We start from the raw sequence: 72,089 nt of genomic DNA, 5'->3' as shown, positions 1-72,089 counted from the left end.
TTTTTTTTTATTTCGTTATGTTGCAGCCTGTTACTACAGTTGTTTAAATTCATGTTTTCTCATTAATCTACACTCAGTACCCCATAATGAGCAAGTGAATTTTAGAAAAGTCTGTGAATTTATTAAAAAATAATAATGTTGTTCTAAAGGCTCAATTTTTTTTTTACCTTCATGCATTCTATGCATTAAAGGGTAACTCCAATTTCATAGGAAAAAAAAATAGCAAATAAAAATAATAATAATAATATAGCATATACAACTGCGACTTAAGTCTTATGCCCCGTACACACGGTCGGATTTTCCGACAGAAAATGTTTCCATGGGAGCTTGTTGTCAGAAATTCTGACCGTGTGTACGCTCCATCGGACATTTTCCATCTGACAACAAAATCCGTTGTCGTAAATTCTGATCGTGTGTACACAATTCCGACGCACAAAGTTCCACGCATGCTTGGAATCAAGCAGAAGAGCCGCACTGGCTTTTGAACTTCATTTTTCTCGGCTCGTCGTACGTGTTGTACGTCACCGCGTTTTTAATGTTCGGAATTTCCAACAAGATTTGTGTGACCGTGTGTATGCAAGACAAGTTTGAGCCAACATCCGTCGGAAAAAATCCATGGATTTTGTTGTCGGAATGTCTGATCGTGTGTATGGGGCATAAGAGTTCATTTTCTTTTGGACTCAGCAGAGCAGAATAAAATATTCAGCACTACCATCATACACTGATCAAACCGCATCCCTATCTAAGAATAAGAAGCAATTGATGGCATGGGCATTGGGACTTTAGGTGCTACTTCAATGAGATTCACGCATTTTCTTACAAAAAGTATAAAATATCCTTTTATTAAACATAAAGGAATGAAAGAAATTCATAAAGAGTACATCTTAAAAATATTTGTACTGCATGTGCTTATTTCAGTGCACAATCTTAAATTAATTTTCTGCACATATGTTGTTGCCCTCTTATTCCCGATTGGTCAGCTACTTTTAATTATATACCATAGAGGCACTGTCCTTTTGAAGTCCATAAGAGCTGGAAAATCTGATAGAGTAAGAGCAAGATTTAACGCGTTTCGTAATACAGATATACTACTTCTTCAGGAGATGTGAAAGATAAATATACATATAGAGCTGACAATCTCCTAGACACAGTACACACAAGCTCTCCCACAACTCAGAAAAAATACCAAGAGGAGGAAGACCCTTAAAGTCTTAACCTCTGCCAGCAGTGGGGTCAAGAGGTCGGGAATCCTCACTTAGATACATAGGTAGCCATTCCAGGAAGTCAGTTGGCATAAGGTGAAAGTTTCAGGGTCTGTCAAATGCTATAAGGGTTGTTCAGATGATCCTGGCTGATCATATTTTTCCATAGGGATAATCAGGGCTTTTTTTCTCAAACAATAGGTGCTGGAACTCAACCACGACCCCCCAAACCCCCCCCCCCACACACACACCCTCCAAATCACATAAAATAGAGGGTGTGGTCATATTTCACAAACAGTAGAAGGGTCTTAAAGGGGCATTAAATATCAGGATTGCATTACATACAGAGTGCAGAGTTCAGGGGGGTTACACACAGAGTGCAAAGCTGTCACTTGTAAACACAGAAACCAGACTTCTGTGTTTACAAGTGACTGTGGTGAGCAGGCACCAAAGGGTCTGAGCCAGACTGAGGGTCTGAGGTGGTGGAACTAAGTTCCACCAAGTTCCCCCTGAAAAAAGCCCTGGGGATAATACATCTCATACACAAAAGTCACACCCAGTATTGAATAGTTGGCTCCACCCGAGGAGCTAATTAAGGGTTAATTGCTTCTAAAGGTATGCAGATGCTGCAGCTTTACTCTTTAGTGCACTGAGTGTGGATCAGGTGATTAATAATGAAAAATTTACTCCCATTCAAATTCAATCTGCACACAAGAAATAGCTATTTCTTCAGAGCAGAAACTGGTAGGAATATGCAACACAGTCTGGTAAATATTCATGCAATGTACATAGATCACCCAGAGGGGATTTTTTTACTGAACAAAAGTGGAGTTACTCTTTAAATGAACTCTTTAGCTCTGTTCGGTTACGTTTTAGGGTTCAAATCAAGGGCTAATTGTTAATAAAGGATTAGGTTGATGACTTAGGCCAGGTTCACATTCTTAAGTTGGGACGTGTTGTAGTAACGTTTTCCTTAATGTGTGAATTGCCGCCACGCGTGTTAGGCATGCTAACGCATTTTGACGCCATTCATTTTGAATGTCAGCCCAGTACGCTGAGGCAATGCAGATCCAATGCACATACATTTCAGCACACTACAATGCATGACAACATGTGTTGTGATGCGCTGTGTTGCCCAAAATAGTGCATGTCCATTTTTTGAGACATTGTAGTGCGTTGCCAGTCCATTTATTTGAATGGGCATCTAAATGTTAATTTGTGAAAAAACACATCCCAGCAGAAACCTAGCTTAAGGTGTAATACAAGCTTAAGTGTCAGTATTGGGCTAAGAAATAAGTGTTATTGTATGGGTTAGGCTAAGTTTTATGATTTGGGGAGGGTAACATTAATTGTTGGGCTCAGCCTAAAGGTCATGTTGAGGATGGGGGGCAGGGGGTGTAGCGGATGCCCTGTGTGCTTTTGGCATTTTTAAAACGAACCATCACACTGCCCTTATAGTTTCACTATGCAGCATTTTAGAGTAAATTGAAACTATGTACAAATCACACTCAAGGGCAACTCTAGGCAGTTGGCATTTGATTTCTGCCATTCCCCCATGAAAATCCCATATATTATTGGAACACCACTACCTGCTCCCATCATTACTTGTCATTGGGAACATTTTATAGTGAGTATGCTCCATCCTCTTTATATTTTGACTGGTGTTGTTTGTAAATGCATCTAGCTTAAGGCACCTCTATAATTAGGGATTATTTTGGTATATCTTCTCTATATAGGGGGTCATCATTTTGGTCAAGTATCCCGCATCCCCTGCGTAACATCTACCTCTCCCATTATATGTGGGCACACCGCTTCTGATCTATAGGCTGCTCTGCTGGGTCGATAACATGTAAGTCATAATGCTCTCTTTGAATGAGGGCTATTGTATTTGTAGAAAATGAGATTATTATTTGTTCATTCTAGCCCTCCCTTTCTGATAGAGTTCATATAACCACTCTTAATGATATCTATCTTCTCCCATTTCTCCAATCAAGGTTCTTTTTTTTTCTAATTTAATCTTTATTAAAAAAAAATTTCATATATAACATACAAAATCCTTTTAACATACATCCACTTTATTCCTAATCCCTTTCCCCTGCCCCATCCCTCCCCTTTCTCTTTCCCAATCTGTTATCCTCCTTTCCCTTACTTCCTTATCTTTAGTCTATTTTTATCATTCCCTGGACATATTTCCCTGATGCCTTAAAGACGTTCTATTTCTCCCAGGTTACATTATGACTTTCTTCTCGTCCCTCATCTCTGCTACGTAGATATTCCATATTACTCATATGCTCTATTTTTTGAAGCCATTCTCTTATGGTTGGCCTTCCAGAGTACAACCATTTTTTGGGGATAAGTCCCTTTGCTGTGTTCAGAAGGAAAGGGACCAGACTTTTCTTGTATTGTTTTGTTGTTTTATTTGTCCCATGGAATAAACAGTTCCAGGGATTTTGCAGAATCTTCTCCCCGGTTATCTTCTCAGTGTATTCTAAAATTTCTTGCCAATACTCTTTTATTATCGGGCACTCCCACCATATGTGAAAAGTCGTTCCTATTTGACCACAGTTCCTCCAACACTGCTCACTGCCCAACAATCAAGGTTCTATTGTTACAAGTCTTTAAGTAATTGGTCCTGAAGAAGCAGAAATATGAAACGTGCCAACCATCTTTTTGACATCTTGTGTAACTATTACTGTTGAACCCTATATGAACAGCTTTATTGATTTTATAGTGCTTTCTATGTATTAAATTTTGTAAAATAAATTGATTGAAAAGTATTAAGTGTATGAATTCCTCTATGGTACCGTAATAATCCGTCATGTTGGTTCTCTGTTTATAAATTCTATATAGGATGAGGTACCCCCAGAGCCTACTTGTTCACTTTTTATAAACATCCCACCCGGTAAAATATTTACCTCCTTCCCAGTGATCTTCTGTGTGGCCCTGCCTGCTCCACACAGTGTTTGCATAGAACACAGTTCAGTCTTGGCCACATTCATTTCTGTGGATGAACTGTACTCAAACCTGCCTCCAACCATCCCGCAAGTACAAGCTCCATAGGAATGGATGGGACTGCAGAAAGGCCTGAGCCTAAGGAGGCTTGAGCAGGGAAGTATGAGAGGGCAACAAAAGGGCAGACCCTTCAACCTATGCTGCTGAAGAAAGTTCACATCTCATTGGGGAGATGGATGTACTTTGGCCTTTTTACCTTGGGTGCTATATGACCTTGTGGACCACGACACCTATACATAGCGAGAAAAGGAGCCAGATCTTGAAATAATTACTAGTATTATTAAAAGAAAACCCTAGAAACGAATTAAGGACTTTAACTGTACCATTTTAGGTATAATAGAATATCAAATGTTTATTGTACAAAGGTTAAAAACATAAAGACAATGAAGAGACTCATATACTAATATAAACATTCATTGTCTATATGTTTTTTAACCTTAGTACAATAAATATTTTATATTTTATTATACCTAGAGTGGTACTGTTAAAGTCCCTAATTTAGTTTCTAGGGGTTTTTTGTTCAGATTTTTCCTTTGGATGTGGTACCAGACACTTTGTGTCCTATACTTAAAAGGTCCCTCTGGATATTCCTTCCTCCCATCTATTGTTTTCTAATAGGGATGAGCCGAACACCCCCCTGTTCGGTTCGCACCAGAACATGCGAACAGGAAAAAAATTCGTTCGAACACGCGAACACCGTTAAAGTCTATGGGACACGAACATGAATAATCAAAAGTGCTAATTTTAAAGGCTAATATGCAAGTTATTGTCAATAAAAGTGTTTGGGGACCTGGGTCCTGCCCCAGGGGACATGGATCAATGCAAAAAAAAGTTTTAAAAACGGCCGTTTTTTCAGGAGCAGTGATTTTAAAAATGCTTAAAGTCAAACAATAAAAGTGTAATATCCCTTTAAATTTCATACCTGGGGGGTGTCTATAGTATGCCTGTAAAGGGGCGCATGTTTCCCGTGTTTAGAACAGTCTGACAGCAAAATGACATTTTGAAGGAAAAAACTCATTTAAAACTACCGCGGCTATTGCATTGCCGACAATACACATAGAAGTTCATTGATAAAAACGGCATGGGAATTCCCCACAAGGCAACCCCGAACCAAAATTAAAAAAAAAAAATGATGTGGGGGTCCCCCTAAATTCCATACAAGGCCCTTCAGGTCTGGTATGGATATTAAGGGGAACCCCAGCCAAAATTTAAAAAAAAAATTGACGTGGGGTTCCCCCTAAATTCCATACCAGACCCTTCAGGTCTGGTATGGATTTTAAGGGGAACCCCGCGCCAAAAAAAAAAAAAAAAAAACGGCGTGGGGTCCCCCTAAAAATCCATACCAGACCCTTATCCGAGCACGCAACCTGGCAGGCCGCAGGAAAAGAGGGGGGGACGAGAGTGCGGCCCCCCCCCCCCTCCTGAACCGTACCAGGCCACATGCCCTCAACATTGGGAGGGTGCTTTGGGGTAGCCCCCCAAAGCACCTTGTCCCCATGTTGATGAAGACAAGGGCCTCATCCTCACAACCGTGGCCGGTGGTTGTGGGGGTCTGCGGGCGGGGGGCTTATCGGAATCTGGAAGCCCCCTTTACCAAGGGGACCCCCAGATCCCGGCCCCCCCCCTGTGTGAAATGGTAAGGGGTTACTTACCCCTACCATTTCACTAAAAAACTGTCAAAAATGTTAAAAATGACAAGAGACAGTTTTTGACAATTCCTTTATTTAAATGCTTCTTCTTTCTTCCTTCATCTTCTTCTTCTTCTGGTTCTTCTGGCTCTTCTGGTTCTTCCTCCGGCGTTCTCGTCCAGCATCTCCTCCGCGGCGTCTTCTATCTTCTTCTCCTCGGGCCGCTCCGCACCCATGGCATGAGGGGGGAGGCTCCCGCTCTTCTCTTCATCTTCTTCTTCATCTTCATCTTCTTCTTCATCTTCTTCTTCTTCTTCTTCTTCTCTTCTTCATCTCTTCTTCCTTCTTCATTTCTTCTGCGGGCCGCTCCGCATCCATGCATGGAGGGAGGCTCCCGCTGTGTGACGGCGTCTCTTCGTCTGACGGTTCTTAAATAACGGGGGGCGGGGCCACCCGGTGACCCCGCCCCCCTCTGACGCACGGGACATGACGGGACTTCCCTGTGGCATTCCCCGTGACGTCACAGGGAAGTCCCGTCAATTCACCGTGCGTCAGAGGGGGGGCGGGGTCACCGGATGGCCCCGCCCCCCGTTATTTAAGAACCGTCAGACGAAGAGACGCCGTCACACAGCGGGAGCCTCCCTCCATGCATGGATGCGGAGCGGCCCGCAGAAGAAATGAAGAAGGAAGAAGAGATGAAGAAGAGAAGAAGAAGAAGAAGAAGAAGATGAAGAAGAAGATGAAGATGAAGAAGAAGATGAAGAGAAGAGCGGGAGCCTCCCCCCTCATGCCATGGGTGCGGAGCGGCCCGAGGAGAAGAAGATAGAAGACGCCGCGGAGGAGATGCTGGACGAGAACGCCGGAGGAAGAACCAGAAGAGCCAGAAGAACCAGAAGAAGAAGAAGATGAAGGAAGAAAGAAGAAGCATTTAAATAAAGGAATTGTCAAAAACTGTCTCTTGTCATTTTTAACATTTTTGACAGTTTTTTAGTGAAATGGTAGGGGTAAGTAACCCCTTACCATTTCACACAGGGGGGGGGCCGGGATCTGGGGGTCCCCTTGGTAAAGGGGGCTTCCAGATTCCGATAAGCCCCCCGCCCGCAGACCCCCACAACCACCGGCCACGGTTGTGGGGATGAGGCCCTTGTCTTCATCAACATGGGGACAAGGTGCTTTGGGGGGCTACCCCAAAGCACCCTCCCAATGTTGAGGGCATGTGGCCTGGTACGGTTCAGGAGGGGGGGGGGGCCGCACTCTCGTCCCCCCCTCTTTTCCTGCGGCCTGCCAGGTTGCGTGCTCGGATAAGGGTCTGGTATGGATTTTTAGGGGGACCCCACGCCGTTTTTTTTTTTTTTTTTTGGCGCGGGGTTCCCCTTAAAATCCATACCAGACCTGAAGGGTCTGGTATGGAATTTAGGGGGAACCCCACGTCAATTTTTTTTTTAAATTTTGGCTGGGGTTCCCCTTAATATCCATACCAGACCCGAAGGGCCTTGTATGGAATTTAGGGGGACCCCCACATCATTTTTTTTTTTTAATTTTGGTTCGGGGTTGCCCTGTGGGGAATTCCCATGCCGTTTTTATCAATGAACTTCTATGTGTATTGTCGGCAATGCAATAGCCGCGGTAGTTTTAAATGAGTTTTTTCCTTCAAAATGTCATTTTGCTGTCAGACTGTTCTAAACACGGGAAACATGCGCCCCTTTACAGGCATACTATAGACACCCCCCAGGTACGAAATTTAAAGGGATATTACACTTTTATTGTTTGACTTTAAGCATTAATAAAATCACTGCTCCTGAAAAAACGTCCGTTTTTAAAACTTTTTTTTGCATTGATCCATGTCCCCTGGGGCAGGACCCAGGTCCCCAAACACTTTTTATGACAATAACTTGCATATAAGCCTTTAAAATTAGCACTTTTGATTTCTCCCATAGACTTTTAAAGGGTGTTCCGCGGCATTCGAATTTGCCGCGAACACCCCAAATTGTTCGCTGTTCGGCGAACTTGCGAACAGCCAATGTTCGAGTAGAACATGAGTTCGACTCGAACTCGAAGCTCATCCCTATTTTCTAATTACAGTAAAACCTTGGTTTAAGAGTAACTTGGTTTGGGAGCATTTTGGAAGACAAGCAACATTTTTTATATATTTTGACTTGATATACAAGCGATGTCTTGATATACAAGTAGCGTCATGTCACAACTGAGTATAAAAGAGAAGAGAGGCCCCTCTAAGTGTAGCAATATGGTTACATTTAATGAAGGTCCAACATTTAGCAACTCACATGGTTGATGATTAAAACAGGCACATCTAAGTATGCAGGCATCTGGAGGAAAGCTGTCCATATAGACCATCCTCCGCACCGCCATTGACATCATCCCTTCCACGCTGCGCTCCACGAGTGGTTCACGCCTCGCTTTCAGATCACTCTACTGCAGGGTAGTCTTCCCGGTCACTACTGCAGACTGACATCGGTGAAAGCCAGTGGTGTGGAGGATGATCTATGTGGACAGCTTTACCCCGGATGCCTACATACTTAGATGTGCCTCTTTTAATCATCAACCATGTGAGTTGCTAAATGTTGTACCTTCATTAAATGTAACCATATTGCTACACTTAGAGGTGCCTCTCATCTCTTTTATACTCTGTAGCTCCTGCAGGATTTTGCTTCTAATCTCCTTGTGGAGGCTGTCATTTGTGGATGGACATTTTATGGTTACACAATCTGGTCACATTGCTATAATATTTTTATATGGACTATAAACTGAAGGACTTATGAATAAATGGTTATGGAACGAATCATCTAAGTTTCTATTATTTCTTATGGGGAAATTCGCTTTGATATACAATTGCTTTGGATTACAAGCATGTTTCTGGAACGAATTATGCTCGAAATCCAAGGTTTTACTGTACTAGTATTATTAGTTAATTATGCATTATTATTATTGAATAATAATAAGAAGAAGAACACTAATCATAATAACAATAATATAATATATATTATCAATCTAAAATGAATAGTTATTATTCATAATATTAACTAATAGTTGTTGATATAGTCACTTTTTTTTTTATTATTATTTTTGATTTGCAAAGAGTTTAAATGTAGAGAACAAACAGGCTCAATGTGTAATATATTGTTTAATTAATAAATTTTTTTATTTTTTTATTATTATAAATTTTTATATTTAATTATTTATTATAAATTTATTTTATTTATTACCGTAATCTTGAAATATTTTACTTCTTTTAATCCACGAGCAACCCTCGTTTTATGGGTAAATTATCTTTTAAAGGAAACCTGTAGTTGGGAACCTGGCAGTTGCTAAAGCCCATCCCTGGCTGTCATGCTGATCCAATGGCTTCAGCACATTGAAATCACTGACTTGGAACGAGTGCCAATGAATCCTGACTTCGCTCTGCATGCTTTATCCAGGTCAGTGTCACGAGAATATTGAAGCTTGAGACAGCCAGGCAACTAGCATTTCCAAAAAGTCAGCAATGGCAGCCCCCATATGTGTCTTAGCAAAGTTTTCCTTTAATGAACTCACTGGGAAGGGCCGGGAACACAGGCGAGGCACTCACTGTCAGGAACCCCCATATGTAATATCCCAGAGAGAGTTTTTTGTGTTTTGCTGTCCAGCAGCTGAATCGGCTTTGCTGTGGTAGTGGAGGGGAGACGGAGGCAGTGGCAGGTCTCTGGGGCGCCTTGTTGTACACATGTACAGGAAATTGAATGCAGAAATGATTGCATATTAGGCTGTTAAGGAAGTGACAAGGTTATAAAGCAGATCTTTCATTGCCACCATTAGGAGCATTCCAATTGCTATAGGTCACGTTTTATTACTGACTTTGTGTTGCAATTCTGTTCTCAGCTAGCAGAGCAAACGCCATACAGGGGAAGGTATTTGGGCTGCAGTGACCCTGTTATTAGAAAGAAACCTCACATTTTAAAGCTAAACTTAAGGCAAACAGCATAACGTATCATTAAAATACAATTATCAGAGCTATTTTACATGCAAAAAGATGTGAATTTCCATCTATTCAATATTGAGATTAACAGAGCCCTCTGAGATGGTATAACCAGGAGGTGACCTAAATTTACTACAGTTTAGCAATACCAAGTCTTCTCCCTACCCCCCCCCCCCCAGCTTGTGATTGGGCAGTGAAGGAGCAGCAGCCCAGTGATGAGTCAACCCTTGGCTCACTCTGCTCTCTCCATCTGTCAGAATGCTCCCAGCCAGCTCATGTCCACTGCAGCACAACTGATTGCCTTCTAGAACTGCCCTTCCCTCTCTCAGTCTGAGCTCTGCCATACGGGGGACATTTAGAACCAAAAATGTATTTTTACTCAATGGTTTTTGTAGAGTAGAGCTGCACGATTAATCGTTAAGATTCAAAATCGCGATCTTTTTTCCTTCCAGATCTTCAAAACAGCATGTCACGATCTTTCTAACAAGTGCAGAGAGTTCTCATAGCTGGAAAAAAAAAATTCAGGCAGCCTGCCAAGTTTTATCACAACACACGAATAAGTAGAAACGAAGGGGTTGATTTACTAAAACTAGAGAGTGCAAAGTCTGGTGCAGCTGTGCATGGTTGCCAATCAGCTTCTAACTTCAGCTTGTTTAATTAAGCTGTGACATAAAAACCTGGAAGCTGATTGGTTTCTTTGCAGAGCTGCCCCAGATTTTGCACTCTCCAGTTTTAGGAAATCAACCCCATAGTATCTTTTCGTTCTTTTATCAAAGGTAAAAACTCCAGCGTGTAGATGAAGGGAAGTTTAACCATTTAAAGATCAGACCTTTTCTGACATTTGTTGCTTACAAGTAAAAATCATTATTTTCTGCTAGAAAATTACTTGGAACAACCAAACATGATATATATTTTTTTTTTTTAGCAGAGACCCTAGAGAATAAAATTGTGGTTGTTGCAATATTTTATGTCACACCGTATTTTCGCAGCGGTTTTTTAAACGCAATTTAAAAGAAAAAAAAAACACTTTAATTAATAAAAAAATAAATAAATAAACAGTAAAGTTAGCCCGATTTTTTTTTGTATAATGTGAAAGAAGATGTTACACCGTGAGAATCGTGATCTTTATTCTACGCAAAAAAATTGTGATTCTCATTTTAGCCAGAATCGTGCAACTCTAGTATAAAGCTTACATTGATGTAAAAATAAAAATAAAAAAACGGCGTTCCATGCAGTAAAATTACTCTTAAAGTGTATAACCAGCCCAACATTTTTTTCAACCGGAAAGGATTTTAATCACTTGAGTGGAAGTTTTGAGGGCTGACGTAGTATAACAGGTCTATTAACACTTGATCTCCGGAAGATTTACCCCCCTTCCTGACCAGGCCATTTTTTGTGATACGGCATTGCGTTACTTTAACTGACAATTGTGCGGTCATGCAATGCTGTACCCAAATGAAATGTATGTCCTTTTTCACCACAAATAGAGCTTTCTTCTGATGGTATTTAATCACCTCTTTGTTTTTTATTTTTTGTGCTATAAACAAAAAATCAGAAATTTTGGAAAAAAAAAATATTTTTTTACTTTCTGCTATAAAATATATGCAAATTTTTTTTTTAATCTAATTTCTTCATAAATTTAAGCCAATATGTATTCTGCTACATATTTCTGGTTAAAAAAAAAATCCCAATAAGCGTATATTGATATGGTGTATATATATTGTAATTTCTATCTATTTATTTTATACTAGTAATGGCGGTGATCAGAGACTTATAGCGGCACTGGAATATTGCGGCGGACATTCTGACAATAACTGAGACTTAAGACACTGTGGGAACCAGCGACACTAATACAGTGATCAGAGCTAAAAATATGTCACTGTACTAACGATACTGGCTAGGAAGGTGGGAAGGGGTTATGTGTACTTAGTGTGGTGCTTTTACTAAGCAAAGTAATGGATTTTATACCCTGCTTTGCAGGGAAAAAACCATTACTTACCCCACTGACAGCACAGAGATCTGCCTTATTTACATAGGCAGAGTCCTACCTTGTATGTTTTGCAGACGATGCGGGTGCCGGCAGTGATCTATTGGCTGGCACCCACTGATTGGCACCTGCGAGTTTGGGGTGGAGGAACTTGGCTGGCCTGCACAGAGTCCTGACCTCAACCTGATAGAACACCTTTGGGATGAATTAGAGCAGAGACTGTGAGCCTGGCCTTCTTGTCCAACATCAGTGCCTGACCTCACAAATGTGCTTCTGGAAGAATGGTCAAACATTCCCATAGACACACTCCTAAACCTTGTGGACAGCCTTCCCAGAAGAGTTGAAGCTGTTATAGCTGCAAAGGGTGGGCCAACTCAATATTGAACCCTACGGACTAAGACTGGAATGCCATTAAAGTTCATGTGCATATAGAGGCGGGTGTTCCAATACTTTGTGTGAAATGCAAGAGTTGGGTGGGTGTAAAAAGATGTTCGCTGCCGCCTTCTGACTGCAGGTTTAGTTCAGCCGAGTGCGGGGTGTAGCAAGATGACCGTCGGTTGAAGAATTTGACATGCAGTGTCCTGACGTCAGCAATGACTTGCTGCACATGCACAGATGATGTGGTGCACATGTTCAGTGCGTTTGGTTTTCAGCAACAGCTGATTCCACGTCACAGGAAGTCACGTGGTTCAATAATCTTCCGGGTTTGTCATTTTGTCAGAACACCAACAGCTCCTGCCCTCTACCCACCACTGTCATACTTCCTGCTTTCTGCTCTTCATGTGTAGAGGACAGAGGACATCACATTGGGGGGGGGGGGGGGCAGAAGGACGCTACAGTGGGGGGGGTGAAGGGGACAGAGGGCACTACATTGGGGGGTGCAGAGGACACTACAGTGGGGGGGAGGGTGTGATGGGGTCAGAGGACATTGCTTTGGGGGGACGGTGGGGGGAGGGTGTGATGGGGTCAGAGGACATTGCTTTGGGGGGACGGTGGGGGGAGGGTGTGATGGGGTCAGAGGACATTGCTTTGGGGGGACGGTGGGGGGAGGGTGTGATGGGGTCAGAGGACATTGCTTTGGGGGGACAGAGAAGACTACAGTGGGGGTGTGTGAAGGTAAAAGAGGACACTGCTTTGAGGGGGCACAGGACACTGCTATGGGGGTGCAGATGACTTGTGAAGGGGACAGAGGACACTATAGATGGGGGGGGGGGGTAATGTGAGAGAGGACAGAAGACACTGCTTGGGGGGGGGGGGGATGACACTGCAACAGTAGGAGGGGAAGAGGACCCTACTGCGGGGGGGGGGGGCAGTTTATTGCTATGGGGAGGCAAAGGACACTACTGTATGGGGGGCAGGGGTCCCTACTGTGTGCGAGGGAACTACTATGGGGGGGGCAGAGGACACTAATGTGAGGGGAATGATGTGAAGAGGAGTGGAGGACACTAGGGAGGGGCACAGGATACAATGCTGTGTTTTTATTGGGCACTTCATAGTTATTTTTTTTTTTAAAGGATTTTGATTTCCTCCTTGTTGTCCAGGTAGATGTCAACCTCTGAAAGGTTGCCTACACCTGGTTTAAAATGTACTAGTGTTTTTGAAAACTCAGTTATACTACTAAAAATGATTGTGAATATTCACAACTGCAGTAATCACAAGAGGAATAAATCAGTTGCTAACTAATGTAACAAAAGGATCCTGGTGATGTAAGCTACATAGCAGCTTGTAGTGGTGATTATTTTCACGCAATTGAAGCATCGTGCAATCATGCAATTTTGCATGGCTACTAGGGACAAACTAGACTGCAAGCTGTTATTTCCCTGAGATCTCGTGAAATTTGGCTATTTTGCTGAAATGGATTGGATCAATAGGAAATGTAAAATGATGGTTCTTAAAAGTGAGCTGTGGTCTTTAAAAGGCTCCTGAGGGTTCTGGTAATTTTAAACTGTCCTGGATCATCACTGGGATGTGGCTCTGTTTTTAAAATAGTTAATTTTTGAAAGGAAAATTAGAATTATGTTTATTTGTGATGTCAGGGGTTAGCTCAAAGGGGGATCACCTTCCATGGGAAAAAGGTTGTCCAAACGTCAGGTTTTCTTAAAATCGGACTTGTAGCCAGTTTTATTTTAAAAGGTTGCATGAAAATAACACAAACAAAAAACAAAAACAAAAAAATAAATCCTTGCCATCCAGGCACTAACTGAACATTGCAGATTCCTAACTCACAGGTGATGGGCTTCTCCTAGTCACCCACAAAGTAAAGATAAAGCAAACTTCTTCCTTCACATAAGCAGCTCTCTCAGGTTTTGGCTTCCTGAGTCCCAGGACAGGAACAATCCTTCGCTCCAGTCCTGCTTAATTTATACCACCTGTTGGTGAACACAAGTGGACTGCAAAATCTGATTCGGAACCAACCCTGCCAAGGTGGCTGGTAAAACCCGGACCGGATTCCACCCTAGTTCCCTGCAAATGAACGCATAGGAGGTGAAACATAATGTTCATCAATCACCTTGCCTTTCATATGGTCAAAGAGTCTATTTTTTAATTATAGTAAAATAATTTATAATTTTTTTTGTTACTTGTCAGAGCCACTATTCCACTATTTATCTTGTTATACTTATGTACATGTTTAGGACTATTTCTGCATAAATGAGCTAAAATAAAGATGCAATACATAGCACTTTGCAGTATCATTGTGTAGTATGAAAGATACAGTATATACAATATATAGTGCTTTTAAGTGCGATTTTTGATAATTAGGAACCCCTCCTATTTCTTATTGCGATACGGATATGCTGGACCTGAACCCGCATTAGCCCCCCCAATTGTTTTTTTTTATTTTTTTTGTTTTTTTTTTACATAAGTGCTTTTCATGCTTATGTTTCATAATGTTTTATGCCTATGTTTCATACATTTTTCAACATCATTTTTTTTAAACATTTTTTTAACATCAATTGCTGCTCTTTTGAAATGATATGACTTTTTGTAGCAGGGCTGACAAACTAAATAGCACGCATCTTGCTTATACCATATAGACTGTACAAGTATATATTTCCAGCAAGGGTAAACATTTGAGCAATGGCATTCAGTAGCTTTTATTAAAGGAATATACAGAAGATTATTTTAAAAGATTTACCTGAAAGAAGAGGGAGCGGCGTATTGATTTAAAGCCTTCGGTGCCCCTCAAACAATGGAGATCGCATTGTGCCTCAGTCACATGACATAACAAGTACAAAGCAGTGTGTTCAGCTATTGTTCTAATGATTAGTGATGACCTGGGAACGCGCCTTCCTTAGACTCAATGCAGATAATAAAAGAAGAGGCCAATGGGACCACAGCATTTGTAAAATACTTCAAAGCCTTCAAAATTGTAAATATATTCAGAAGTCATCGTTCCCACAGAGCATCACTTTGTACTTTGTAAAACTATTGTCTAAATTATTGGGTTATGGTTCTTAGAAACCATTTGTCTTTGTTTCCCCTCAATTTGTTGAGTTTACATTAAGCTCTATGTAGACTTTTTCATACATGTATATTTTATCATACTTTATAATAATGGGAATAGTATACGATCATGCCTTCTATCTGTGTTACTGCTATGGAGAGACAGTTCTGATTTAGAAACACTTATTTGTTTTTGGATTATTAGTTTAGATCAGGGGTCTCCAAACTGCGGCCCGAAGGCCAGATGTGGCCCTTTGCTAGCCTTTATCCGGCCCTTGGGGCCCTATTCTTCCCAGTGATACAAGGCACTATATTTCTCCCAATGACACCAACAATGGGGCACCATTTCTTCCACCGATACCAATGATGGGATACTATTCCTCCTACTAATATTAGGAGCACTACTCCTCCACCTATTGACATATTGACCATATTTATTCTCACTTGTGCCAGGTCCGGGACATTTTCTGCCCCCGCTGGCCACAATCTGGCCCTCCTAAAGTCTGAAGGACAATAAACTGGTCCTTTGTTTGAAAAAGTTTGGAGACCCCTGGTTTAGATGGTTTTGTTATAATATAGGTGCTTTCAGAATCTGTCAGTAAAACCTCTAATCGGCACAACCAGTTCAAGTCAGATGTCACTTGATTTCACGGTCACATCAGGCTCCCAGAAGCATTGTTGATGGACATAATACCTTGTTGTAATAGCTTGGAACTGGTACAGGCAGATGTTACACTTATAGGACATACACATACACTATATTACCAAAATGATTGGGACACCTGCCATTACACACACAAACTTTAATGGCATCCTAGTCTTAGTCTGTAGGGTTCAATAGTGAGTTGGCCCGCCCTTTGCATCTATAACAGCTTTAACTCTTCTGGGAAGGCTGTCCACAAGGTTTAGGAGTGTGTCTGTGGGAATGTTTGATCATTCTTCCAGAAGCGCATTTGTGAGGTTTTGAAAGAACCTCACAAATGATGTGGATGAGAAGGCTTGGCTCACAGTCTCCGCTCTAATTCATCCCAAAAGTGTTCTATCAAGTTGGGGTCATGACTTTGTACAGGCCAGTCAAGTTCCTCCACCCCAAACTTGCTCATCCATGTCTTTTTGGGCCTTTGCTTTGTGCACTGGTGCGCAGTCATGTTGGAACAGGAAGGTGCCATTCCCAAACTGATCCCACAAAGTTGGGAGCATGAAATTGTCCAAAATGTTTTGGTATGCTGATGCCTTAAGATTTCCCTTCACTGGAACCAAGGGGCCAATCCCAACCCCTGATAAACAACCCCACACCATAATCCCCCCTCCACCAAATGATTTGGACCAGTGCACAAAGCAAGGTCCATAAAGACATGGATAAGCAAGTTTGGGGTGGAGGAACTTGACTAGCCTGCACAGAATCCTGACCTCAACCTGATAGAACAACTTTGGAATGAATTAGAGTGGAGACTGCGAGCTAGGCCTTTTCGTCCAACATCAGTGCCTGACCTCACAAATGTGCTTCTGGAAGAATGGTCGAACATTCCCATAGACACACTTCTAAACCTTGTGGACAGTCTTCCCAGGAGAGTTGAAGCTGTTGTAGCTGCAAAGGGTGGACCAACTCAATATTGAGCTCTACGGACTAAGACTGAGATAAAGTTAAAGTTCATGTATGCCATTAAAGTTCATACTGTCAGCTGATATCGCTCAGGCTGTGGAAAGATCCTAACTTTAAAGTCAGGACTCATCCAGATGCCTGGACCAGTAGCTCGCTAGCCTCTCAGTGAGCCACAGAGACCCTGAGCCAGCCACACCTGCCCCCCCCCCCCCCCCCACAGCCTGGAATTCCAGTGAGCATGACACATAAGTAGGAAAACTTCTGCATCCCCAGTCTCCTTTCGGGTGTGTCATATGATACCTCAGAGGGATACCCATGATACCTCGAAGAGGAGTAAAGGATTTCCCTCAACTGTGCACTGTCAATTGCCGGCATCTGAGACCTCGCAGTAATTTCATGCTTTTCAGGAGGACCCCTTATTAAACTGAGGGGATGGGGCACAATAGAAGGGGGGCTGGCTGCTGCACTCTGAAACTCTGATTGCTTCTACTGTGCTGATGCTGAGGCTAAACAGCAGGGACACTGTCTGGGCATTTTGCCAGGAGGCTCTGGGGGGAGCTTAAACACCCCTGACCCACCCCTTATCTACGCCCCTGACTCCAGGGATAAAGCGATAATTCTCCCACTCTACAAGACTCTGGTCTGGCCGCACCTGGAGTATGCTGTCCAGTTCTGGGCACCAGTCCTCAGGAAGGATGTACTGGAAATGGAGCGAGTAAAAGAAGGGCAACAAAGCTAATAAAGGGTCTGGAGGATATTATTTATGAAGAAAGGTTGCGAGCACTGACAATGTCCTCATATACCTCTTTCATCATTTCTTAAAACTCCACTTTTCTATCCTGCGTGGTCTTCCCCTAAATCTTTTAAAGCAGCCCTCAAAAATTCCACTCGCCTGCTCGCTCGTGGAATTTAGTGCAGGGCGAGTGAGGAGCAGGGGCAGACCAGGCTGACAGTTTCCTGGCTGATCGCTTCTGGCCATCAGAGCAGCCCAGAAAGGGGGTTCCCTGCTCCCCCGCTCTGATGTCCTGTAAAAAATCCCAGAAGGTTTTAGCCAGGAAACTGTCAGCCGGAGGACACAGAGCGGCAGGACCGGACTGCCCTGGGGCTGCTTTGAGCTGAGCTGAGGCTGCAGCGCTCCCCTCTCTCTCCTCCTCCTCTTGTGTCAAGGAGCTGGGTCTGTGTTCGGTGGTGCTATAACAAGGTCCTGCCCCCCTAGACAGGCTTGTGTGATAGTAGATGGAACACTTATTGAAGAGCTGCCGTGTGTGTGATCCATCATCCATGGTGAGTCTGTACTGATGGGCACAGTGAGCTGCACTGATGGGCAGTGAGGCTGCATTTATGGGCACAGTGAGGCTGAATTTATGGGCACAGTGAGGTTGCATTTTTGGGCAATGAGGCTGCATTTATGGGCACAGTGAGGTGGCATTTATGGGCACATTGAGCTGCATTGATGGGCAGTGAGGCTGCATTTATGGACACAGTGAGCTGCATTCACGGAATCATGGGCAGTGAGACTGCATTCATTGGCACAGTGAGCTGAATTCACGGGCAGTGAGGCTGCATTCGTGGGCAGAGTGAGCTGCATTCATGGGCAGTGAGGCCGCATTCACGGGCAGTGAGGCTGCATTCACAGGCAGTGAGGCTGCATTTATGGGCACAGTGAGGCTGCATTTATGGGCACAGTGAGGCTGCATTCATGGGCAAAGTGAGGCTGCATTCATGGGCAAAGTGAGGCTGCATTCATGGGCACCGTAAAGCTGCATTTGATGGGCAGAGTGGGGCTGCAATGATAGGCACAGTGAGGCTGCATTTGATGGGCACAGTGAGGCTGCAATAATGGGCACAGTGAAGCTGCAATGATGGGCACAGTGAGGCTGCAATGATGGACACAGTGAGGCTGCATTGATAGGCACAGTGAGAGTGCATTGATGGGCACAGTGAGGTTGCATTCATGGGCACCGTAAAGCTGCATTTGATGGGCACGGTGAGGCTGCACTGATGGGTACTGATATGCTTTATGTTAATATTGTTAAAGTTGTTATTTATTTTTAACAGTGTAATTTCATGAGATAATTTACGAGGGCGTGTTTAGGGGTGGGGCAGGGGAGGGGTTGGGTGGGGCAACTGGTGGCGAGTAACTCTTAAGGCCTGGCTAGTGGCTCAGGACTTGATATTTTGAGCCCTGTTTTAAAGCATGGACCGCCACTAATCTAACTCAACTCTGTGAACTAGTATCCTCTACTTCATTCAAAACTTTCCCTGAAAGTGTGAAAATGTCCCTGAGTGTGTGAAAGTCACAAACTTTCAAATTCAGAGCTCTTTCGATATCTTCGGATTAAAAAAAAATGTATGCCCTATACACAAGGAAAAATTCATTTATTTAAATTAATGCGCTTTGAAAATATATGTAAACATGACCCACACATTAAGAGACTTATTTCAAATCTTTATACTCATCCTATTACTAAACCCAACTCAGACCCACCATCCTATGTGGCTAAGTGGGAGATGGATCTTGGGTTTTCGTTGGAAGCAGCCGATTGGGATAAGATTTGGATCACAACTAAGTCATCCTCACAAAATATAATAATAATTATTAATAATAAAATAAGTACTCACACGGTGGTATTTGGTATCTGTCAGAATTGCGAAATATGCTCCAAATTATTCTCCATCTTGTTTTCGTGGCTCTGGTGATCTTGGATCACATCTCCATACTTGGTGGGATTGCCCGGTAGCAAACAATTTCTGGAAAGATGTATTTCTTATGATTTCAACACTGTTTGAAATCCCTATCAATCCTGATCCTACAATAGCACTTTTAAACTTAAAACAGGCCACTCTCTCCTACCGCCAATTCAAACTCCTATTACAGATCACTACAGCCGCGGAACAAACAATTGCCAAAGCTTGGAAATCCCCGTCCTTAATAATTGCTGAAACTAAAAATAGAATCAATCAAGCAATGATCCATGCCAAAACAGAGGCTATAACTCAAGATAAAATATCCAACTTCGAGAATAATTGGAATCCCTGGGTGACTCACTTTTTGCCTTCCAATTTTGATGCTTCCCTACTAAGACCTTGGTAATCTCGATTTATACTTCCATTCTCTACATTCATGGTATGTGTTTATTGCCATGTACTACCCCGGGGACCGCTACTACCACTTCCCTATCTATTTTTTCTCCTACCTAAGATCACTTTTTCTTTTATCTTCTTTCTCTCTTCTACTTTTTCCCCCTATTCTCTCTCTCCTCTCTTTCAATTTACTCGTTATATAGTTCTGGTAGCAGAACTTTTATTTCCGTGGTTATCATTATACCAATGGTACATAGTTCCAATATGTAGTATAAGATTTTAGATTCTATAATAATTTTTTTTTTTATTAATCATTTTTAAAAACTATACTCTTAATAATAATTAGGACCTTCTTTTATCTGAGGTCATCTTATATTAACCTGGTCTAAGTTGGTTTTATCCTTTCTTATACAATGTACGATGTAATCTTTTGAGTAGTTAGATCTATGCTAAAATTGTTTTAGTTAAACTACTTTTAGACTTATGCCCCGTACACACGGTCGGACTTTGTTCGGACATTCCGACAACAAAATCCTAGGGTTTTTTCCGACGGATGTTGGCTCAAACTTGTTTTGCGTACACACGGTCGCACAAAGTTGTTGGAATTTCCGACCGCCAACAACGCGGTGACGTCAAGCACGTACAACGAGACTAGAAAAGGCCAGTTCAGAACCAAGCGTGGCACCCTTTGGGCTCCTTTTGCTAATTTCGTGTTAGTAAAAGTTTGGTGAGAGACGATTCGTGCTTTTTCAGACTCGTGGCTTTCAGATCATTTTCTGCCGTTCAGTTTGTGCTTGTGGGTTTGTATCTGCTCTTCAGGGCGTGCAAGCAAGTTCCGCGTGACTTAGTCATTGTGTTCTTGTTCGTTCGTTACTGTTTTTCAGGTCGCTCTTCACAGGCCTTGCTGTTCTTCAGTGCGTTCTGTTACTTCGTTCTGAGCAGCTGACCGTTTTCTAGCCATGTTGCGTATGCATACTCCTCGTAGAGTTCGTGCTGTGCGGGGGCTTGGTGTTGGGGTCCTGACCTTGACACAAGTCCAGCCCATGAACAGGGTGGGGAGGAGTACATGGACCAAGAATTGGTTGCTTCAGCGTGACCAGTTCTGTCATATGCCTTTGCTCCGTGAGATCCGTGAGAATAATCCTGATGATTTCAGGAACTTTCTCAGGATGACGGACCCCATGTTTCACCGTCTGTTGGCTTCGCTGACCCCTTATATTAGCAGGCAGGATACCTGCATGAGGCAAGCCATCACTCCGGAGCAGAGGTTGGTCGCTACCCTGCGGTATTTGGTGACAGGGAGAAGTCTGCAGGACTTGAAGTTCTCCACAGGCATCTCCCCCCAGGCTCTGGGGATCATTATCCCAGAGACCTGTTCTGCCATCATCCAGGTCCTGCAGAAGGAGTATATGAAGGTAAGATTTTTATCCTTTAATATCACATTTCATTGTATTTAATGTGTGCTAATATATTGTATTTCTTTCCTCATTCCCTAATTACCATGATTGTAATATGCTGTGAATGTCCCCTTTGTCCTCATGCATGCTTGATTTTTATGTAATTAATTTTTTAGGTCCTTCATACAGATTGTCCTTCACTAACCTCCCCAGCATGCTCTAAGGGCCCTATATTCACCGCATGTAGTCACTTAAAACAATGTATTTTATCAGCTCCATAGTAGTGCTTTACCCCAAACACCCCCTAAAATGTTTTGAAATGTTATTTTAGCTTTAAATTCAGGCAGAGTGGCAGAGGCTTATTTTTTGTGGTGTCCCCAAATCATTTTTAGGAACCCTCCCTTCCCCAACTGCTAAGTCAGCTGATCCCAATTCTCTATCTATCCTCAATCATCTATCTGCTGACTTTGCCAAACCCATAAACACTATACCCATCTCTTTAGTGCTCAGATGTATGGATGAATTCCCCAAAGCATGTAGTGCAAGGGCCTGCCTGTATACTTTCAAATGGTACTGTTTAAAGTTTTTGTATCCTATTATTATCTTGACAGGTAATAGCAGAATGTCCAAATGTCCTCAAATGTGTACAGTGTGTATTTATATCTTTGTATTTTGACACTTCTTACCTGTCCAGTGGGCTGTCAATAGTGTAACTAAGGAGGGGCTGTTCCAAGTAATACCCTGTAGGCATTCATTTCTCAATGAAGTGAAGAGGGTTACCCGTCCAAGATTTCCACACACCCCATAATGTTAGAAATGGCCCATGAGAGAGGGGGGGAGGGGAAATATGATAGGTGTACCTTATACTTTGGCGTTGTTAAATTCCCCTTACTAAATGCTATCTGGAGGTTGGCCAAGAATGTTTGTGTCTAATCTGCTTGCCATGTTTATGTGCAAAAATACAAATTTTTTTTTTTTTCATCAACAGTTTCCTTCCACGCCACAGGAATGGCAGACTGTGGCCTCCCACTTTGCCCAGCGGTGGGACTTTCCTAACTGCGGAGGGGCAATTGATGGGAAACACGTCCACATCGTCCCACCACCCAACTCGGGGTCATACTATTTCAACTATAAGGGGTTCAAGAGTATAGTGATGTTGGCGGTGGTGTCGGCTAATTACGACTTCTTGTATGTGGACGTGGGGAAGAATGGCCGGATGTCCGATGGTGGAGTCATCGCCCAGACGGAGTTCTACAGGCGTCTCCAGAATGGCAGCTTGGACTTGCCAGCTCCAGAGGATAATGTGGAAGGACTCCCATTTGTGTTCGTTGCTGATGAAGCGTTTGCGCTGGGGGACCATCTTATGCGGCCATTCCCTATGAGGACCCTCACCCCGGAACAGAGGGTTTTTAATTACCGGCTGGCCAGAGCCGGAGAGTGGTGGAGAACACATTTGGAATCCTGGCCAGCCGGTTCTGCCTATTTCTGACACCTATCCATATGGCGGAGTATAAACTTAATCATATCATCATGGCGTGCTGTATTCTCCATAACTTTTTAAGGAAACATTCGGCCAACTATGCTGGCTCTGTTGGGCCTGAGGCCGGAGTGATACCTGAAACAACATTGACGGCGCTTGAAAGCGGATGTCCTGGCTTGCCTTCCCGAGTGCCCGTGATGTCCGGTTACAATACCTGGAGTTCTTTGCGGGTAGGGGGGCCATCAATATGCCAGCAAATATGTGAAGCCTTTTTCAAATAAAAAAAAAAAAAAGAAATTCTTTGTGGACATTTACTGCTTGTGTTTGTTTTAGCTGACCCTCACAGAAATGTGTTGAGTCCAGAAAATGGCGTGATTGTGTAACCTTATACAAAGCACTGTTGGGTGTTATTGACCAAATGCAAACACACTTTTCACTACAAGTGCACTTGCAACTGCACTGAAACTGCACTTGTAGTGCCAAGAGGATTTGCCCTTAGGAAATAACCCCCATTTTCACAGAAAACACCAATTACATCACCACCAAAGTGTTTTAGCGTTGACACAATAATCCACACATTCTTGATTAACATACTTTTTAATACCTGCACAATCACATGTGCATTTACTAAAGGTTTTTCAAACAAACCAACATGTCCATTTAACCACTTGAGCCCCGGACCATTATGCTGCCTAAGGACCAGAGGTCTTTTTCCAATTTGGCACTGCGTCGCTTTAACTGCTAATTGCGCGGTCATGCAATGCTGTACCCAAACGAAATTTGCGTCCTTTTCTTCCCACAAATAGAGCTTTCTTTTGATGGTATTTGATCACCTCTGCAGTTTTTATTTTTTGCGCTATAAACGGAAAAAGACCGAAAATTTTGAAAAAAAATGATATTTTCTACTTTTTGTTATAAAAAAAATCCAATAAACTCAATTTTAGTCATACATTTAGGCCAAAATGTATTCGGCCACATGTCTTTGGTAAAAAAAATGTCAATAAGCGTATATTTATTGGTTTGCGCAAAAGTTATAGCGTCTACAAACTAGGGTACATTTTCTGGAATTTACACAGCTTTTAGTTTATGACTGCCTATGTCATTTCTTGAGGTGCTAAAATGGCAGGGCAGTACAAAACCCCCCCAAATGACCCCATTTTGGAAAGTAGACACCCCAAGGAAATTGCTGATAGGCATGTTGAACCCATTGAATATTTATTTTTTTTTGTCCCAAGTGATTGAATAATGACAAAAAAAAAAAAAAAAAAAAATATTTACAAAAAGTTGTCACTAAATGATATATTGCTCACACAGGCCATGGGCATATGTGGAATTGCACCCCAAAATATATTCAGCTACTTCTCCTGAGTACGGGGATACCACATGTGTGGGACTTTTTGGGAGCCTAGCCGCGTATGGGACCCCGAAAACCAATCACCGCCTTCAGGATTTCTAAGGGTGTAACTTTTTGATTTCACTCTTCACTGCCTATCACAGTTTCGGAGGCCATGGAATGCCCAGGTGGCACAACCCCCCCCCAAATGACCCCATTTTGGAAAGTAGACACCCCAAGCTATTTGCTGAGAGGCATATTGAGTCCATGGAATATTTTATATTTTGACACAAGTTGCGGGAAAGTGACACTTTTTTTTTTTTTTTTTTTTTTTTTTGCACAAAGTTGTCACTAAATGATATATTGCTCACACAGACCATGGGCCTATGTGGAATTGCACCCCAAAATACATTTAGCTGCTTCTCCTGAGTATAGGGATACCACATGTGTGAGACTTTTTGGGAGCCTAGCCGCGTACGGGACCCCGAAAACCAATCACCGCCTTCAGCGTTTTTAAGGGCGTGAATTTTTGATTTTACTCTTCACTGCCTAACACCGTTTCGGAGGCCATGGAATGCCCAGGTGGCACAAAACCCCCCCAAATGACCCCATTTTGGAAAGTAGACACCCCAAGCTATTTGCTGAGAGGCATGGTGAGTATTTTGCAGCTCTCATTTGTTTTTGAAAATGAAGAAAGACAAGAAAAAACTTTTTTTTTTTTCTTTTTTCAAATTTCAAAACTTTGTGACAAAAAGTGAGGTCTGCAAAATACTCACTATACCTCTCAGCAAATAGCTTGGGGTGTCTACTTTCCAAAATGGGGTCATTTGGGGGGGTTTTGTGCCACCTGGGCATTCCATGGCCTCCGAAACTGTGATAGGCAGTGAAGAGTGAAATCAAAAATTCACGCCCTTAGAAAGCCTGAAGGCGGTGCTTGGTTTTCGGGGTCCCGTACACGGCTAGGCTCCCAAAAAGTCTCACACATGTGGTATCCCCGTACTCAGGAGAAGCAGCAGAATGTATTTTGGGGTGTAATTTCACATATTCCCATGGCATGTTTGAGCAATATATCATTTAGTGACAACTTTGTGCAAAAAAAAAAAAAAAAAAAAAATTTGTCTCTTTCCCGCAACTTGTGTCGCAATATAAAATATTCCATGGACTCGACATGCCTCTCAGCAAATAGCTTGGGGTGTCTACTTTCCAAAATGGGGTCATTTGGGGGGGTTTTGAACTGTCCTGGCATTTTATGCACAACATTTAGAAGCTTATGTCACACATCACCCACTCTTCTAACCACTTGAAGACAAAGCCCTTTCTGACACTTATTTTTTACATGAAAAAGTTTTTTTTTTTTGCAAGAAAATTACTTTGAACCCCCAAACAATATATATTTTTTTAAAGCAAATGCCCTACAGATTAAAATGGTGGGTGTTTCATTTTTTTTTTTCACACAGTATTTGCGCAGCGATTTTTCAAACGCATTTTTTGGGGAAAAAACACACTTTTTTAAATTTTAATGCACTAAAACACACTATATTGCCCAAATGTTTGATGAAATAAAAAAGATGATCTTAGACCGAGTACATGGATACCAAACATGACATGCTTTACAATTGCGCACAAACGTGCAGTGGCAACAAAATAAATACATTTTTAAAAGCCTTTAAAAGCCTTTACAGGTTACCACTTTAGATTTGCAGAGGAGGTCTACTGCAAAAATTACTGCCCTCGATCTGACCTTCGCGGCGATACCTCACATGCATGGTGCAATTGCTGTTTACGTTTGACGACAGACCGCCGCTTGCGTTCGCCTTAGCGCAAGAGCAGGGGGCGACAGGGGTGCTTTTTTTTTTTTTTTTTTTTTTCTTTATTATTTTTTTGCTTTTTTATCTTATTTTTAAACTGTTCCTTTCATTTTTTTTTTTTTAAATCATTTTTATTGTTATCTCGGGGAATGTAAATATCCCCTATGATAGCAATAGGTAGTGACAGGTACTCTTTTTTGAAAAAATTGGGGTCTATTAGACCCTAGATCTCTCCTCTGCCTTCAAAGCATCTGACCACACCAAGATCGGTGTGATAAAATGCTTCCCCAATTTCCCAATGGCGCTATTTACATCCGGCGAAATCTAAGTCATAAAATGCTCGTAGCTTGCGGTTTCTTAGGCCATAGAGATGTTTGGAGCCACTCTTGTCTCTGATCAGCTCTATGGTCAGCTGGCTGAATCACCGGCTGCATTCTCAGGTTCCCTGTTGAGACAGGAGAGCCAGAGAAAAACACGGAAGACGGTGGGGGCATTCCCTCCCACGGCTTGTAAAGGCAGTCTAGAGGCTAATTAGCCGCTAGGATTGCTTTTATATGAAAGCCGACCGCTGGCTGAAAAGAATGATACCAAGATGATACCTAAACCTGCAGGCATCATTCTGGTATAACCACTCAAAGTTGTGAATGGCGTACCTGAAGACAAAAAAATGGTTAACAATAAAGCACAGTAAACAGTAAAGTATAAATAATTACATACCTGAAAAACAAACATGATAAAACATAATAACAATAACAATAACAATAAAACACTGCAGAATAGAATACAGTAAAAAAAGAGCAGAACAATAGAGAGAGAGAATAGAGAGAGAGAACAATAAAACGACAACTATTTTTTTTTATTTTATATATATATATATTTTTTTTTTACACTTTTTTTGTAACTAACTTTTATAACGGTAACCGGTTCCAGGTTCGGGTCTCTCAAAATGCGATGGCATCTTGGGAGACCCTGTGAAAGTGTGCCTAGTCTGTGCAATGCTGTACCCTACGCTAATACTCAACTAGTGTATGGTAGCGTTCAAAACATTCACCAATGCAAAGACCAGGATTGTCAGGACAGGAGGGACAATAATAGCGGGTGTCACGCCTATATCCGCGTTTGCTGCAGACACAACATCTTTTTGGGGGGGTTCGTTGGGTAGGGGTACTCGGGAGCACATAAAAATGCCTCTCATGCAGCCGACTGCATTTGGTTGGGGATGTGAATGGGGGAGGTACGGGTGCTGCAGAAGCGGTGGGTTCCCAATTAGGATTGGCGAATGCAGCAGGAAGGGCACTATGGGCACGACGGGCCTGTGTTTGTCTTTTTGGTGGCAGCGGGACACTACTTGTGCTTGTCACCTCACCAGCTTCAACTGCACTTATGGGACTCGCCACGTCACCAAGTGTTACTGCAGTGCTGGTTTGACTACGACCGGGGTATACTAGGCCGCTGGTGCTTGCCAGTTCAATAAAAAGCTTCCAAAAAAACTGTTAGCGATCGCAGGGATCAGGTCTGACTCTGCGAACGCTGCAGTTATGCGTTTAGTGTTTTGTAAGTGTCAGTGATCGATCGATACTGCACTTGGGTGGGCTGGGCTGGGCCGGGCGGAGGGGCAAAACGCAGATGCTAGCAGGTATCTGGGCTGATCCCGCTAACACTGCGTTTTTGGGAACCCTAAACTGCTGGGGACGCTAGTATAGATCTGATCGGATCAGATATTGATCCGATCAGATACTATACCACTAAGGGAGGTGTACGGTGCGTGCGTGGGTGTTAGCGCTACTGGCGCTAACCTGACGCTGCCTGGTGCTTGCTTGCCAGTTCACCAAAATGCTACCAAAAAAACTGTTAGCGATCGTAGGGATCAGGCCTGACTCTGCGAACGCTGCAGTTATGCGTTTAGTGTTTTGTAAGTGACAGTGATCGATCGATACTGCACTTGGGTGGGCTGGGCGGAGGGGCAAAACGCAGGTGCTAGTGGGTATCTGGGCTGATCCCGCTAACACTGTGTTTTTGGGAACCCTAAACTGCTGGGGAAGCTAGTATAGATCTGAACGGATCAGATACTGATCCGATCAGATACTATACCACTAAGGGAGGCGCATGCTGCGTGCGTGGGTGTTAGCGGTACTGGCGCTAATCTGACGCTGCCTGGGGCGACGCATATCACCGCCGGGCGATCAGGGGGCTAAACCTTTATTCGGTAATAAACGGCGGGTGCCCTGACACTATAAAAAATAAACGAACTAACCTGCGTCACCCGTAACGGTTATACGGTGATCAGTGGTGAAAGGGTTAACTAGGGGGCAATCAAGGGGTTAAAACATTTATTAGGTAGTATATGGGGGTCCCTGTCACTATAAAACGCTGACGGCGAACCTAAATATTTACCTCACTAACTAGCGTCACCAGTGACACTAATACAGCGATCAGAAAAATGATCGCTTAGCGACACTGGCGATGGGGGGTGATCAAGGGGTTAAAACTTTATTAGGGGGGGTTAGGGGGGTATCCTAGACCTAAAGGGGGTAATACTCACTGTCCCAACACTGTAACTGTCACAAACTGACACTATGCAGTAATCAGAAAAAAAAAAAAACAAACCTGCTGGTGTCAGTTTGTGACGGGGGGGGGTGATTGGGGGGGGATCGGGGGGCGATCGGGGGGGGGATCGGGGTGTTTTGTATGCCTGGCATGTTCTACTGTGTGTGTAGTGTGTTGTGCACTCACATTGATGTCTTCTCCCCTCGGCGCTGGAACGGAAACTACCGAGCCGAGGGGAGATGACATCATTTCCTTTGCTGCTGTTTAGCATACAGCAGCAAAGGAGTGTTCCCATTGGCCGGCGGCGATCGCGAGGGGGGGGCCACGAACGGATGGCCTCCCCCTCATCTCGGATCGCCGGGGAACAGAACGGGACCGCTTCGGGCACCGGGGGGGGGGGTCCGATCGGACCCCCCACCCGCGAGAGGCAAATCACGTACATGTACGTGATTTTGCCTGCCCGTGCCGCCTTGCCGACGTAAATCGGCGTTAGGCGGTCCTTAAGTGGTTAAGATAAAAAAGGCATGTGTAAAACCAACAAGAAAGACACAAATCTTGAACTTACAAAGTTCACATTTGCTAGAATTTGAAGGCAATATCACACATGAGTATTTATGAACTGTGTTTGATATTGCATTCAGATGGGGTGAAGTCACCCCAGGAAAAGCCAAATTTGGAAGATGCACACAAATTTACGAATTTCAACATGTGCAACCTGCCATCACGGGGGATCAAGGGACGTGTTTGGGATGAGAAACCCCTTCCTCTCAGCTACTTTATTATTGAAGAAGGGGTTGCACCCCCAAAACGCGTCCATTGATCTCCCGTGATGACAGATAGCACATGTTGACACACTGTGTGCATCCTCCAAATTTGGCTTTGTGAAAAATCACAAAAACATTTTGCACATTGTGGCACACCAAAAAACAAAGGGTTTTGGAGGGGCTTTAAACTCGCCCCAAAACATCAATGATTTTTTTATTTTTTTGAATAACATCATTGATGTTTTTCTTGAGGTTTTCCAATTGTAAATTACACCCCATGATCTCCCCGCTCAGGATCTGGGCACTTTCGGATGTGAAAGGATCTGGATCCACAACATCACGATCACCTAAAAAGAGAGGAACCCCAAAAAAATTAGGTATCAAAAATATGCCAGCATCCATCTCTTACCTGAGCCTGTGGTCGCAGACACTCACCTGTTGTGGTGACTAGTTCCACCACGTCTTCTTCCTCCTGCTCAGCTTGTGTTGGGGGGATTTCCCCTTCTTCCAGAGGGGGGTGGGTTCTGGTCTCCTCGGATGAGGGGTGTCCTCCAAGTCTTTTATCCCCTATGTAAAACAAAAAGGTATAATTAGCACACAGATATTTGATGGCAGAACTAGAAATAGTAAACACTGCTTGGAAGTGAGGTACAATTGTCTATTTTAGCAGAGTTCCAAAATGTAGCATTTTCAGTGTCCTTTGTCAAGCTTCAAAACTTTGCCTGTTTGGAACAAGCTTCACAGATGTAGCCCCCCCCTATAGTATACACTGGAGCACCTGTGTGGCCCCCTAATAAAAATGGTGTTCTTGTGTCCCACACTAGTGCTCCAGTGTCCAGATGTGAAAACAGCTGCTGAGTGTCCTCTCCTTACACAGAATCTAGTTTGCATTTCCTTCTAGCAACAAAGCCATCTACACAACCAAATTCGTTTAAGACAAGTATAGGGCGTAAAAATGGTGGCCAAATGCATATGGCCTAAACAATGGTGTTTTATAGGCCGAAAGAAAAATGTTTGATACGAACGAATAATGTGCCCATGAACATGAAAGTTGCCATTTTAAACTGTACAACAGTTCCTAAAAGCACATGGAGCAGCACGAACGTAATAAACATCAAAAGAATAGGAACACAGCACAACTACTTACTTTTTTGCAGCACTCTCCGGATCTTTCTGTACTGCTCATGTTCTCTTAATTTGAGGTCCGACCACCGCTTCCTGAGCTGATCTTTCAGTTGTCGTACCCCGAATTTCCGGTGCAGACTTTTGACCACTTTCGCAATGATCTTGGCCTTTCTGACATTGAGGTTGGGGTAAGGTCCATACTTTCCGTCATAGTCGGCCCTCTTCAGGATGTCTACCATCTCCAACATCTCCCCAAAGGACATATTTGAGGCCTTAAATCTCCTTCTGGATTGGGACGTTTCCGGATCCGGGCCTTCCTCCTCCTCCTCCTTGTTGCTACAATTATCACGATCCTGCTGTGTATCCGCCATGTGCTCTTCCCCCACTGTGCAGATCAAAAAGGGGCGGGGAATAGACTAGAAAGAACGTCAGGGGCGGGCGGAGTTACACGCATGCGCAGTGTGTATAAAGCATAACACGCGTGCGTCTTACGTACGATCTGTGAGCGGAAGAAGGAGCATCGGAGGTGACGATCGTGATAACGAAGGTAAGATCTAAACTTGCGCCTATACTGCTTCGAAATGGAAGCCTATATTTTAACAAGATTAGGGTAGTTTGGCCTGACCTTAGGGTTTGTCTTGTGTTGTGTCTTGCAGAGAAAATGGATCGGTTCAACGACCACAATTTCCTCCCCCTGTTCATAGACAAGTACAGGGAGCTGCCCTGTCTGTGGCAGGCGAGACATCCCCATTATAATAATAAACAAAAGAGGCAGGCAGCGCTGGAGAAACTGCTGGAGTTGGTGAAGCCGGTGGTCCCCACAGCAACCATCCCTTATTTAAAAACCAAAATTGGTGGCCTGAGGAGCACTTATCTTAGGGAGCGCAAGAAGGTCACAGATTCCCAGAGGTCCGGAGCTGCAGCAGATGACGTTTATGTCCCCAGGCTGTGGTACTATGAGAGACTGCGATTTCTGTCAGACCACACTGAAGTCAGGGAATCCCTCTCTACTCTTTCTTCCACGCTTCCTTCCACCCCAGCTGAGGCTTCCGATGTCCAACCTGGGCCTTCCAGCCAGGAAGAAGTGGAGGAGCCCAGCTGGAGTCAGGTATAGCATTCTTCTACAGATTTCTGGTCAATAAATAAATGATGTTTACTAGATGTTATTATTGATCACTAATTGGTGATTGAAAAAAAGTGTTTTACATATTAATAGACAGTAGTGGGCACCCAAAATTGTTAAAAGAAACAAAAATGCTGGGCTCAGAATGATAGTCTGTTATATTTGTTAACATTCAATTTGCAACAATCAGGAGGTTAAAATTGTGTGTGATTGATGAAGAAAAAACTAAAACTATGTCCCTTTTTCATACACAGGACGACCTCAGCCAGGAGGAGGTTGTGGAATGTGGCAGCCAGGAGGAGGCGGGGATTAGTGGCAGCCAGGAGGAGGCGGGGATTAGTGGCAGCCAGGAGGAGGCGGGGCTAAGTGGCAGCCAAGAGAAGCCTGGGACAAGTCGCAGCCTGACCGAATCGCAGGTTCCTCCCCTCCGCCTTCCATATAAAAGAGCGAGGAAGACGAGTCCCGTGCAGGATTCAGCGCTCAGGCTCATTCAGGAGGCTTCTGCGTCCCTCCGAGCCTTACCCATTCCTGAAGAGGCCTTTGCCTGCATGGCTGCCACAAAACTGCAGGGCATGCAGGAGGGTCAACGCAAACTATGTGAGGACCTGCTTTATAAAGTCCTAAATAAGGGGGTGAGTGGGGAACTAACACCCAAGACCGACGTGATTGAGTTGGACCATCCTCCTCCTCCTGCTGCCACAACTCCACTACCACAGCCACAGCGTGGAAGGAAGCGTGGAAAGAAGACCTGAGAGTGATGACCCTGGGTTCAGTCTGGTCTGACAGAAGCTGCAGTCTCTCGTATGACCACAGCCTGGCGACACAGATGTCATCTGCTGCTTTCCAGATCTCTGGGACTTCTGGACCAGACTGCCCTCCCTTAGATAAGGACTCCTCAGGCCACCAATTTTGCTTGAAAATTATTGATGTCTGCCCTGGGGGTCCAAGGCTTCGCCAATTTCTGCTGGTTCTCCAGCGTTGCCTCCCTCTTTGTTTAGTTGTGAGCCCTTAATAAAAAAATTTTGGGGGAAAATTATACTCTCCTATGTGTGTTTTAATCCAAAAAGGACAGTTTGTTGGTGACGATTCAGGTACATTTCTAACATAAAATGTGAAATTAACAAGGGACAACAACACCAAACAATCTCCTACAGATTAAATAGAACAACATATTAATGGTGTTGTGGTAACTTGACACAGAAAACACACACAAACATTTTCGGGAGTACAAATAAAAATTAAAAAAAAAAACAAAAAACAAACACCCTTCAAAAAAATACAAACACAAAAAAAATAATCTACATTAAAGCCAAAAAAAAAAAAAAATACACCAAAATAATGTTGTCAGATGTGAGAAATCAAAATATATTGAGTGAATCACGATAAATAGTAACGAAATAAGTTTGTGAGAAGTGTGTGTGAATATGAGCAGCAAAACTACTTCATTCTTGTCACATTATAAAGAAGAAGAGAGTGTGCTGTATGAAACCATTTTTAACATTGCAGCGTGAGGAAAGTGCTGTATCCATTGTGAACGCTAAGTTTACCAGAACGAGCTGTTCCATGTCGGAATTTCTTCTGAGCATGCGTGGTACTTTGTGCGTCGGAACAGGCCACACACGGTCGGAATTGACGCGATCGGATTTTGTTGTCTGAAAATTTTATCTCCTGCTCTCCAACTTTGTGTGTCGGAAAATCCGATGGAAAATGTCCGATGGAGCCCACACACGGTCAGAATTTCCGACAACACGCTCCGATCGGACATTTTCCATCGGAAAATCCGACCGTGTGTACGGGGCATTAGAATAAAAGACTAAAGCAGAGTCCCAAAATTTCAGTACATAGATGAAAGTGAAACAAACATCCATGCTTTGTGTAGATAATAGGCTGTAGGTGAGTAAAGGGTGACACTCCTTCATATTAATTGCAACCAGCTCCACACCCAAGTGAGAGTGAGTGGCCTGCTTACCAGCTCTCTGTGACCACTAGAATAATGGTCTCACCAAGCACAGTGAAATACAGTGCCTTGCAAAAGTATTCACCTCCCTTGGCTTTATACCTATTTTATTACATTACAGCCTTTAGTTCAATGTTTTTTAATCTGAATTATGTGTGATGGATCAGAACACAATAGTCTAAGTTGGTGAAGTAAAATTAGAAAAATATATACATACAACTATTTTTCAGAAATAAAAAACTGATAATTGGCATGTGCGTATGTATTCACCCCCTTTGTTATGAAGCCCATAAAAAGCTCTGGTGCAACCAATTACCTTCAGAAGTCACATAATTAGTGAAATGATGCCCACCTGTGTGCAATCTAAGCTTCACATGATCTGTCATTACATATACACACCTTTTTGAAAGGCCCCAGAGGCTGCAATACCTAAGCAAGAGCCACCACTAACCAAACACTGCCATGAAGACCAAGGAACTCTCCAAGTAAGGGACAATGTTATTGAGAAGTACAAGTCAGGGTTAGGTTATAAAAAAAAAAATCAAAATCTTTGATGATCCCTAGGAGCACCATCAAATCTATCATAACCAAATGGCACAACATGGCACAACAGCAAACCTGTCAAGAGATAGCCGCACACCAAAACTCACAGACCGGGCAAGGAGGGCATTAATCAGAGAGGTAGCACAGAGACCTAAGGTAACCCTGGAGGAGCTGCAGAGTTCCACAGCAGAGACTGGAGTATCTGTACATAGGACGACAATAAGCCGTATGCTCCATAGAGTTAGGCTTTATGGCAGAGTGTCCAGAAGAAAGCCATTACTTTCTGCAAAAAACAAAATGGCACATTTTGAGTTTGCCAAAAGGCATGTGGGAGACTCCCAAAATGTATGGAGGAAGGTGCTCTGGCGTGAGGAGACTAAAATTGAACTTTTTGGCCATCAAAGAAAATGCTATGTCTGGCGCAAACCCAATAAATCACATCACCCAAAGAACACAATCCCCACAGTGAAACATGGTGGTGGAAGCATCATGCTGTAGGGATGTTTTTCAGCAGTCGGACTGGGAAACTGGTCAGGGCTGAGGAAAGATAGATGGTGCTAAATACAGGGATATTCTTGAGCAAAACCTGCACCACTTTGTGTGTGATTTGAGGCTAGGACGGAGGTTTACCTTCCAGCAGGACAATGACCCCAAAAACACTGCTAAAGCAACACTTGAGTGGTTTAAGGGGAAACATGTAAATGTACTGGAATGGCCTAGTCAAAGCCCAGACCTCAATCCAATAGAAAATCTGTGGTCAGACTTAAAGATTGCTCTTCACAAGCGCAAACTATCCAACTTGAAGGAGCTGGAGCAGTTTTACAAGGAGGAATGGGCAAAAATCCCAGTGGTAAGATGTGGCAAGCTCATAAAGACTTATCCAAAGCGACTAGAGCTGTGATAGCCACAAAAGGTGGCTCTACAAAGTATTGACTTTAGGGGGATGAATAGTTATGCACATTGACTTTTTCTGTTATTTAGTCCTATTTGTTGTTTGCTTCACAATAAAAAAAAAAAACATCTTCAAAGTCGTGGGCATGTTCTGTAAATTAAATGATGCAAATCCTCAAACAATCCATGTTAATTCCAGGTTGTGAGGCAACAAAACATAAAAAATGCCAAGGGAGGTGAATACTTTTGCAAGGCACTGTAGGTCTCCCCAAGAACCTTAATAATGACCGGAAACTCTGCTTTACTGGTAATACTCAGAAATATAAAAAAGAAATGCTCCCACAGTGCAGTGCTTTAAAGTATCCAAATTTAATAAAATAAGTGGACTACACTTACAAGATAAAAGTAGAATATAGGCATCAAAGGCGGCATGTCATGTGGTAAATAACCGTGGCGTATTCACAAGCTTCGCTTCACTTCCTGGTTCCCTTGTCTGTCAACCTCCTGAGAGGAGAAGCGTGATGACGTCACCGTCTTAGGCCCCACCCTACGCATTTTGGCCACAAAAGAACATCGTTTGGGGATTGGCCAGGTGATTGTGTCATCACGCACATCGTTTATATGATCCTGCGGCGCCATCTTAACTACTGCCTTCCAGATTTGTATAGCATTAAATGCAAGGCGGCAGCGCCATTTTAACTGTTGGCCACCCATTCAGACAATAAGAAAATAAGGAAGTAAGGGAGCCGCACACAAAAACAAAGAAACTTGCCATCTAGTGGCAGAAATATAGAATAATCGAATAAAATATTTTAACAGCAAACTTAGAAAGGAAGCCAGAAACTGTGTGGACGCCGCATATATATACATATAAATTAGATAATGATAAAATTCACACAAAGCAATAATCTTAGCAGTAATCTTAGTCAATATAAGAAACTAAAACAATGATCCAAAATCCTTATCAATCTATTATCTAAAAAGGAACTAGGGACCAACTATATTAAATTATAAAAATGTAAAAAATAATCCTTAGGCATTATTTATGAAATGATTGATGTCCCAATCGACATTCAAGCTAAAAGGCACATAAGATTTCATGTCAAATATCCATGAATGTTACTATTGGGTATAGGCCTATCCCTAAGAGAAAAGGTAACTGATGTCAGAGATTGCTTCACACACCAAATAAACCACCAACCCTGGTAAACAGCCTCTTTTAACCCTTTCTTGCCACATGCAAACCCCTGGATGACCAAAAGATGTCTGCTGCCTTTAGCAGTTTCCTCATAGATACTGTATATTCACCAATCAGGGACAGACTGCAGAAGGACAGGTAATAATGTAATATGCTGTATTTATATATGCAATGTGTGTTTAGCTGCAAATATCTGCAGATAGTCGACCCTGGACACAGCACTTTCCTTCTCTTCCTAAACACAGCTTAAAGTGGAGTTCCACCCAAAAGTGGAACTTCCACTCATCAGATTCCTCCCCCCCTTCCGGTGACACAGTTGGCACCTTTCAGGGGGGAGGGGGGTACAGATACCTGTATATTACAGGTATCTGTACCCACTTCCGGCATAGATAGCCGCAGAATCTGCGGTTATTTACGCCACTTCCTGCTCCCTCCCCACTGCCTGCTGGGAAACACACGGGTCCCAGAGACAGCAGGGACCATCCGTATTGCGCTGCGCGACTCGCGCATGCGCAGTAGGGAACCGGGAAGTGAAGCCGCACGGCTTCACTTCCTGATTCCCTTACCGAAGATGGAGGCGGCAGCACCCGAGGACGGAGAGATGGTTCGGCCTCGGGTGCCGACATCGCGGGCGCCCTGCACAGGTAAGTGTCCATGTTTTAAAAGTCAGCAGCTGCAGTATTTGTAGCTGCTGACTTTTAAAAAAAAAAATTTTCGGCGGAGCTCCGCTTTAACTGTCTGTAACTAAAGCCTAGTACACAAAGGTCGAATGTCGGACGGCATCAGCCGGTTCAATAGAAACCAGCCGACATTCAGCCCGTGTGTACTGGAGTCGGTCTGACAGAAACTGGCCAGTCGGCTGGCTTCCAATTGGCTTTCCGATCAGTGCTCTCAGCCAATGGCTGAGAGCGCTGACTGGAGTGTTCTGGCGGGGGGCCGTCCCCCGTCAGAACACGAAAGCACAGCAGGGGAGATCGCTGTTTTAATGCCGCATAGTTAGTACAGCAGCTCCTCCTGAGCTGTCAGGTTTTTTTTCATTCAGCCCGCTGGGTGGGTAATGTACATTGAGGGAAAAAAGTACTTAATCCCCTGCTGATTTTGTACATTTGCTCATTGACAAAGAAATGATCAGTCTATAATTTTAATGGTAGGTTTATTTTAACAGTGAGAGACAAAATAACAAAAAAAAATATCCAGAAAAATGCATTCAAAAAAAGTTATGAATTGATTTGCATTTTAAAGTTTGAAATAAGTATTTGATCCCCTATCAATCATCAAGATTTTTGGTTCCCAGATGTCTTTTATACAGTTAACGAGCTGAGAGTAGGAGCACTCTCTTAAAGGGAGTGCTCCTAATCTCAGCTTTTTACCTGCATAAAAGACACCTGTCCACAGAAGCAATTAATCAGCTTCCAATCTCTCCACCATGGCTGAGACCAAAGAGCTGTCCAAGGATGTCAGGGACAAGATTATAGACCTACACAAGGCTGGAATAGGCTACAAGACCATCGCCAAGCAGCTTGGGGAGAGGTTGACAACAGTTGGTACAATTATTCGCAAATGGAAGAAACACAAAATAACTGTCAATCTTCCTCGATCTGAAGCTCAATGCAAGATCTCACCTCGTGGAGTTTCAATGATTATGAAAACGGTGAGGAATCAATGATCTCAAGGCAGCTGGGATCATAATCACCAAGAAAACAATTGGTAACACACTACGTCGTGAAGGACTGAAATCCTGCAGCGCCCGCAAGGACCCTCCTGCTCAAGAAGGCACATGTACAGGCCCATCTGAAGGTTGCTAATGAACATCTGAATGATTCAGAGGAGAACTGGGTGAAAGTGTTGTGGTCAGATGAGATCAAAATCGAGCTCTTTGGCATCAACTCAACTAGCCGTGTTTGCAGGAAGAGGAATGCTGCCTTTGACACCAAGAACAACATCCCCACCATCAAACATGGAGGTGGAAACATTATGCTTTGGGGGTGTTTTCTGCTAAGGGCACAGGACAACTTTACTGCATCAAAGGGACGAGGAACGGGGCCATATACCGTCAAATCTTGGGTGAGAACTTCCTTCCCTCAATCAGAGCATTGAAAATGGGTCGTGGATAAGTATTCCAGCATAACAGTGACTCAAAACACACAGCCAAGGCAACAAAGGAGTGGCTCAAGAAGAAGCACATTTGGGTCCTGAAATGGCCTAGCCAGTCTCCAGACCTTAATAAAATATTTGTAGGGAGCTGAAGGTTTGAGTTATCAAATGTCAGCAATCCTTGAAACCTTAAAGACTTGGGGAGGATCTGCAAAGAGGAGTTAGACAAAATCCCTCCTGAGATGTGTGCAAACCTGATGGCCAACTACAAGAAACATCTGACCTCTGTGATTGCCAACAAGGGTTTTGCCACCAAATACTAAGTCATGATAATGGTCACCAGGACATATGGAGAGGGTGAATATAAGTACCAGGGACACGGACAGCAAAAAGAACCTGACAGGAGTTCTAATCCCTAAAACAAAAAAATACATTTTGCCTTTAACAGAGTCCTGGATAGCAGTAGAGACCTGACAGGGGTTCTAATCCATCCCTGCCCCCCCAAAAAAAAAATTGTGCCTGGAGGTATAGGTAAATATCTGTAGAACAGAAGCTGGCAAGGATCTGCAATATATGTAACTGACCTGAAGATGATTTTCCCCAATAAAATGGGTGGGTTAACCTATCATTTTTGTGGTGGTGATAGTGGGGAGGTTTTGAGAGGAATTTGAAACAGGTAGAATATATAAATTCCATAAAGCTAGTGTTCCTACAGCCCCAGCTCTGCAAGTCAATAATTACTTAACCACGCCGGCCACAGACAAGAACACTTTACCTATTTATTCCATTTTTAAAGCAGCTGTTGGTCCATCATTCACTTTTACAGGTTCTCCTGAATACTCCTGCAAAAGACATTTTCACTGTGGATAATGATCTCTCATAGACTAAACAAAGTTATTTTTCATTCCGCAGTGAGAAGACTAAATGGAATACCCAGTCTATGTCTGAGTGTTAACCAGATTTTCATCTTCAGCATTTTCAAGTGGTTGCTTCACTCATAAACTGTATTTACTGTTTTAAAGAATATAAGAACGAATAGTCTACCAATAACCGACATTTAAGTTATGGGTAAATGAGCATGAGCGGAATGAGTTACACAATTTTTATATCTCTCAGCATCCCCAGGGGGAAGGATTTTCCTCCCGACAGGTCCTACCTGTGCTTCCAGCCATAGTGCTGCCAACCTCTTAAATGAATGGGATATCTATATAATGGCAGCGGTGGGGGGCATGTAAGAATCTAACTGATGAATCACAATGCCGGCATGCATCCAAACCTAAAATATCAGTTTTGGGTGGACTGCTCTTTAATATAAAGAGCTAATATAAAAGTGTGTGTGAGGGGAGGGGGTTGGGGGGCAAGGAACATGTACGAGGGAATAGAAGCATAGTGGCATGTAAAATTATGCAGTACACACAGGGTGGAAATAAGTATTGTAAGTAGGTGTAGGAACATGTATGAAGTAATATGAGCAGAGATAGAAATAACTTCAAAGCGTGAAATGTGCTACTACCCCAATAATCCAGATTAGCAGGAAAGACTATTCTCCAGTGACCAATCAACAGCCTCCACAAGTCAGCAAGATTTGAAAGAGATAAAAATCGGTAACTCTGGCAAAATATATATATATATATATATATATATATAAAAATAGAGATTTCAATAAATACAAATTAGGATAAGCAAGATAAGTAAGTAGAAGAAGTAAAATATAATACAAATACGATAAAATGGGAATAAGCATTGAGTAATATAATTGTGTGGATAAGCATTAATAAATCATAGCAGGAATGTACGGTAGAACAATTTAAACAGAAGTGGGAATGAGCATGGGATAATATAAGCAGGGATGGGAATAAGCATGGAATAATATAAGCAGGGGTGGAGGTAAGCATTGGATAATATAAGCAAGGGTGGTAATAAGCATGGGATAATATAAGCAGAGGTGGGTATAAGCAGAAGATAATACTCATATTGGTGGCAATAAACATGAGATAACATAAGCAAGAGTGAGACTATTTAGTATGTAATATAACCAGGGCACGTAAAAGACTGGAATTAATATAAGTTGGGGTAGGATTAAAGGAGATACTTTTTGCAGGGGTGGAAATAAGCATAGGATAATATAAGCAGGGGTGGGAATAAGAATGGCATAATATAACCAGTGGGGTATAGAGTCAATCAGCAGCCCTCACGGGGGTACCGCTACAACATCATGCACAGCTCTCTCTCACTCTTGTGAGAGTTTGCCAGGAAGGAAGGGGGGACGAGTCATAAGAGGACCAATGAGATCTGCAGAGGTGGAGGTGTGCCTCTGTGTGTCTGTGTAAATCCAGGAAGTGAACAGGCAGCAGCTTCAGCTGCCCACAGTTAAAATGATTGCAGCCAGACTCAGTGGAGGGAGATTTCTGCAGCATATTTGGCAAGTACAGAATCACAGTATATATAAAATAATATGCAAAGTGGTTGGAGGGAAGCTTCATAATGGCAAAGATGTTTTTATAACAAATTATGTGAGCAGACTGCAGTTCCTCTTTAAGCGGCAGAGTATTGTCCATATGATTTAGCCATTACTAATGCAATGGGGAGGTAAGTTGGTTTCCAGTGCAGCAGAATTGGCTTCCAGGTCTGGAATAGGACTCTGGATATAGCAGATTTCATATTCTTGTCAGCAATCAGGTCATCCATAAAGCTCGGTTCACACCTATGTGTTTTATTTATTACTTTTTGCATAAACGCAATGCAGTCTATTTAACATGGTTTCCTATAGGACACATTCACATCTATGCTTTTTTTTCAGTCACTGCATTTTCGGAAAGGGTCAGGGACTTGTTTAAAAGCAAAACGATGCGTTTTTGGTTCAATGGATCTGCTGCAGAAAAGCATGTAGTGAGTTTTTGCTGCAACTTGCATTTTGCTTTTTTAATCCACCCAACAACAGATTGGCCAAAAAAATTAAAAAAGCTTAAAAGAATGCAAAACGCATAAAAAAACACATAAAAAAGCGTATTAAAATGCGTGTGCAAAAACGCAAAATGCACTGCAAAAAAACACTGCAAAAATGGATCAAAAGCTAACTGCATAGATGTGAACCAAGCCTTATACCCATTTTAGAGGTTTTGGGATCTAACGGGATGGTCCCGCTTTTCCATTTTTGCAGTTTTTAAAACCCCCTACTGTTACCTTTATCCTGCAGTCTTTTAGTCGGTCTAGTGACACATGACAGCTTCCTCCAGCAGTAGAGGAGGGGAGGTGGCATTCTTTCAGGACTGAGTGGTGCCCAGGGCCAGGGACCTGACATAACCGGCAGCAATGGACCGGAGAGGAAGTTGGGGACAGGGCTGGAGTTGGATTGTGGGTACTACACAATGAGCAGTCTCTGTAGAGAACTGGAAATTGCATGCTGGGGGAACAAAACTGGAAGAAAACCAATGGATATGAGATGGGAGTAGGATCTCACTCAGGATAGACAAGTCTGTGTGTTGGGTAGGGGATCTAACTGGGGGAAATACCAATGGGTATGTGCTGGAGGTCGGGTCTCTTTGGGCCAAGACCAATTGTTTTGTGTGCCTTGGGTGGGGCCTCAGAGGCAAAAGGCCAACCTGTGTGCTGGACGTTGGATATGACTGCTAGAACATGCTCTGTTCAGATAAATTAAAGACTGGAGACAGAATCCCCCAGTGACACATGGCAATGTGAAAGTAGAACTTACTCATTGTATTATTTTTTAATTGAAGGATTACTTCACCTTTACCAAAAAGCTGCCTATACAGGTAAGGGGCACCAGTAGATAAAAACAAACTGTGCAACATTGACTAAAGTTGAATAACGCCCTTGCTATAGGTGTAAGCCATTTAGGTAACCCTTGAACCCTGGTAGAAAAATTACCTAGAGAAGGCATCACCCTGTCCTGCCTTGTTGCTGGGATGTTGCTAAGGCACTCCCAGCTGATTCAAACCCCCTCACATGGGCGCTCTCTCCCCTGTTGCTGTAGTTTTGAGCTCTGTGATACTGTCGCAGAAGAGCTAGTGAACCAAACAGGTACAGGGGTTTGAGAGCTCGCTCCTGTGATGGTGAGCAGTAAAGGCTGGGAGTGCCTTAGCAACGTCCTAGCAACAAGGCAGGATGGGATAATGCCATCTCTGGGAGTTTTTCAGCCAGGCTTTTGGAGTTACATAAACAGCTTACACCGATAGCAAGAGCATTATCTAACTTTAATCAAAGCAGCACAGTTTTTTTTATTCTCAGGCATACTTTACCTGTATAGACATTATCTTTGGTGAACTAACCATTTAGGTGATTATTAGGAAAGAAGGACCTGTCTTGGGATCTGTCTTTTTGTTCTGATTTAACTTTGCCTTTTTTTTAATAGGAGGGAGGGGAACTAAAAATGAACAGTAATGTAACTGAATATCCACTATAACCTGTACCCTAATAATAAGGGGAAAAAAAAGTATTTTTAACTGCTTCCCGAATGACGGTCGGGTGGGACCGCTGTTGTTCTGGGAGGACGTCATATGACGTCCTCCCATTCTTGCCCTCCCATTCTCCCTCGGACACAGCGCATCACCGATTGTGGTAAAGAGCCAATGACGTAGGCTCTTTACCATGAGACCAGCTGTGTCCAATCACAGCTGATCAAATGCAAACAAATGCCGGTTATCGGCATTCTTTTCCTCAGCGCTGTCAGTGTCTGAGGAAAGGAAAGCTGATAACTGGCTTTCCTGTGGTGACAGGGGTTTTTACAGTGATAATCAGTGCCCTGATTATCAGTGCAGCCCCATTAGTGTCCATCAGTGCAACATATCAGTGCCCATCAGTGCTGCATATCAGTGCCCATCAGTGCTGCATATCAGTGCCCATCAGTGCTGCATATCAGTGCCACCTACCAGTGCCCATCTATGACACCCTATCAGTGCAGCCTCATCAGTGCCCATCAGTGCTGCATATCAGTGTCCATCAGTGCTGCATATCAGTGCCCATTAATTCTGCATAACCGCGTCCATCAGTGCAGCATATCAGTGCCACATATCAGTGCCCATCTATGCCACCTTATCAGTGCAGCCTCTTCAGTGCAGCTTATCAGTGCCCATCATTACAACCTCATCAGTGCCCATCAATACAACCTCAAAAGTGCCCATCAGTGCAGCAGCATCATCAGTGCCAATCAGTGCAGCATCATCAGTGCCCATCAATGCAGCCTCATCAGTGCACGTCAGTGAAGAAGAAAAATTACTTATTTGCTAAATTTTACAACAGAAATAAAGAAAAAAGGTGTTTTTTTTTCAATATTTTCAGTCATTTTTAGTTTGTCCACCATGAAACAGTATGTCCCCATTGACTGGATTTCTCCTACTTCTGTACCTCTGTCCCCACAGTTACATGGAGGCGATATCTCCTCACCTTGGACATAGCAATAAAAACCTGAGGTTGTAACCCTTCTCTATTTTATACAGTGCTTAAAATTTGTTTTTGCTGGAGTTCTATTTTAGGTTTTGTCACGGATGACTTTGGAGAAGCTATCTTGTCTCCTGTGTCCCTGATTTCAGAAGCCTTCAGAGGAGTCTGGGAGCTCTAGTAATTCCAATTACATGCTAATAATATAAAGTCTAATTAACGGTTCACGGCTTCACAAGGACATCTCAGCACATGAAAAGACATACTTTTATTTGTTTGTGCAGAAAGGGATTATAATAATTAGCCGACCATTTCATCTCGCCACAAACCGAGGAGGGAAATAACAAGTAGCATTCACTGAATTATTGAGAAGCAAATCTCGGGAACATCAGAACCCTACACGGTCCTTCAACGCTCTTTACTCGCTTAATGTCAAATGCCTCGCCAAGACAGCTGAAGCACCCCGGTCCCAGGCTTTGATCTCCCTGTGTGCAAAGTGAGCTCTGCCCGATGAAGGAGTGAGAAGACATTTCAAAGACTCTTTAAAATTGGAGCCATTCATTTCTTAGGTAAAAATAATTTTCAAAAGAAACTTTGTAAATTCTTTTAGTTTTTTGTAATCTTTTTATACCTATTTATTCATACTTGTTTAGTATGTTCTTAGAGGGTTTGTGTTTAATATGTGCCTGTTGCTGCTGAACTCTGTCTGCAGCTTTATGCATTTGTTATTTGAAGGTTTTCTTTTAAAAATTAGGTATTATTTACTCTTGATGGTAACAGTTACAGCATCACATGGGATATAAATAATTTGTGCTGTTTTCGTCTTTTTTCATATTATTCTTATTTTCTTTATTTTTCTTTATAATTCTTTTTTTTTCCTATTCTTATTTTCTTCTTTTTTTTTTCTTCTAATTCATATTTTTTTCTTTTTCTTCTTCTTCTTTTGTTTCTTTATTCTTATATTTATATAAGTAGTTATAACTATTTGTTTCTAGAATAAATGCCCTTTCGTAACAGTATTTATACATTTAAAATTTTCTTTTCATCAGTTTCCTATTTTGATTTTGCTTATAAGTTAGCTTTTTTTGGAAAATGTATTAAATGGTAGAAAGAGTAATAGTCTATACATGTGGCTAAAGTGTATCTAGACCCAAGAACAAAAAACTGTATATATTCTAGTTTACCAGTACTTAAATGCAGTTGCTGCATTAGTTTTCTTTTTAATGCTTTTTCCTTTGTTTTCACCTGTCCATGAGGCCAGTAAGATACCTCCTGTCCTAGGGTGACAGGACGCACTGTACTGTACCTATGGAGGACCAGAACTGTCATCCTAGACTCTCCTGATTCTCCCCCTCTCCATACCTCCATTACACGGGGGGAGATTTTAGTTCTGTAGTTCACAGTAGAGAGCTGTGGAATCCAATAACATTTGAGATTTTAGTGCAGTGTACAGAAAGCACATTGGAATTCTGGCAGGATCAAAAGGCTTTTTCTGTACTTGCAGACAGTCCCAATCTGGCAGCCCTGATGCAGGAGCGCTGCAGTGGCAGGAGGAGCTGGAGGTGAAAGAATGCACAACTTGCACCTCCTCCCAGTACTCTTGCTCTTCTGATTCCACTTGTCACTTCCTGCGCTGAGCTGACAGGAGTAGTAATGCTGCTGTCACTACTCCTGTCAGCTTGTAGCAGCAGTAACTGTCCACAAGGAGCCCCCCCCCCCCCCCCCCGCACTTCACATGATACCACAGTGCCCGGAGCAGACACCTCCTGCCCTCCTTGTCCCAGCCTTGCTTGCAGATAATGTTCTTAACCTAAAAAAAAAATAAAACTAACGCAGCCTTCACAAATAAGGTTTGCTAAGCTGCAATATATTGCAATTTTGTCTTTGTCTTTGACTGTGGTCAAGAACTGATCTTGGTTGCTCTGCTCCTTGTGCTGTACACTACAGGGTTGATTTACTAAAGGCAAATAGACTGTGCTCTCTGCAAGAGCAGTTGCTCCACAGCTTAGTAAATGAGCAGAAGCTTTGCTGACTTCCTTTATCCAATCATGTGCAAGCAAAAATTTTGTTTTTTTTTATTTTCCATTGCACGTGATTGGGTATTCAATGTAAGATGAAGATTTACCGAGTCTTGGAGCAACTGCACTTTAAACAGTCTATTTGCCATTAGTAAATGAACCCCCTTTATTGTATGCAATAACGTTTGGTAGTGCACCACAAATTTACAGTAAAAAAAAGTGTACCTGTGCTATAATGCACCACAGCACACACATGTGATTGCTCTGTGTTTTGTGTATGTTGACAAACATAATGTAAGTGTGCTTTATTTGTGCATTGGGGTCCTATTTAAAACGAATCGGTTCCCTAAAACAATGGCATTTATACATGAAAATGTGTGTGTTAACACGCTTCAGTAATAGTGTGAATGAGTCCTTAAAGTAAAACTAAGAACAAAACCTTTTTTTTAAATTTTGTATACAGTAAGGGAGGGTTATAACCTCCGTTAGTTTTTTATTTTTTATTTTTTTTTTGCCATCTGTGTCCCATTGGGGAGATTTCCTTTCACTTCCTGTCTGCTGGCCACAACAGGAAGTGATAGGAAATCTCTCCAAAGGGAAGAAATCTGCAGTTGTCACCAAGGTTACCAGAACCATTGTGACGGGAGGGCCCGTGGAAGACTGGTGTTGTCTAGTTCCTGGGGGTTCCTATAGCCAGATTCATTGGACTTGTGTTCCAGAACTTAGGAAGCGGTATACTGACGGAAGCAGTCAAGCGGAGTGTGGGACGTTCCATGACAACCATCGTCCCCATTGGAAGATTTCCCCTCTATTCCTGTTCTGTTGACAACTCAAAATTTAATAAGGATACCAGGACAACTAGAGAGGGTAAATCTCCCTAACAGGGACACAGATAATCCATTTCCACTCTATCCAAAAATAATTTAAAAAGCTTTGCCTTTAGTTATACTTTAACCCTTTTGCTGCCAGAGATGTTTTGCATTTTTTAGATACGTTTAAAAAATCATTTTAAGCCTGAAGATTAAAGTATTACTAAACCCTAATTTTTTTTACATTAAAATAACAAACATGTCATACTTACCTGCTCTGTATAGTGGTTTTGCACAGAGCAGCCCCGGATCCTCCTCTTTTCAAGTCCCACGCTAGCGCTCCTGGCTCCTCCCTCCTGCTAGGTGCCCCCACATTAAGCGGCTTTCTCTGGGGTACCCAAGCAGGCACGCTCCTGAGCTGCCGCTCTATGTGTCTATTCACACACGGAGCTGCAGCTCGTCCCCGCCCCTCTGTCTCCTGATTGGTTTACTGGCTGTGATTGACACAATCAAGAGCCAATCAGGAGTGTGAGACCCCGGAGAGCCAAAGTTCTCTTGGACATCACTGGAGCAAGAGGGGGCTCAGGTAAGTATGAGGGAGGAGGGAAGGTGGGGATTGCTGCACTCAGACATAGAATACATGAAAGTTAAAAACCTTGTGCATTTACAACCACTTTAAGTAAAACCTCCAAACATTATATGTTTTCTGAAAACAGTTTTTTTTAAATTGTACACAATATTAGAGACAAGGTTTACAAAACATTTCAGTAAAAAATACAATAAAACTTATTTTAGAGCACATAAAAGAAATATAGTAACCATGTTTTGTTTGAATATAAAAGATGAAAAACACACGAATCTCCCAAGGGACTTTGTTGCAGCAAGTAGGACTCAAAAAAATTTTTTTTTGTATGAAAGTAGAGAACATTTATTTTACAATAGAATAAAATGTATCTAGTGTATACAATCAAATTCCTGGTCCAATATTGGATATTATCTCATACTCTCCTAACAGGGGGAAGAGATAGCATACACATTGTCTGATACAGTCTGATCTGTATGTCCCAACGCGTTTCTACTGCATCCAGTCTTCTTCAGGGTATAATAAGGTGGAAATATTCATAGATTGATAGACCAGATATATAAAAAAAATAGTTGCAGCACATCTTGTGGGACCACAGCATGGATGGTAAAGTCAAGCAACCCACAGGGGATCAGGGATGGCCAAGCAGAGGCAAGCAATGCAAATCCAACCATACATGAGTGAATCCAGCAAGCAGTAAGTAGACATGTGGAAGGAAGGAATATGCCAGCACAGGGTGGATGGACATATAAGGATGGATGGTGTATACTTAAACTTGAGGTAGCCCAAACCTCTGAAGAGACCATCAAGCAAGTGACCCCAAACATTATATGGGTTCTGAAAACAGTTTTTTTTTATTTTACACAATATTAGCGCAACATTTTACAAAACACTTCAGTTAAAAAATACAATAATAATAATAGTAAATTTTAGGGCACATACAAGAAATATAGCAGGTTAGAATATAAAAGATGAGGTTGCGCCAAGTAAATAGATATCCAACATGCCATAAAACTGCATGCACTGTGGCGAACTTCAGTATGCAATATTTTCCACAGGCAATGCTTTAGCATCCCCTACAGGTCAAAAGTTTAATGTTAACTGTGAATATTGACCACCTATACAAGAAACCAAAGGAAAATGTACACACTTTGCTGATACCAAGGAAAAACACAATACGTTTATTACATCATAAAATAGCAAAGATTAAAGCCCAAGGGGGAACTAAATTTCAGTTACAGTTACATGTCTTGTATAAGGTATATAGTACAGGTAACTTCTTTGTCTGAAACAATTCAAGCGGTTGACGCGTTTCACGTATAGTGCTTTTTCAGGACCTTTGTTCTTGGAGACAAGGGAGAGTAACGTAGCTATAAAATACGGTACATTATACATCTAGTATGTTATATTTTTATACAACCATATACATTTTTTTATGTGCAGAGTTACATATCACTTCAAGGATACAAGCACGGGTGGCAAAATGGCGGCAGCCACTAGCAACGAGGATTGTAACAATGCATTATACATCATTCCTCATGTTGGACCATATAAACAATGCGTAATCACTTAACGGCACAAAAGAGAAGGCAAAATGAAAACCCATATAGTCATATAAAACTTGAACCTAGCAAAGCCACATCCTTCTTTAAATAAACCCACCTCTCAATGCATATAATCCATGATCAGGCTGACCAGGGGTGCAGAGCCAGCAATGATGGAAAGTGATGCACAGAGAAACACACTACAACATTCTCAGGAGTGGATAAGTGATAGTTAACTATTTTTTAACTTGTACCTACAGGTAAGCTTACCATCAGGCTTACCTGTAGGCACAATGAATATCTCCTAAACTTATACCATTTAGGTAATATTCACATCAGCAGTAGCCGATGACGTCACCCGCGCATACACAGTGACGCTCTGCTTTCAGGGCATATATTGTGCCATGAAATGCAGAGCGGCGTGCCGTGGCCTGTAATAAAGCTTACCTATAGGTACTGTAAATATCTCCTAAATGTGCACTGTTTAGGAGATAGTTACTGTAGATGCAGCCAGTGACGTCACCAGCGCATGCGCTCTGAAGGAATGGCATACCCGTGCCGTTCCTTCATATTCCTGCGCGCATGTGTGGGAGTGACGTCACCGCGGCCATTCATACAGCCGGAGCCCACGAACATGGAAGGAAGACTGGGTAAAGATGGAAGCGCCGGGAAGCCGGTATAGCTCTGCGCTAGAGGGCTCCGCGTACAGGTAAGTCTGTTATAATGTGTTAGTATGCAGTGCATATGAGTACATAACTTAAACCTGCAGGGGGCCCAATTTTCTATTTTTTTGTGTCAGTTTACCTTTTATAAGCAGGGGTGGGCAATTCATTTTCCCAAGGGGCCACATGGGAAATTGGGACTGCAATGGAGGGCCAAGTCAGGTACCAGAGCGGAGGGAAAGCATTGGGATGTCTCCTAAGCAACGCTGTCCAACAAGAACTGAACCTTCCTTTCCTTCCTGTACCGATCAGCCCCTCAGGCTCTCTCCTTCCAGTTCTTGCAACTCTCCACACAGACATCTGTCAACGTGCTTATCTAAGCCTGAGAGCTTCCTCAGTGAGAAAGCTGAGAAGCTCAGAGAGGCATGCTGACTGTGAAGTCATCGAGGGCTGGATGGGGACAACCAAAGGATGTGACCATGGGACCGCAAATTGCCCAGGTCTAGCTTAAAATGTATTTCCTTTTTAGTAGTCAGATTTGAGAAAACTCCACTATACTGTATACTTATTATGTGTTCCCTTTCACTTAGCATACCAAAATTTTTAAAAAATATTTCTTAGCTTTAATATGACCAGGAGAAGGCCCCATGGTTGACTGCAAGGATTTCTGAACAATGTCAGGGTCCTAAGGACCGGCTGAGTCTCCTCTCATTAACATACCGTGCAAGCTAGTTTTTAATCCATTTGCTTTCACTGACATCATGTTTCCAAGGTTCTGTGCTCCCATCTGCAGACCTGGGACTGGCATAGTGGTGCCACTGGGTAGAGGGGAAGAAGCCCGGTAAAAGTCTATTTCCTAGCTAGTAAGAAGAACCTGGAAGCAATGTGTATTACATCTCTTTTGTTGTCACTTTCCTCGGCTGCTGTAGTCAGGGAAGAAGCTGACGTGTTATTGAAACTACTTTAGCCTCAATGGAGGGCAGGTGAGACATTGGGGGTCTAAAAGAGAATCTGTCACACCAACAGTATCACGTAGGGGACCTTTTGCACTGAAACTCCACCAAAAACGTTGAGCCCCCAACCCCTACATACACACGTGTAAACCTGAACACATGCGTCAGGGGCGCCTACAACATGGAAACGCCAACTGCACTACACATGTTACATATTTCTGCACACACTGGAGTGAGAGCAAAATTCTAGGGACTTTATTCATGGGTAACTTGAAACTGTGTAGAGTCTTTTAAAGCATCACTTATGGAAAATTAAGGGTACTCAAGTATGTCGGGAGCATGCAGTTTTATGACTTGACTAAAAAATTGCAACTACCAAAATTGTATTCTTCAGGGTCTCTGGTTTCAGATAATATATAATGTTTGAGGGTTTTAGGTAATCTTCAGACCTTGTCATTTTTTTTAAACACGTGTGCAAAATGAAAACTTTTAACACTTTAAAAAATGTTAAACCTTTAACACTTTGTTGGGACATCAGTTTTTAAATGTAGTTTACAACTGATAATGAAGATCTGCCTTCACAGTACAGACAGCGTTAACTATGGCAAACACAGCTCCCCAGCCCCCATCAGAAACAACTAAGTAGAATTTTATAGTGCTGGAATTTCCAGAAAAGAGGACCTAAAAAGGCCTACTGACAAAGTCCAATCACAGGACGTAACGCGTATAGGGGGTGGCAGAGCTGAGCCTGTGACGTCACCCCATGTCCATCTTTGATTTCTGTGTGGTGAGCTGGGAATACATTAAATCATTAGCCTTGCTGCATTTTACCTCTTGTAAGTGGTTTTAATCTATTGGGGCGGAAATAAATTGTTTATATGGAGAGTACTATGGGTTTTATTTTCTGTTCTATGAATATTCATGCCTTTTGATGAATGGTAATATCAAGTATGATAAGAGAAGGACCTTGAAGGTGTGATATAAGCAAGCAAAGGCTGTCTGATTCCATATACTTACCTGGGAATGATTTTAAGCGCTATTTGGCCATTGCTTGTAAGGTCAAATATGGAGATGAGCATGTAATTCGCTCGTTTGGTGGAAGCACGCGTGGTATTTTCGGAAAACTGAATATATTATTTCCACGTTTGGCACAGTGGTGATGTGATTTTATCACGGTTTATTGGACTGAGATTAATGGACTTTTATTATTAGTTGCACTACACTTTTTAACCTGCATATTTATTATTAAAGGGGTTGTTGTGGAATCACCTGCACAGTGTTTGAACAAGCAATTGCTATTGAGAAAAATTGGTTATATTTTATGTATTATATTAAATTATTTTTTGTTTGTTAGTGTTCTCAATTTTAAGATTGCGCTGATTGTATTTATCTTTATTTTGTGTAACTTACCCCTCTTTATAATATATATATATATAGATATCTATATGGATATAGATATCTATATATATATATATATATATATATATAGAGATAGATATAGATATATATCTACATCTCTCTCTCTATATATATATATATATATATATATATATATATATATATATATATATAGATAAATAGATAGAGAGATAGATAGACATATACACACTTACTGGCCACTTTACTAGGTACACCTTGCTAGTACCGGGTTGGACCCCCTATTGCCCTCAGGCTCGGGTGGAATTTCAGAACCAAAAGCGGTAACCCTGAGCCACACTCGGGATCGCATCGCAGGATCCAGGAAGAGGTTACTTACCTTGTCCCCAGGATCCTGCGATGTCTCTCCGCAGTGTGAGTGGCTCGTCCTCCGCTCGATTCATCACAGAGCCGGGCTCCGTTCCCTGCGAGCGTTGTGGTGCACGGGGACGGAGAACGGCTCCAAATTCAAAAAGTGAAACACACGCAATACATACAGTACACTGTAATCTTTTAGATTAGATTACTGTATGAAATTATTCCACCTCCCTTTTGTCCCTAGTGGTTTGTCCAGTGGCCTGCATGCAGTTTTATATTGTAAAAACTGTTCTTTCTACCTGGAAACTAGAGATTGTCCATAGCAACCAAAACCGTCCCTTTACATCAAAAGCAGTTTTAGACCAGCTAGAAAACTGCGATAATAAATTAGAATCACTCGCAGAATTGAGTGATAGTGATTTGTGGGGAGATCCGTCATCAAACACTGAAAAGTAATGACAGCGACAATTCTGCAACTGAGCAAATTTCAGTGTTTTTGATTTGATTACATTATTGAATAATTTTTATTATTATTATATTATTATTTGGTATAATTATTTATAGGTATTTATTTTATGATTTCGTGTTTCAAACTTTATCATACCCGGGATGTCTACTAGACTCCTGTTTGGACAGATTTAAGTGAGTTATTTGTAAGAATTACAGGCCTACAATATAAAACGCCAAATTTCCATGCAAAATAATTGTACTGCTTTCAGCATCAGAAATCTGACATAATCATACCGCCAGGGAGGTTAATTCTTCATGGCATAGATTCAACAAGGTGTTGGAAATATTCCTCAGAGATTTTGCTCCATATTGACATGATAGCATCACACAGTTGCTCCAGATTTGTTGGCTGCACATCCATGATGCAAATCTCCCATTCCAACACATCCCAAAGGTGTTCTATTGGATGGAGATCTGGTGAGTGTGGAGGCCATTGGAGTACAGTGACCTCATTGTCATGTTGAAGAAACCAGTGGTGAGATGATTTGAGCTTTGTGACATGGTGCATTATCCTGATGGAAGGAGCCATCAGAAGATGGGTACACTGTAGTCATAAAGGGATGGACATGGTCAGCAACAATACTCAGGTAGGCCATATGGCTGAGCAGGTATACTCAATTGGTACTAAGGGACCCAAAGTATGCCAAGAACATATCCCCCACACCATAGGCGTGCGCACAGGGTGTGCCGGGTGTGCCCAGGCACACCCTAATCCCCCCCCATGCGCATTAGTGTTATCGTTCTGTGTAGCAACAGGAACATGGGAAAGATCTCCCTCTTACCGGCTCTGCCATAAGAGAAGTGTTTATCCTTTTCTCTTTCACTGTGCCAGCAGGGAGATCAATGTGCTGGGGTCAAATATATATAGATACATACACATGCATGTGTGTTTGAGCTTAAGGGTGCACACCCTAATGCATTAGGCTGCGCACACCTATGCCCCACACCATTACACCACCAGCCTGACCGTTGATACAAGGCAGGATAAATCCATGATTTCATGTTGTTTACGCCTAATTCTGACCCTACCATCTGATTGTCGCAGCTGAAATCGAGACTTATCGGACCAGGCAACGTTTTTCCAATCTTCTATTCTCCAATTTTGGTGAGCCTGTGCGAATTGTAGCCTCAGTTTCCTGTTCTTAGCTGACAGGAGTGGCACCCGGTGTGATCTTCTGCTGCTGAAGCCCATCTGCTTGGATATGAATACTTTTTCAAGGCACTGTATTTATATATATATATATATATATATATATATATATATATATATATATATATAAATTAAAAAATGGTGCAGACGCAATGGACCACTTGGTCTTTTTCCATCATCACTCTTCTATGCTTCTTTGTTAAGAAATTAGCGCTTTTAATAAAAGAAAATCCTCATATCCCTCTATAGATTTCTTTACATAGAATTCAGGTGGGGAAATCTACTAACTAGCTGGTATTTGAACTCATGGCCTTAGAGGACATTCAGATCTTAGACATTTCAACACCTTTGAAGAAAGATCTGCCCATGTATAGTGAGGGCCAGCTGGGCATGTGGATATGTTGGACAGATGTATTAGCTTTCATGACTCTACAGGGGGGGCAGGAATGCCATTTCCTACATGTGCCCACTACGGGTGTTTTGCTGGTGCTGTGTTTTGCATAAGCAGCAACATTGCAGTTAAAAAAAACATAAAAGGGTGTGAGTCTCTGCACATTCATGTCATGTCTTCTGATATTTCAAACGTGCCGAAGAGGGCAGCTCCACTGAGAAAGTCCTTGTATGTTGTACTGGAGGGCCGCAGACAGAATGACAAGTATAAATTGTCATAGGATCTGTACGGCCAGTGCAGTGAAAGGACAGATATAAGATGTGACATTTTATGGGTTTTGATTTACAAAAGACGAATAGGCTGTTCTCTTTGCAAAGGAAGTTGTACATTGCAAGGGGAATTTTCCCCAGAGCTTAGTGAATTAGGTGAAGCTCTGCTGACTTCCATCATCCAATTACGCACAAGAAAAAAATGCAGTTGTTAACCTCTTGCTTACTGGGCACTTTCACCCCCTTCCTGCCCAGGCCAATTTTCAGCTTTCAGCGCTTTCACACTTTGAATGACAATTGCGCGGTCATGCTACACTGTACTCAAGTGACATTTTTATTATTTTTTTTTTCACACAAATGGAGCTTTCTTTTGGTGGTATTTAATCACCATTTGGGTTTTTATTTTTTGCTAAATGAAAAAAAAAAAAAATCATGTTTCATAGTTTGTTATAAAATTTTGCAAACGGGTAATTTTTCTCCTTCATTGATATTTGCTGATGAGGCTGCACTGATGGGCACTGATGGTCTGCACTGATGGGCACAGATAAGATGACACTGATGGGCACTGATAAGACAGCACTGATGGGTGGCACTGATGGGTGACACTGATGAGTGGCACTGATGGGTGGCACTGATGGGTGACACTGATGAGTGGCACTGATGGGTGGCACTGATGGGTGGCAGTGATAGATGTCACTGATGGGCACTGATAGGTGGTATTAAAGGGCAGCACTGGTAATGACGCACTAATTGATGATTTATAAGCAGCACTGTGGGCACTGACAGGTGGCACTGTGGGCACTGATAGGTGACACTGTTGGGCACTGATGGGTGATACTGTGGGCACTGATAGGTGGCGCTGGTGGGCCCTGGTAGGTGATGCTGGTGGGCACTGGTAGGTTACGCTGGTGACACCTCCACGATCGGGAACAATGTCCCTCTCGTAGCCGCCGGTGCTTTTTTTTTCCTCCTCACGCTGATTCCGGCTCTGTTTACACCACATGATCAGCTGTCATTGGCTGACAGCTGATCACATGGTAAGGGGTCGGGATTGGCCCCTTACTCCGATCTGTGATCAGGCAAGTCTCATAGACTCACTGAACACAGAGCGTGCCGCGCACGCCCTGCAGGTGGCGCGCAGGAAGCTCAACCATGGGAGGATGTCCAGGGACGTCCTGGGTACATGTATAGGGGGGGTAGGAGGGTGCAGGGTACATATATAGGGGGTAGGAGGGTGATTGGTGTGGCATGGGGGGAGGCAATTACTAGAACCGATCTCCTGTATGGCTCTCTATGCAGCAGCTAAAAGCTGGCTTCTTTTTTCCCTCCTGTCAGTTTGCAGCTGCTGCAGAGAGAGCCATACAGGAGATTAGTTCCAGTAATTGCCCCTCCCCCACTGTACTGATCACCCTCCCTGTGCACCATATGTTTCCTCCCTGCCCTGGGTCCCCCTCCCCCCTCAGTGCTGTCGGCTTTCCCCATCTCATTCCCGCAGGCAGCTGCAAGCTTACAAAAGGATACTTCAGGATGGAGAGTGGGGGAAGGGTCCGGTAAATATGTCATATTTACCAGCCCCTTCCTTTACTGAATGAACACAATAAGTGATTGGTACTGATGACCCACTGTGTTCATTCATAACTGAAGCCTAGTAAACTGTGTTTATTGGGGGGTGGCTGTCAGGATGGCTGTATGGAGTCCCGTGGTTTCTAACAGTAGCCCAGCTTACATGCCATAGGGTGAGCAATTTGTAATAAACCCAGAAGCAAACATTTATTATATTACACCTTGCCAATTCTTAGGCTTCATGTACACGGGACGTTGTTCAACGTCTCCTGAACGATTTAACTTGACAGCTAGAAACCGGCGGACAAAAAACGGCCGTTTAGCCACGTTTACATGCCGCGTTTAGTCACATTTGCGTCTAGAAGCGTTTGACAAAAAAAATCTTTTTTCATTTTTTTTTTCAAAATAGCCAAAAATGATAAATACCTGTAAACGAAATGCAGCTAAACACGAGTTATAGCCAGGTTTAGCCGCATTTAGCCGCATTTGGCATTTGAAATGCCTCTAAACTCTGCTTCTGAATGTATTTTTTTGGGTTCCAAAAAAAGCCTCTAAACGCAACTACCTAGAAACAACTATAAACGACCCTGTGTGCATGTACTGAGAAGATAACATAGAGGAGAGTTCAGGGGCAGCTGAAAAAAAAAAAAAAAAAAAAAAAGCCCAACTGCTCCTAAACGTCCGTTTACCTTAGATGTAAGGCCTCATTCTCACGAGGGCCGAGGGGGACTCCGCTTCCATGGAGTCCGCCTCGGTCCGCCGGCTCAGCGGGAGATCTCTCCGTTGATCTCCGCTGAGCCGGCGGATGACAGGTCCCTCTCTTCTCACTGAGCGGGGAGGAGCCTGTCAGGCGCCGGTGCCGCCTATGGAGGGATCGGATGAAAACAGACAGCATGTCCGTTTTCATCAGATCTCACCCGATCCGATCCACCAGCGATGGATCCGGATGTAGGGCCATCTGTCTGCTTTTTGCGGATCGGACCGGGTCGGATGTCAGTGGATATGTCTCCACTGACATCCGTCGCTCCATAGGCTAACATTGACCGCCCGTTCAGGTCTGCCGTCAAAACTGACAGGCGGACCTGAACGGTCCGATCGTGTGAAAGGGGCCTTATGGCTAAATTTGTTTTTTCTTTTATTTAGTTTTCTTTCTTTTATTTTCTCCTGGTGATCTGGCCAGTAAGTCCGACAGAACAAGCTGTCCTGCAGATGTAGCAGTAAGTTATACTTACAATGATCAGCTTTTATTTATGTAAAACCTTTATCCCAAAAGGGAAAAAAAAATGTTTGCTGTAACTGCTTATAAAGTGTAAGCTGGAGTTCAGCTTCCTTTTTTTAGTGTATTTAAATCTGGTAGCACATCTAAGACTCCCCTCCCCTCAGGACGACAATGCTGTTGTCCAAAGGTGCCCCCTGTGCTCCTTCATCCAGAGTGGGGGCACTCTAATACAGGAGATGTGCTACCGACTAGATCCACAAGTTAAAACAGAGGTAAAAAATCCACACAAAAAAAAACGAATGCAACCACCACGTGTTATGATTGGTAAACTGTAGTATATTATATTTTTGATTTTAGGTAAATACCGCTTTAAGGCTAAAACTAGATTTTAGTAGCTTGAAAACTGAATACCCTCAAGGGAAGCAAATCCATCACTTCCCCTAGTAAACACAGCTCACACAGTACACACGCAAACACTGGCTAGGCACACAGTTAATTGATCGCCCTAGCTGTTTAACCCCTTCCCAGCCAGTGTCATTAGTACAGTGACAGTGCATATTTTTAGCACTGATAACTGTATTAGTGTCACTGGTTCCCACAAAGTTTCAGTTAGTGTCAGAATGTCCGCCACAATATCGCAGTCCCACTATAAGTCGCTGATCACCGCCATTACTAGTATAAAAAAATTAAATTAATACAGTAAATAATACATTTACAGTAAATATTCCAGAGTTTTTAGACGCTGGAACTTTGGCGCAAACCAATCAATAAACGCTTCTTGGGATTTTTTTTTTTTTTTTTACCAAAAATATGTAGCAGAATACATATTGGCCTAAATTGATGAAGAAATTAGATTTTTAAAATTTTTTTTATTGGATATGTTTTATAGATTATAAGCTCTAACGAGCAGGGCCCTCTGATCCCTCCTGTATTCAATTGCATTGTAAGTGTACTGTCTGCCCTCATGTTGTAAAGCGCTGCACACACTGTTGGCGCTATATAAATCCTGTATAATAATAATAGAAAAAAGTAAAAAAAAAATATATATATTTTTTTTAATTTTCAATCTTTTTTGGTTTATAGCTCAAAAAATTAAAAATGCAGAAGTAATCAAATACCACCAAAAGGAAGCTCTATTTGTAGAAAAAATAAACATACATTTTATTTGGTATAATATTGCATAACCGCGCAATTGTCATTTAACCACTTGCCGACCGCTGTCAGCGCATATATACGTCGGCAGAATGGCACGGCTGGGCAAAGTAACGTACCTGTACGTTACTTTGAATTTCCCGCCGTGCACGCGCGCGCACACGCCTGCCGCGAGCTCCGTGACCGTGCCCGCGGGACCCGCGGACACGTTCGCCGCTGGGATACCCGCGATCGTGTCACGGAGCTAAAGAATGGGGAGATGCCGATGTAAACAGCATCTCCCCGTTCTGCCTAGTGACAGGACACCGATCGTCTGCTTCCTGTCATCGGGAGCAGCGATCAGTGTCATGTCACTGCTAGCCCATCCCCCCCACAGTTACAATCACTGCCCAGGACACACTTAACCCCTCCCCGCCAGTAACATTTTTACAGTAATCAATGCAATTTTATAGCATTGATCGCTGTATAAATGACAGTGGTCCCAAAAATGTGTCAAAATTGTCCGATGTGTCCGCAATAATGTCGCAGTCACAATAAAAATCGCTGATCACCGCCATTACTATTAAAAAAAAAAATTATTAATAAAAATGCCATAAAACTATCCCCTATTTTGCAGACGCTATAACTTTTGCGGAAACCAATCAATAAACGCTTATTGTGATTTTTATTACCAAAAATATGTCGAAGAATACATATCGGCCTAAACTGAGGAAAAAAAATGTTTTTTTTATATATTTTTGGGGGATATTTATTATAGCAAAAAGTAAAAAATAATGCGTTTTTTTCAAAATTGACGCTATTTTTTTGTTTATAGCGCAAAAAAAATAAAAACCGCAGAGGTGATCAAATACCACCAAAAGAAAGCTCTATTTGTGGGGAAAAAAGGACGTCAATATTGTTTGGGAGCCATGTCACACGACCGCGCAATTGTCAGTTAAAGCGACGCAGTGCCAAATCGCAAAAAGTGCTCTGGTCAGGAAGGGGGTAAATTCTTCCGGGGCTGAAGTGGTTAAAGTAAAGTGCTGTATTGCAAAAATGACCTGGTCATGAAAGGGGTTAAATCTTCCAGAGATCTAGTGTTAATAGACCTATACTATGTCAGCCCTCAAAATTTCCCCTCGCCTGCTCGTATTTGGCAAGTGGAAATTAGCGGAGGGCGAGTGTGGAGCAGGGGCGGACTCGGCTGACAGTTTCCTGGCTTATCACTTCTGGCAGAAGTAGCGCAGCCATCAGAGTGGCCCGGAGGGGGGCTCCCTGTCCCCCGGACTGCTCTAAAGTCCCATAAAAAAAGCTGCACAGCTTCTGCCAGAAGTGATCAGCCAGGGAACTGACAGGAGGATCTGGCAGCCAGATCACACAGAGCGGGAATCTCCCGCTGAGACACAGCTTTTGTATGAATAGCCGGCCGCTGTCAAACTAAGTCCCACCTCCTGGATCGGCATTTGACTTGAGTAGCTGGTCCAGGAGGCGGGACTTCGTTTCACAGCGGCCGGTGTCTTGCCGAGAAAGTTCCCTCGGCGGATAAGGACCCCCCCTGTACTGCGCAGGCGCAGCGCCTGCGCAGTACGAACTACTATCAGCCGCCGGAGATAGCCGAAGCTCAAAATCTACAATCAGCTGTACACGGCGCCTGCGTCCTGGGTCCAGGTTCCTTCCCCACCATCCAAGTGGACCTAGAGGGGGAATAAAATAGAGCCGAGCGAAGCGAGGCCGTGCATGAAGCGTGGCGAGCGAAGCAAGCCCGCGAGGGGCACTCTTACAGGCGCCGTGTACAGCTGATTTTCACCTATTCCCCTTCGGCTATTGCCACCGGATCCTACTGCTCAGGCGCAGCGTCTGCGCAGTAGAGGGGGGTCCTTATCCGCCGAGCGGAACTTTCTCGGCAGAACACCGGCTATTCATATAGAAGCTGTGTCTCAGGGGAGCGATCTCTGCTCTGTATGATCCAGCGCCAGATCCTTCTGACAGTTTCCTCCCGATCCTCCCGATTCCTCCCTGCTGCACTTATGGGCAATGACATGCTGCGTTGATGGGCAATGATAAGGCTGCACCAATGGGCAATGAGATGCTGCACTTATGGACAATGATAGGCTGCATTGAGGGGCACTGATAAGGCTGCACTTATGGGCACTGATAAGGCTGCACTAATGAGCAATGAGATGCTGCACTTATGGGCAATGGTAGGCTGCATTGAGGGGCACTGATATAGCTGCACTAATAGGCAATGATATGTTGCACCCTTGGGCATGGATAGGCTGCATTGAGGGGCACTGATAAGGCTGCACTAATGAGCAATGATATGCTGCATTTATGGGCAATGATAGGCTGCATTGAGGGGCACTGATAAGACTGCACTGATGGGCACTGATATGTTGCATTTATGGGCAATGATAGGCTGCATTAAGGGGCACTGATAAGGCTACACTAATGGGAAATGATAGGCTGCATTGATGGGCACTGATAAGGCTGCACTAATAGGCAATGATATGCTGCACGTATTGGCAATGATAGGCTGCATTGAGGGGCACTGATATGCTGCACTGATGGGCAATGATAGGCTGCACTTATGGGCACTGATAAGCTGCACTGGTGGGCAATGATAGGCTGCACTGATGGGCAATGATAGGCTGCACTGATGGGCAATGATTGGCTGCACTGATGGGCAATGATAGGCTGCACTGATGGGGAATGATAGGCTGCACTGATGGGCAATGATAGGCTGCACTGATGGGCAATGATATGCTGCACTGATGGGCAATGATAGGCTGCACTTATGGGCACTGATAGGCTGCACTGGTGGGCAATGATACGCTGCACTGATGGGCAATGATAGGCTGCACTGATGGGCAATGATAGGCTTCACTGATGAGCAATTATAGGCTGCATTGATGGGCACTGATAGGCTGCACCGATGGCCACTAATGAGCCGGCAATGGTAAGCTGCACTGATAGGGCTGCACTGATAAGGGCCCACTGCACCTTGCTCTTGGCCAATAAATGAAATAGGTGGACTGACTGTCCTATAGGAATATGTGGGAGGTGGGTAGGGTAAAGTTTCTAGTTGAAGTTGGGGGGATTTGGGAACTCATTGGGGGCTCCAGAAGACTACTAATGGGATTGGCAGGCATCTGTGGGTATCTACATGAAGATTCTATTGACTCATTCTATTAGAATGCTAGAGTTCAGTAGATATTCACTTTGATGATGGCATTCCTGACTGTCACACAGGCATCTAAATCGGGTGTTATTTAACCTGTTTGGAATCTGGTGTGTAACATTCCTCAGTATCAGTTCTTACAGGGAATTCTGGGTTTTCTTCCAGGAGACAATCTTGTGGTTAGTCGCACGTACAGTTAAATATCCACCAGATGTTCTTTTCCGCTTTAGACAGTGGTAAAAATCGTTTGGTCTGCACACTCCCTGGAGTCGATTATTAGGTTTAGAACCTTTCCAGAAAGAAGGATTAATACGCGCTCCATTAAACTATCTCTCAGTAAAAGAAAATCAAACGAAAATATGACCAAGGTGGTTTGGCCACCAGAGCTTCTATTATTGAATTACGCTTTACTATAATGCATTGCCTTCATAAACTCTATTTGTTAGAGCGGAATTATACGTTGCTTTGATTTACTTTGGAACTTACTTGATAAAAGAAAAAAAAAAGGCTTCTATTCCCACGGGAAAAAGACATAGAATTTTTTGTACTAGTAAAGTCATTAAAAATTGTTTTTAAGCAAAGATGGAAAAGAGTTGTTATTTTGGAAAAAATGTAGGTGTTAAACCAAAACGAGACAGGAAAACATTTTTTTAAGGGCAGCCGACCCAAAACCGAAATTTTTTCTTTGTTAGGCACTAAAGATTTAACCCGATGGTCACTCTGATAGAGCTCCAGCGTTTCTCTGTTGGAGAGCTCAGAACCTTCCAGAAGAACAACCATCTCTGCAGCACTCCACCAATCAGGCCTGTATGGTAGAATGGCCAGACAGAAGCCACTTCTCAGTAAAAGGCACATGACAGCCGGCTTGGAGTTTGGGAAAAAGGCACTTGAAGGACTGTCAGACCATGCCAGGAACGTACACGGCAGGTGCCGGCAGGGGCCAGCACAGAGGCGGGTGGAGACAAAGAGGTGCAGGCACTAGCAAAGAGTAGATGGGTGACAGTCAGGAGGGGTAGAGGGGGAAGTGCCAGGGAGGCCGATCCAGGACTGGAGCATCCCAATAAGTACGCTCCATTGAGTGACATTGGTGTAACCAGTCAGGGACCAGCACTGCTGGAGATGAGGGACTCTCCTAGCTGCCAGGGGAAGAACTCCTCCAGTGAGAGTGGGGGGGCAGCAAAGGGAAAGGAAAGACAGATTCTGGTGGTAGGGGACTCAATTCTTAGAAGGACAGAGAGGGCAATCTGTAACCAAGACCTGAAGCGCCGAACAGTATGTTGTCTACCGGGCGCTCGGGTTCGGCACATCACGGATCTTGTGAACAGATTACTGGGAGGGGCTGGGGAAGACCCGGCTGTCATGGTGCACGTTGGCACCAATGACAAAGTCAGAGGCAGATGGAGTGTCCTAAAGAACGATTTTAGGGACTTAGGAGCTAAATTGAGGAAAAGGACCTCCAAGGTAGTGTTCTCAGGAATACTACCGGTACATCGAGCCACACCAGAGAGGCAGAGGGAGATTAGGGAAGTAAACAAGTGGCTGAAGAGCTGGTGTAGTAAGGAGGGGTTTGGGTTCCTGGAGGACTGGGCCGACTTCTCAGTCGGTAACCGGTACTATAGAAGGGACGGACTGCACCTAAATGAGGAGGGTGCAGATCTGCTGGGAATGAAGATGGCCAAAAAGTTAGAGGGGTTTTTAAACTAGGCAATGGGGGGGAGGGTCCAGAGACAGTGATAGCCAGCACGGAAGATATTCCAGAGGGTAGTATTGGGGGCATTAGTGGTAGGTTAACCAAAGCACAAAAACACAAGGTGAGTATAGTAGCAAGTCTTAGTTGCAATCTCGAAACACCCAATACGAGGACAATATGCGACCGGTCTAAACTATGTGGCATGTTCACCAATGCCAGGAGCCTGGCGGACAAGATGGGTGAACTAGAGATACTGTTGTACAAGGAGGATTTGGATTTTGTGGGAATTTCAGAGACCTGGTTCAACAGCTCTCATGATTGGCTGGCAAACATTCAAGGGTATACCCTATACCGCAAGGACAGAGAGGGTAAAAAAGGGGGAGGGGTATGCCTATATTTCAAGAATAATGTACAAGTGAATGTGAGAGATGACATCACTGAGGGGGCTAGGGAGGAGGTGGAATCTTTATGGGTAGAGCTCCAAAGGGATGAAGCTAAGGGGAAAATAATACTGGGAGTATGCTATAGGCCCCCTAACCTAAGGGAGGAAGTGGAGATGGATCTCCTATCACAAATTGGATTAGCAGCAAGGATGGGAAGTGTTATCATAATGGGGGATTTTAATTATCCAGACATAGACTGGGCGGAGGGAACCGCGCATTCATTTAAGGCTCGCCAGTTCCTTAGTGTCTTGCAGGACAATTTTATGGGTCAGATGGTAGACGCACCAACTAGAAATAAAACATTACTAGATCTACTGATTACCAACAATACAGACCTGATAACAGATGTGGAAATACGGGGCAATTTAGGTAACAGCGATCACAGGTCAATTAGTTTCAGTATAAATCACACAAATAGGACACATGAAGGGAACACAAAGACACTGAATTTCAAAAGAGCCAACTTCCCTAAACTACAAACCTTGCTAAAAGGCATAAATTGGGATAAAATATTAGGAACAAAGAATACGGAGGAGAGATGGGTTTGCTTTAAGAGCATATTAAATAAGGGCATTAGCCAATGTATCCCATTGGGTAATAAATTTAAAAGAGCGAACAAACATCCTGGATGGCTTAACTCCAATGTAAAAATGCATATAAAAGCAAAGGAGAAGGCCTTCAAAAAATACAAGGTTGAGGGATCATCCACAGCATTCAGAATTTATAAAGAATGCAATAAGAAATGTAAGGGTGCAATTAGGTTGGCTAAGATAGAACATGAAAGACACATAGCGGAGGAGAGCAAAAAAAATCCCAAGAAATTCTTTAAGTATGTAAACAGTAAAAAAAGGAGGACAGACCATTTTGGCCCCATAAAGAATGAGGAAGGACATCTGGTTACAAAGGATGGGGAGATGGCAAAGGTATTGAATTTATTCTTCTCCTCAGTCTTCACGAGTGAATCGGGGGGCTTCAGTAACCAAAACTGCAGTGTTTATCCTCATGACACAACACAGGAAGCACCTACATGGTTAACAGAGGACGGAATTAAAATTAGACTTGAGAAACTTAACATTAATAAATCACCGGGACCAGATGGCTTGCATCCGAGGGTACTTAGGGAACTCAGTCAGGTGATTGCCAGACCGTTGTTCCTAATTTTTACAGACAGTCTATTGACTGGAATGGTACCAGCTGATTGGAGAAAAGCCAATGTAGCACCAATATTTAAAAAGGGCCCAAAAAACATCCCTGGGAATTACAGACCAGTTAGCCTAACATCAATAGTATGTAAACTCTTGGAGGGGATGATAAGGGACTATATACAAGATTTTAGTAATAAGAATGATATCATTAGCAGTAATCAGCATGGATTCATAAAGAATCGTTCTTGCCAAACCAATCTATTAACCTTCTATGAGGAGGTGAGTTGCCATATAGATAAAGGAAGGCCCGTAGATGTGGTGTATCTGGATTTTGCAAAAGCATTTGACACAGTTCCCCATAAACGTTTACTGTACAAAATAAGGTGCGTTGGCATGGACCATAGGGTGAGTACATGGATTGAAAACTGGCTACAAGGGCGTGTTCAGAGGGTGGTGATAAATGGGGAGTACTCAGAATGGTCAGGGGTGGGTAGTGGGGTTCCCCAGGGTTCTGTGCTGGGACCAATCCTATTTAATTTGTTCATAAACGACCTGGAGGATGGGATAAACAGTTCAATCTCTGTATTTGCAGACGATACTAAGCTAAGCAGGGCAATAACTTCTCCGCAGGATGTGGAAATCTTGCAAAAAGACCTGAACAAATTAATGGGGTGGGCGACTACATGGCAAATGAGGTTCAATGTAGAAAAATGTAAAATAATGCATTTGGGTGGCAAAAATATGAATGCAATCTATACACTGGGGGGAGAACCTCTGGGGGAATCTAGGATGGAAAAGGACCTGGGGGTCCTAGTGGATGATAGGCTCAGCAATGGCATGCAATGCCAAGCTGCTGCTAATAAAGCAAACAGAATATTGGCATGCATTAAAAGGGGGATCAACTGCAGAGATAAAATGATAATTCTCCCGCTCTACAAGACTCTGGTCCGCCCGCACCTGGAGTATGCTGTCCAGTTCTGGGCACCAGTCCTCAGGAGGGACGTACTGGAAATGGAGCGAGTACAAAGAAGGGCAACAAAGCTAATAAAGGGTCTGGAGGATCTTAGTTATGAGGAAAGGTTGCGAGCACTGAACTTATTCTCTCTGGAGAAGAGACACTTGAGAGGGGATATGATTTCAATATACAAATACTGTACTGGTGACCCCACAATAGGGATAAAACTTTTTCGCAGAAGAGAGTTTAATAAGACTCGTGGCCACTCATTACAATTAGAAGAAAAGAGGTTTAACCTTAAACTACGTAGAGGGTTCTTTACTGTAAGAGCGGCAAGGATGTGGAATTCCCTTCCACAGGCGGTGGTCTCAGCGGGGAGCATTGATAGCTTCAAGAAACTATTAGATAATCACCTGAATGACCGCAATATACAGGGATATGTAATGTAATACTGACACATAATCACACACATAGGTTGGACTTGATGGACATGTGTCTTTTTTCAACCTCACCTACTATGTAACTATGTAACTATGAGAAACAAATTCTCTGGTCTGATGAAACAAAGATTGAACTCTTTGGCCTGAATGGCAAGTGTGATGTCTGGAAGAAACCAGGCACTGCTCATCACCTGGCCATTACCATCTCTAAAGTGAAGCATGGTGGTGGCTCTGTGAATGTCCTTGAGTGGCCCAGCCAGAGACCCGACTTGAACCCAATTGAACATCTGTGGAGAGATCTGAAAATGGCTGTGCACCGATGCTCCCCATCCAGCCTGATGGAGCTTGAGAGTTCCTGCAAAGAAGAATGTGAGAAACTGCTCAAAAATAGGTGTGCCAAGCTTGTAGCATCATACTCAAAAAGACTTGAGGCTCTAATTGGTGCCAAAAGTGCTTCAACAAAGTATTGAGCAAAGGCTGTGAATACTTACATTAGGTAAATGGGATTTTTTTGTTTTTTTATTTTTTTAATAAATTTGCAAAGATTTCAAACAAACTTCTTTCACGTTGTCATTATGGGGTATTGTTTGTAGAATTTTGAAGAAAATAATGAATTTAATCATTTTTGGAATAAGGCTGTAACATAATAAAATGTGGAAAAAGTGAAGAGTAGCGAATACTTTCCGGATGAACTGTATACTGCGAGAATTTTAGTGAGCTTCATGCAGGGTGTTCATTGCTGCCATTTAAAGTGGTTGTAAACTCTCCCCCACAACTTTGTCCCATGTAAATCAGCATAAAAAACCCTAATGAACACTGCTTGTAGATATCTCCTTACTGGCTTAGTATTGTTGTAATCCTTTTTGTTCTGTAGAATGACGTCACTGAGCATGCCCATATCTCCCCTGATTTATGGCACACTCTGTGTGCTTGTCTGTCTATTATCAGGACTTCCTATGGCACAACACTGAAATCCCACGAGACTGCATAATCACTCAGAGCTTCCTACTACACCCCATGTGACCATGTGAGATCACATGGACTGTCAACCTGGACATCGGACAGCATTACTGCAGTCTTATCAGCTGAAGCTGATAAGACTGACATAGGCAAACACTAGATAATCGGCACAAGTAAATACTATCAAATAAAACAAGTCAGCTATAAGCAGGGAAGCAGGGTTGCCAAAGAAACATTGGACTGAGAAGGAGGCGTGGTTAACAGTACAGGAAGTGCTCAATGTAAGGGCGGAAATACACTCTGTGGACTCAGAAAACAATACTTAAGATGGCGCTGCCTAACCCCTGGAAACAAGTTTTTTAAAGTTTCTTTAAACAGTAAGTAATATGCGATTTGGGCTGGATTACAGTAGCTATAGTTTGATAATTACTTATTATAATGGACTAAATGAAAAGAAGCATCAGAGTGGGAGATTTTACTTTCTCTTTAAATTGAAACTCATGCAAACAAACCACTCACTTCACTTCCAACTTTCTTAAGATCTGAGCGGTCTTTCTGCTATAGTGACATAATCAGTCCAAGTGTTGATAGCACCGGAAAAGCAATGAACCAATTACATGATCAGAACATTTTATTTCCGAGGGAGATCGGTTCACCAGCCATTTACAAAATGTCCCCATACAAGAATTCTGTATTCTATAGTTTTTTCCCCCCAGCTTTGCAACTGTAGCTTTTATAGTTTACCAAAAGATTGCATGATATATTGGGTTTGTGTGTCCTAAAATTATTATTTGTTTGCCATTGTGCTAATTTCTACACGGTGACAGCGCTGTGAACAAACTTTTGTTAAAGTGTTAAAGTGCACAATGATTGTAGATAAATACCGTATTTATCGGCATATAACACGCGCCGGTGTATAACACGCACCCCAAGTTTAGGAGGGAATTATAAGGATAAAAATGTTTTAAGGAAAAAAACTTACATTTAAATGCCCATCAATGCAGCCTTGCACAGCGTCCATCTGCATGCTTGTCCAGTGTCATTTGCAGCCTTGCAGTCATTTGCAGCCTTGCAGTCAGCAGCCTTAGTGTCATTTGCAGCCTTGCAGCTTTGTCAGTGCTGATCTGCAGCTTTCTGTGTCCATTTGCAGCCTTGCTCAGGCTGCAGTTAAACTGCAGTGACTTTTCATTGTCACTGCAGTTTGAAAATGGCTCCCCTGCGATCCCCTGCGATCCTGAGCTTCAAAATCGCCGACTGCGATTTGAAAATGGCGCCACCGGCACCGAAATACACAGAGCCGGTCCTCGGCTCTTCTCGGTGGCTCTCGTTCACTTTCGACTCCACTCGAAAATGGCTGAGAAGAGCCGAGGACCGGCTCTGTGTATTTTGGCGCTGGCGGCGCCATTTTCAAATCGCAGTCTGTGATTTTGAAGCTCAGGATCGCAGGGGATCGGCGTATAACACGCACCCGCGATTTTCCCCTGATTTTAAGGGGAAAAAAGTGCGTGTTATACGCCGATAAATACGGTACATATTTGTAAAAACAATCACATTTTCATGAACAAAGTGCTAATGTGCTGCTGTGCAAAAATAGGTATCACTCCTAAAAATCAATACTCAAATCCTAAATAATTAACATATTTCATAAATTATAAAAATAAAAAGTGCGCATGTGCCACTATGTGAAATATTATCGCTCCAAAAACGGTATCAAAGTCCCAAATAGTTGTGATTCCAGTGTGGAATTCAGTATTACCATACCTCCCAACATTTTGAGATGGGAATGAGGGACACCTACTAACAAAAGTATGTAGGCATAGGACACGCCCCCTGCCACACCCCCTTAAAGGTGATTTAACAACAAAAAAAAAAACGGTTAATTAAATCCACAAGGACTTTTCTTTACCACTACTATTGCTTTATATTGGCTTTTAAAATGTACAAATGTAGAAATTTAGACATTAGGAGAAAGGTTCAGCACTGGGAAACACCTTTAGAAAGAAAAAAAGTGCATTTTATATACAACTATATAGATCAGACCAAAATGAGGGACAAATGAGGAGGAATGAGGGACAGAGGGACATTGCTCTAAATCAGGGACAGTCCCTCGAAATCAGGGACAGTTGGGAACTTTGGCATTACTATCCAACGAATAAAGAAAGATTGCTTCTTCAGTGTGCCCGTTTCTTCATATAATACTTCCACCATACCTTTGTGAAAAAACTTGCCACCACTTATGCCACAAAAATGACTGGTAAAGTTATAAACCAGAAAACTGCGCATTCCCTTTAGGGAACAATCATCTGCAGGAACCCTTGATGTGCAACCATCTGCCAGTACCGTGGGTATATCAGATCCTCAGAGGACAAGTACCCCAATGTAATAGAGTAAACTCTGCATAGCATAAAACCTTTTAACCGCTTCAGCCCCGGAAGGATTTACCCCCTTCCTGACCAGGCCATTTGTTGCGATTCGGCAGTGCGTCGCTTTAACTGACAATTGCGCGGTCGTGCGACGTTGTACCCAAACAAAACTGATGTCCTTTTTTCCCCTCAAATAGAGCTTTCTTTTGGTGGTATTTGATCACCTCAGCGGTTTTTATTTTTTGCGCTATAAACAAAAAAAGAGAGACAATTTTGAAAAAAAACATTTTTTACTTTCTGCTATAAAACATTTAAAAAAAATAAAATGTAAAAAAACAAAATTATTCAGCAGTTTAGGCCGATATGTATTCTGCTACATATTTTTGGTAAAAAAAAAAAAAAAACGCAATAAGCGTATGTTGATTGGTTTGCGCAAAAGTTATAGCGTCTACAAAATAGGGGAGAGATTTATGGCATTCTTATTATTATTATTTTTTTTTTTTTTACTAGTAATGACGGTGATCAGTGATTTTTAACGGGACTGCGACATTGCGGCGGACAGATCGGACCCCTAACTGACATTTTTGAAACTTTTTGGGGAACCAGTGACATTATTACAGTAATCAGTGCTAAAAATATGCACTGTTATTGTACCAATGACACTGGCAGGGAAGGGGTTAACATCAGGGGTGATCAAGGGGTTAAATGTGTTCCCTGCAGGTGTTTTCTAACTGTATGGGGGAAGGGCTCGCTGGGACAACACACAGATCCGTCTTCCTGCACAGCAGAAAGACAGGATCTGTGTGATCTCTAGGGTTGCCGCCTTTTCTTCAAGCCAAACCCGAACACTTTACTGCGGATAAAATATTTTTTTCCCTGTGCCACTAAACACTATAGGATTATAAAAGACCTGGGACATATTTTGGTGCTCCAAAGAGAGTAGTAATGTGGCAAAATGTGTGTAGCCAAATTTCTCTTGCTGACATCATCGCCCCACCCTTCAGTGATGCCAAACCTGCCCCCAGACAGCCGGGGAGCCACAGCCCGGTCTGAATACTGTGTCCGGGTTTCAGGCGGACTGAAACCTGGACACATGATTCAAAACCCGGACTGTCTGGGTGAATCCTGGACAGGTGGAAACCCAAGTGATCTCCCCTGTCAGAAGGACATTTGCTTTGTTTACACAGGCAGATCCCCGTTCTGTCACTGCGGGAATGATCGCGGGTGGCCGGCGGACATCAAGTCTGCCGGACCCGCTGACTGGCTCCCCCCGCTGGCCAATGGGAGCGTACGCCCACAAACTTCCTGAGTTCCTGAGCCGACGTACAGCTATGGCGATACATGGGAACGTGCCACAGTACAATGATGGCCGCTGGTCGGCAACTGGATAAAATGACGTCAAATTTATTTTAAAATGTTGCACTCACATGTCTCCACGGACACAAGTAAACACGCATAAACTCACAGTCGGGCTTTCCCCCGACATCAACAAAGCTGCGAGCATGGACCCAGCATAACGTGGTGAGGACACATTCAGTGTGATGTTGGAAACTAAACACTTTTTTTTTCTTTTTTCCAGTTTTTTTGTATTTTACTGTTATTTGTTAATAACAGTAAAATAAAAATAAATAAATTAAAAAAAACCAAAATGTATAATATACTGTCTCTTATTTTATATGTAAATCCTAACAATGAACTTCTTTTTTTTGCACATTTTTGGAGTATACTAGCACTGCTTTCTGGTAGACACAGAGGGGTTGATTTACTAAAACTGGAGAGTGCAAAATCTGGTGCAGCTCTGCATAGAAACCAATCAGCTTCCAGTGTTTTATTGTCAAAGCTTATTTTAACAAGCTGAAGGTAGAAGCTGATTGGCTACCATGCACAGCTGCACCACATTTTGCACTCTCTACTTTTAGTAAGACCCTTTCACGCTGGGGCCTGCGGCCGCGTTAGTGCTAAAGCCGCGCTGGTTTTAGCGGCGCTCGTTTTAGTGTTGCTTAAGCTACGCTTTTCAGCCACTAGCGGGGCGCTTTTAACCCCAAAGAAGGGGTTAAAAGCGCCCGTGTTGCGGCACTTCCGAAGGGCTTTTCAGGCGCTTTGGAAGCGCTGCCCATTCATTTAAATGGGCAGGGCATTTTAGGAGCGCTAAATACAGCGCTCGCAAACTGCCCCAAAGATGCTGCTTGCAGGACTTTTCCTGACGTCCCGCAAGCGCACCGCCCCAGTGTGAAAAGTCACACTGAAATGAATGGGAGGTGGTTTTCAGGCGCTTTACAGGCGCTATTTCTAGCACTAAAATGCCTGAAAACTGCCTCAGTGTGAAAGGGGTCTAAATCAACCCCAGTGCTGATCTGTTCGTTAAGGCTACTTTCACATTTTACTGACATTGTAGCGGTGCTATTTGGCCCCTGGTGGGGTGCTTTTAACCCCTGCTAGCGGCCCGCAAAAACGCCACTGCGGTTTGGCGGCCCTGCCCCATTGATTTCAACGGGCAGGGGCGCTTTAGGAGCAGTGTGTACACCGCTCCTACAGCGCTGCAAAGATGCAGCTTGCAGGACTTTTTTTTACCGTCCTGCCAGCGCACCGCTCCAGTGTGAAAGCACTCAGGCTTTCACACTGGAGAGACAGGAGAGGCGCTTTACAGGCCCTATGCGGGCGCTATTTTTTAGCAAAAATGGCCTGGTCATTAAGGGGGAAAATCTTCCGGTTCTTAAGTGGTTAAAAAATAAAACGAATGCAGCCACAATGTTTAAGATTTGGTCAACTGCAATATATTAAATATATTG

This window comes from Aquarana catesbeiana, linkage group LG01 (genome assembly GCF_042186555.1).
Source record: "Aquarana catesbeiana isolate 2022-GZ linkage group LG01, ASM4218655v1, whole genome shotgun sequence".
NCBI classification, from domain to species: Eukaryota; Metazoa; Chordata; class Amphibia; order Anura; family Ranidae; genus Aquarana; species Aquarana catesbeiana.
This window is presented reverse-complemented; position numbering follows the sequence as displayed.